Source organism: Phasianus colchicus, chromosome 4, assembly GCF_987193195.1.
Source record: "Phasianus colchicus chromosome 4, bPhaCol1.hap1.1, whole genome shotgun sequence".
NCBI lineage: Eukaryota > Metazoa > Chordata > Aves > Galliformes > Phasianidae > Phasianus > Phasianus colchicus.
Genome location: NC_143439.1, coordinates 63,041,088 through 63,113,176, shown reverse-complemented (window position 1 = coordinate 63,113,176; position 72,089 = coordinate 63,041,088). Strand labels below are relative to the sequence as shown.

General features: G+C 37.6%; 2 long non-coding RNA genes across 4 annotated transcripts in view; both read left to right on the top strand.

Annotated features, from left to right (window-relative positions):
* Positions 1-18,317, top strand: part of LOC149918295 (uncharacterized) — a 23,225-nt gene extending 4,908 nt beyond the window's left edge. The window contains exons 2-5 of one of the 3 annotated variants that reach the window (XR_016466525.1): positions 8,522-8,579; positions 12,935-13,051; positions 14,376-14,463; positions 18,184-18,317. This is a non-coding gene — a long non-coding RNA (uncharacterized LOC149918295). Of the gene's footprint in view, positions 1-8,521; positions 8,580-12,934; positions 13,052-14,375; positions 14,464-15,340; positions 15,722-18,183 lie in introns of those variants that run through there. The other 2 variants (XR_016466526.1, XR_016466527.1) reach the window with 2 other exon arrangements.
* Positions 18,318-63,417: 45,100 nt separating this feature from the next.
* Positions 63,418-71,851, top strand: LOC149918294 (uncharacterized). The gene is made up of 4 exons (XR_016466524.1): positions 63,418-63,473; positions 63,662-63,803; positions 69,497-69,543; positions 71,472-71,851. It is a non-coding gene; the product is annotated as an uncharacterized LOC149918294 (long non-coding RNA).
* Positions 71,852-72,089: the final 238 nt, after the last annotated feature.

The following is a 72,089-nucleotide window of genomic DNA, read 5'->3' as shown; positions in this document are numbered from 1 at the left end:
CCTCCAGAAAGTCATCTTATCTTGAACTGAAGGCAGAATACAAAGTTACTGCTACAAATGTTTGCCTGATATCTCATCTGCATTTGAGTCTGGTTCCAATTTAGCCATTGGTTCCTGTTTTCTCCTTCTAGATTAGATGTCCTGTAGTACTTGGGAAGGTTTCTTGGCTATAGGAACTATGAGTATCTGTAGGAAACTTTGCCAACTTCTCTTTCTTAAACAGTATTTCTTACTTCAAAGAATTTATTGGCTTTTAAATTATTTCTGTGGATTTTTCTATGATAATGAAGAAAAAAAGGTTATATGGAGGGATGTTTTCCCTTTTTTCATTTGTTCAGAATGGGAAGGTAAAGTCACTATAGTACAAGTCTTGAGGTACATTACACTGTTTCCATACATAAGAGCAGTTACTGACTATAAGACAAATGCAATAAGAAATGTTGTTGTGGAATTTGGGGCTGTTTCAGGTACTTTCAGAGGAGCTGTATTTAGACTCTTTTTCTGTAGCAGCTTATTCAGACCGCTTATTCAAGTAACCAGCTCACCACTCAAAACTCTGCTCAGTGTCGCTGTATTTCTCTTCTTTCATCAATGTGTCTTATGAAAGTGCAAGGACTGTCACTGCCAGTCCAGAGATGCACTGTGGGACAGCCATCATGCTGTTTCTATCTGTAAGATAGTTTGCAGTATAAAAGTTTGTGGCAAAAAATGAAGGTATACTGAGTGAGAAGGTTTGTGTCAAGGGTGATCCAAGTCTCTCTGAAGGTTTCCACGTCCTGGATTTTTGTCTGCCTGCTCTTGCAGCCTCAGAAACTTTGTAGTATAGAATATATTAATACTAGACCTAAATGTCTAATATATCTGGAGTTAATATATGTTTGTGTATTGCTGGAAGATTTAGCCACTTTAAAATATTTCACAAATCCAAGGATTTTCAATATTTTAAGCAAAATGGCTCCAGGGCTGGAGATCTCATTCTTTGAAGAAAACAAGAAGTTTTATAAAATGTTTGAGGATAATAACGTTTTCTTCAGCTTTACATTATGAAAAAATGTGAAGAGAAAATTATCTGTGATTTGCCTTTTAATTTTTTAAAATTTCTGACCAAACAAAAGTGCTTTGTTCATAGAATTTTCATTACTGCTTTCAATTCAGTGGAATTTAATACCATAGCACTATTTTTCCTCATCAGAACACAAAGACCCAACTGTGCTGGATTGCAGCCAACAGTGCCATGATTTTTTTTAACGTTATTTTATATTCCTCAGAATCAAATAATTCATTTTAACTGAATTGCAATTACCTAAATTAATTGGAACAACCAATAATAATAATAATAAAAATAATAGGAAAATGATAATCTTAACACAGAAAAAAACTGTTCTGAATACTGTGTTTACCATCTTCATTCTTTCTGTTCAGTGGAAGCTTAAATGACATCTAAGAAAGCTGTTGCATAGATTATGTCCCAGTTCTATCCTGCATGTTTGTTCTCTTCATAACAAGGATAGCTGGAAAAATAGCAATGGGATGCTTTGGAAGACTGCCCATCTGGTCATCTTCCTGGGCATGGGTTGATTCTAGCAGTATCTATTTCTTTTGCCAGGAAAGCTGAAGCTTTTCCACAGTGCACTCATATGCTTGCTGTGTACTTACAGCAATGAAACACTGTTATTGGCTTTGGGAAAAAAAAAAAAAAGACCAAATTAATATGTAATTATAATCACTTCTGTCTTGAGAGTTCATATTTACTTTCACACAGCTTTTCTTGCTGCATTAGGGGAAAAAGTATGCTTGAAACTCTCTTTTTCAAATATCTTCCAGCAACTAAAAAGGGCTGTGAGAATATTAGAGTACTAGCTGATTATTTTACATTCCTAATATTTTGCTATGCCTAAGATGTATCAGGTATTTTAAAGCAGATTAGTCCACAAGAACATCTGAAATTAAAAGCTGTAAATCTTTTCTTGCAACTACACACGTTTCAGAAATGTTGCGGGGTAAAATGGTGTCCTGGAGAGGTAATGATATCCAGAGATACTCCTGAGGTAATGCTGATATTTGCTGCCTAACTGAAGAAGTTAAAAGCTGTAACTACATCACTTAATGAGCAGTGCTGATGGAGCTCAGAAGGGAATCTGAATTCCAGCTGGATGTAATTATCATTATTATTATTAGTTTATGTTCATATGTCTTCTCCCAGAGGGACCTTGCTGTTTAAATTGAGTTCTTCATTCCCATCACAAAACAAATACAAAATCAATCATGATCTAATCTGGGGGAGGCTCATCAGCTGATATCTTTCTGCAGACTTTGCTTTTTCAGTATCCAAAATACTGAAAGCAAAAGTTCCCGCCTCCCAACAAAGTTGTAAGGTAGGGGACTCCATCCCATTGTGGCAGCAAACCAAAGCAAATTATAGCATCAGGCTCAGCTGCTGTGCCTGTAAAGTTATGCTGTTTAAATTCGCTCTCACCTTAAAATGCAGTGGTGTTCAAATAGAGCAAGCTGCCATGAGCCCAGGGGCACGTTAGCGGCTGCTATATCTCTGTCAATGCACATAAATGCCATTCTTTCTTTTGTAAATCCAAATTGCTTTCCTTGTTCCAGGCTCTTTGGTGTCCTGTACAGACTCATTTTCCGCATTGCAAGTGTAAAAAATCTCTAAGCTAGTAGCAGCCTGATTGCTTTGTTAATTACTTACAATCACTTTTGCTGTCAATTCTCCATAAAAATGTAGACCTCTTCTTGTTCTATAGTGGTATAATTTAAGGGCTGGCAAGTGCTTGGTGTATACAAAGTGTAGATATGTAGAACCATAGAATATTCTGAGTTGGAAGGGACCCATAATGATCATTGAATCAAACTCCTGGTTCCATGGGGGCCTCTCAAAAAGAAATCAGGTATACAAACCTATACATACTTGCTTATGTAAAACATGCACATATAAATAATTTCTCTTCATCTGGATCTACTGTGACAAAAACTGCAGCAAATAATCTCTGGAGAATTAAATTTTACGCAGTTTATTTTTGTACCATGGTATCTCAAATATCTCTGTCAATTTGTTTTTCCGTGTGCAGTCCTGGCAGGGACAGGAGGATAGGTATTGCCTAATGATGGTCAGTGCTCCTCGCTATGAGCATGGACTCATCTAGACAATCTGAATAACGAATACTACTTTGGCAATTGCCTTACAGTGACTTCCTTGGGAAATCCTGGAAGGAAAAGTTTTGCCTAACGTTTTCAAATGGAGAGTAATTAAAATGTGGCTCTGTCTGAAAGTGAAGGGCAGGTCTGAAGTCTCACTAGCCAATAATCCAAAGGAAAAACAAACTGTCAGCATACAACATAAGATTTAAATACTTCAGAATCTGAACTGTAATTAACTTTATTCCCCCACCTTCCCCTCCCACAGAGGGGGGAAAAAAAATAAGAAAAGAAAATGTTGCTTTGAAGAAGGGATTTGTGTTGAAAGATTGGATGTGTATTTCCAATATGTTAAAATTTATTGAATTCAAGGTTTTAGAACTGATAAACTGACAGGGGGAAGAGTTGTGGTGTTTTTTTTTCTTCTTTAAAATTCATATTTTTTAAAGACTTTCTGCAAAAAGATCTTAGTTAACAGGATCTGCTCTGGTCCCTGAATTCAGCACCAGTGTGCAACTGGGAATCCATCACCCCAAACTCTTGCTCCTGCATCTTCAGTGTGAGTGGCTTCATTTTGCTTTTTTCTCTCTCTCTCTCTCTCCTTTTATTAGCACACAGAGATGGAAGAAGTTGCGTTGGCAGTATCAACACCTGCAGCACATAAGGGACAAATGTGAATGGGGAAAGGAGCGAGACAGGAATGAGTGCTCTGTATGGTGCAGACAGAGCAGAAGCAAGGGTGAGGCTCACAGGAAGAAAGGACCTTGCTCTGTGCACGTCCTCATCTCAGGGGAAAGGAAAAAGAGATACTTTCTGTCTGAATTCTGCTTGTACTCAAGGCTCAAGTACATCCTTCCTTGAGTGTGCAATACTCATTGAAACAGCATGCTCCAGCCAGCACGCTTCTTCCCCATAAATACTTGCTTTTAAGGTCTTCTCTGCTAACTAGTAAATAACTATAACAATTTGTAATCTGTTTCTTTAGCATTTGAGCTGTGACTACTTATCTTCTCATACAACTACAGCATAACTCAGTGGCTATCCAGAAATGCCTTTGCATGGCTGCACAGTCCTTGTGGGTGTGACCCAGTTATCTCCATTTTATTCCTTGCATCTGAGAGCTGAATGAAGTGGATTCTTCTAATTCCCAGTGAGATGAATTTCCATCATGACACCCATCTCCTAATGTTACATTTCAGCCTTCAGCCAGCACTTAGCTGCACACCCTGGGGACGAGGAAAGGAGAGGTGTGGAAAGCAGCAGAAAGGATTTTAGATGCCACAATTGTGTTGTGGGGCTGTTTATCATGATTGCTGGCACCAGAGTCTTGTGTGTCAGCAATCCTGTTCCTCCTCCAGTCCTTAAGTAATTATATGAGCATGTGGGTGAAAGGAAGAGAATGTAATTTAGGATTTCACTTTTAATATCAGTTCTCCTTTGATAATATGTCAAGTGTGGACTCTAGGAAGAGATGGAGAGTTAAGGTTAAGTGCTGCATTTCTCATGAAAAAGATATAAGATGTCCGGGTGCTGAAAAACAGAAGCTGGAAAAGAGGCCTGGGAAGGAGGTAGTGCAGGCAGCAATGGGCTGTGTGAGTTTGAGAAGAATAACCCATTGGGTTATAAATAAAGCATTGGAGCTTTTCCTTTCTTTCTTGGAGTCTTCTCTTGTGTTCTGTGATTGTGATCAAGAACTATGGTTGAATATAGCTTGTCTGAATTTTAAAGTGGCCCAGAGTTTCACTCTGAAACTGGCATATCCAAAGCACATTATTTTCTGAAAAGTACAATTCCAAACAAACAACACAAACAGACTTCGGGGTCATTTAAAGTCCAGAGCAAGTTGAAAAGTCTGGGAAAAAAAATGCCCTTGCTGTATTGCAAAGCAGTGCGTGGGGGCCAGTATTGTAAGTTACTAAATGAACAGAAAGAATGTCAAGTAATTTTTACTTATTTTAGAAAGGATAGACAAAAGGGAATCAGCTTATGGCCTAGAGAATATACTGATAGGAGAAAAAAAAAGAAGTTTGACAACTGGAGAAAAAAATCTTCTAATGGTGCAGGAGCTTAGTTAGGATTTGGAAATATGTTACTTTGTACAAACGTTCATATATTGTCATAAAAAATGTGGTTCTCTCCTTTCTATGTCCATACATCTCTCTTATAGTTTTCAACTCACTCAAATATTTGGATGCGTCTCAGATGGTTTCTCAGTTAGAATTTATTTGCTTTCTGTGCCACTGCCTTTCCCTGGGTGGCTCCTTACTGAAGCTTTGGACCAAGCTCCATATGCAGTAAAAAGCCTGATTTCTCCATAACACCCACTCATTACTCATCTGAGGAGGTGTCAAATTTTTGAGATGACAAGTATATCTGACTATGACCAAATGGCCTATCTGTGCAGTCAGAAAGGTAATTTACCATGCCCTGAGAGATCTGATGACAGAGATGAAAGGGCAAGAGTACTTCAAACTTTATAGAAAATAGACCAAACTCTCCACACACCCCTGTATCCCTGACAAAGAAAACCCAAACAACAAAAGAAAATCACACACACACACACACACACACACACACACACACACACACACACACACAAAAAAAAACCCAAACAAACATAATCTCCTCCCCTAGCTCAGCTTTCCAGTAAGATGAGAACTGAGCAAGGAAGCATAAAACTGCCCCCTGCAAAAGAGGCATGCAAAATCAAGTTATCTTTATCTGGAGACTGCAGTGCTGGCTGCTGGCAGTATTTAAACAGGATTGTTTCACAGTTGGGTGCCAGACACTGGGAGGAGGATTGTTATTTTCTTTTCCTCTTTCCCATCCCCAGGTTTTCCTTCTGCTACCCCAGTAACTATTGTGTTCTTTCAGATTAGCTCATTTCTTTATCATGAACTTAAATGACATATCTAACAAAAGCGATCAAACTCTGCTGTTACTCCCACTTCCAAATGCCCCGTTTACTCTTTGGAGCTGATTTATATTATTTGACTGCCTTGCTGCCTGAGAGCCCCAAGCAATTTATTCCATAATGCCCTTATTTTAAAGAAATTATGCCTGAACTACTAGCAGGTTAGTTCTTCTATGGTGGCAGTCTGTGCTCTGCTACTTCTCAGTTATTCACCATCTCAAATAGCTTAAAGGCAAACTGTGATGCAGGTTTTTGATTATAGTGTCCACTTACTCATGCAGTTAAACTGGAGAGGGAAAAAAAGAAGACGACTGGAGGTCTCCTGGGCTATTAAATGAATTTCTGCTCTGTAATATTGGTGTGAAAACTACCTAAGTCCAAAGAGTTGCTTTTGGCAAACAGGATTGGGATTTAAATAGTGTGAAGAGCTGAACCTGAAGTACTGTCTCAAACTAGAAGGAAAGAGAGTTGAAATGTTGCAGTCCTTAAAGTGCCTTTGTAGATGTGTTACTTTGAGGAAACTAAATTAGTAATAATTTTCTATCACTTTGTTGATTCTAGTGTTTTTTTTTCTTAAAATGAAAGTTAGGATCCAGGACTGGATTTTATGTTTGCTATTTTACTGTTCGTTAGTTCTTTGCTAACTCTTGCCTTCTGATTGCCACTTCAGCATTTAGTAGGACTCAGACTTTTAAGAAACTGACTTCAGTGTAATTCCATAAGGCAAAATGAGTTTTACACCTTAAGTGCTTTGCATTACAGGTGCTAATTTCACCTTAATGTAAATGAGGATGTTGTTTTTCAAGACTTTTCCTTCTTCATATCTCAGCTATATACAATTTCCCTGAACAGTGAGGCAAAATACCTAGCTGACAACTTGGTGCAAAAGCTGGCAAACTACCCACATTGTGGACCATTTGTTATGGATCTGAGGAAAACAATAAAAATATCAATTCTCTTCTGCAACAAAATATGTAGAAGATGATACAGGCTGCCACTTTCATTCTTACCTGCGTGCCTTAGCCTGTATGACCCAACCAGAAATTAAAAATAAGAACTACAACTTGGTTCATTTAAGAAATGGTTATGCAAAGGAAAATACTTTAATGACATTGCTTTCAATTGCATCTTTAGCCATGAGTATCCCTGATGTGTGTAATTAGATTGTTTATGGCAGTAAAAATTGCATAAAAGATGGTTAGGATGTCTCTCTTATGAGAATTCAAAATTCAGAAATACTGCTCAAACAGTAAAGGATGAAAACATGACTACAGAAAATAAATTTTAAAAAATCAATATTTCTGCATAATTAATGCTGGCATTTACTCTTGTGTATATTGCTGCTTTTTAGATGCATAATTTTTTTTTCATCCCAGCAATATTCCTGTAACAATACTTTTACAATATTGTAAGGTTTGTTGCAACAACAGCTCTAAAGAAAAAGCAAAGCAGTGGGCAGGTCTGACAAATAGGACACAGAATGTGAAGTGACAAGGAACAGAGCACACAGTGCAAGTATTTAAGTGCAGTTTTTCTCTCTCCTGACCTGTGAATTTGTGCTGATAGCCTGAGAAGCAAGAAATCAAGGTCAGGAGTTGAAATCTGGTCTTCATCATGACAAATATTGGTGCCAGTCTCCATCCAAGCTCAGAAAAACTTTGTTCCAGCAAAACTCAAACTGGAATTATGAATTTCTTGCTTTGCAGTCCAGAGGCTTTGTTGGTGTTATGGTTATCACTATCTGCATGCACAGCCAGAGATGTGCTGCTGGTGCCAGTTCTGCAGGTGGACTTCCATGAGCAGATGATACAGGATGGTGGGGAACAGAGGTTTAGACCTGGGTCTGAGGTTCGTACTCCCACCATGAGTGGGCAGGGAGGGCTGATCAGGCTGACTATTCTCTCCTCCCCTGGACTTAACAGCTGTATTAGGTTTTGTTACAGCTGGAAGGAGCACAGATCACCTCCAGAACCACGTCAACCAACGCAGAGTGAATGGAGACAACTAGGAGGTATACTGCTTTCCTCTGCTCTGAATACAAACAGTAGTGTGAGTGCACACTAAATGATAGTCTACCTGGATAAAGCTGTGTACCTGCTTAAGTGTTTGCAGGACTTTTGAGAGCAGCCCCAGATATCGGTTTCTCAGCTGCAAATGCAGGATGTATTTAGCATTTAGAATCTTTTTTTTTTTTACTACTTGTTATTATGTACGTATTATTTTGTAGCTCTGTCTGCATTAAAAAAAAAAAATCAAAATACCAGCTTGCAGGATTTGTTAACTGTATGAATCATGGAAACGAATTAACTTGCTAACATCAGACTACTGCAAAAGTAAAAAATCACACACAAAAAAAGTGTGAAGAGGGAGCAGGAGGTTGGCAGTGCAGTGTGACAACATGGATGTCAGCTCAGAAATGGAGAGCCCAATGCAACTACCTCTTCTCTTCATTAACAGAGATCCCCTGGATTGTTGTAATGTGAGCTTCATTCCTCCAAGAGATCCAGATGGGCTGGTAAGCTAACATAACACACAAGGATTTTTCAGTAGATGAAAGCAGACAGAGGAACAGGTGCATTTATACAGTGTTTTTAAAACACCATTGCTTCTTTCTTTGAGAATTAGGTCTGTTCAGAGAAGACCCTCCACGGCCTTTTCTTTCATTGCTGTCATATTGGCTTAGAGCATTCATTTGGATGGATCTGTGAGCCTTTTGGAGATGGCTACTGGATCACTTACACTGCTGTGCCTTTTATAATTCCCTGGTACCTTTTAAAATTCCTTCTTTGCATCTTTGTTTTTCCATCATGTCTGGAAGATTTCAACTCACTTACTGTCCTCTCCATCAGACAGAAAAGAAAAATGCTAGTTCTCTAGGTGCCTGTCAAGCTCTTCAGCATGCTAATTACTGTTTGTCAAAGAACAGTTATTAACAGGTGCAGTCACTGCAGAAAAATAGCTGTAATGACCTAATATAAAATTGGTCCCTACTGCCCAAGGGTCAAATGGTTACTGCCCCACATGTTGGGTGCAGAGGATGGTGACTTACCTTCTTTAGTGCAAAGTTGGCTGCTCTTGATGGCTGAACAGGAGTGGCAGAGTGCTGTCCAATATCTCCAGTTCGGAGGTTGAGTACAATGGGCTATTCAACAATAAGCATTTTTCTGAACAAGACTTAGTATAAACAAGAATATTTGAGTCCATAAATAGCCAAAGCCCCCCAGTGCTGTCAGGAGATAGACCTTTGGTGTTAAGTATGAAACATGCTTTTTGAAAGTAGAAAATTCCTCCATCAAAATAACCTCAGGTCGAAGATATTCCTCATTTCTGTAAATATACTGTATGAAAATGTATCACAGTCCTAATCTCATGAACTTTTTATGGTTCCCTTGACAAAAGTGTTTGGTTTCACAGAAAAACGTGAGTTGAATTGTGTTTTCCCTCTAAATTCAGCCACTCTTGAAGTTCTCTCCCTACAACATCAGTTCTTTACTACTCTGACATCAGTGGCATTAAGTGTTGCATGTCAGTTTTGGCCCTCAGGATCATCTCAATTACTTTAGTGGTTTCATGTAGGTTTAGCAAACCTTTGTTTAAAAGGCAATTCTAATGAGGTATAAGAAGAACCCAAGGTATCTCCTCTTTGTAATCCATTTTCTCTCATTTCCAGAAAGATAAAAAGATGTGAGAAGATATATCTTTAGCTCATAACAGCCTCACAGACTGCCTGTGTCCAGGAGTGGGAGGGCTTTGAGAAACATTACACTAAATCTGACAGAGGTACAGTTGACCCTTAAGTACTTACATAGCTTCCAGGTCACAGAAAAACTGATGCTTTTATTTTTGTACAGATATGACAGAGTTAATAGGGCAAGGATTGTGCTGAAGGGCAAGTGGATTAATTTGAGCTTCTGAAAGCAAAATCTGTAGGAAGCCAATTTTTATCCATTTTGTCTCCTGCCATGATAGTCCTGAAAACCTTAACACAATGCTGTGCCTTCAAGTAACATCATCTTTACTTTGGATCTTCCTTCCTGTCATCACGAGCTTTCTCCCTATTCTTCCTTTCCCAAATACTCCAATCTGGAGTATTGTTGTGGGATTTGTTAGAGTAGGTACAGTTTTGTGGGTTTTTTTTTGCTGGACTTGGTAGATGTGAGATCAACCTATGTGAGGAAACTGCTTTATTGTTCATTAACACCCCCAGATATCCTGCTTAGAATTAGCTTCATATCTGTAGTGCAGAATATTGAAGATATCATACTAGCAATTGTGCCCTGAGGAATAAAGAGAGGGAAAAGCAGATGGTATAGGGAGAGGGAAGCAAATTGGTTTTGCAGCTATAGTGTAAACTTCAGAAATCTATAGTATTATGGAACCTGCTGCAATTTTAAGCACCTTTGACTAGATTTCTCAAGACTGGATAACAAAAGGATGAGAAGAAACAGGGAATCAATAAGGCTGTCAGAGTTCTTTCCTCCTACTACAGTGTTTCACATTTACTCTCCGTATCTCTCTACTTCGTCGTATTTCAATAGAGCAGAAAAATGGCCAGCCTCAAAGTTGAGCTACACAATTTACCGTTCATGCTTTACTAACTACTGCTTCGGAGATTTAATACATGTATAGACAGGGACCATTTTTAAATAAAAATCACACTACTGTATTAAAGAGAGTAATTACTGTGTATGCTAATGTTGATGAGAACTATTATCCTTCTTTCCTCATGGGTATCACGATACATTAGTGTATTTGGGCCATACTACTGCTCAGGTAGAGTCAGGATTTGAAAAAGTCCTCCTATGAAGACAGGCCCACAGAGTTGGGGGTTCTTCAATTTGGAGAAGAGATGGATCCAGGGAGATCTCATTGAGACCTTCCAGTACCTATAGAGGCCTACAAGAAAGATGGAGAGGGACTCTTTATCAGGGATTGTAGTGACAGAACAAGAGATAACTGAATCACTGAATTGTAGGGGTTGTCAGGGAACTCTGAAGATCATCTAGTCCAAACTCCCTACTAAATCAGGTTCCCTAGGTTCGTTGCAATGAGGGTGGTGAGGAACTGGTACAGATGGCTCAGAGAAGCTGTGGATGCCCCATCCCTGGAAATGTTCAAGGTCAGGTTGGATGGATGGAGTTTTGAGCAATCTGATCTTCTGGGTGGCGTCCCTGCCCGTGGCTAGGGATTGGAACTAGAAAGACTTTAAGGTTCTTTCCAACCCAAACCATTCTATGATTCTGTGATAATATGAATTTTAATGAAATGGGTGGCTCCTGTTATTCCTATTATGTTACTTGCACTGACAGTGAACTGTTATTTGAATTAGCAGTTCTGTACAGTGTAGTGCTCTCACAGGTAATAGATGAGTAGCTTTTCTCTTCAGTCAAAAATTATATTCCTTAGAGTTTAGATTTTCTAGCTTAAAACAAGCCACACAGTTGTTAGAGGAGTGTCAAGATCTGGAACTGGTGCTGCCTTAATAAGGGGAAACAAATGTTGCTGTAGGCTGAGGAAGGATGGCTAACACAAAGCAAATACTGCTGGCTTGTACAAGCTTGATTCACAGCATCATGTAAACCAGCAGTGCTACAATTTTTTTAACAGACAACATGGAAGAAAGTACTCTGCATTAGCTGTCTGTGGGCTAATTCAGTGACATTTTATGCTCATTTTCTATCACAATCCTAACTGGGGGGGAAAAAAAAGCAATAAAAATCCTACAGCAAAATGTATAACTGAAAGGGTTCAGTCCATAGCTTGAAAGCAGTCATATTGCCAGTATGTTTAGCTAAAAGGTAATAGCTATTGTTCCCTTTTCAGTTTCATCCTCATTAAATAAATGTTCATATTAGACATGGGCTGCTGGTTTTAATCAAAGACTGTGTAATTGCTAGAAGAACTTATTTTCTTTCACACCTTTCCTATGCAGAGACATCAGCTGTGCAGGGCTCTGTTTAGAGATGGCTCTGTAGGGGTAAAAGTGATGCAGGAGTTCATATATGTGTTATAGATGAAAATATTTGTTTTAGTCTTAAATGGCACATACAGGCTAAAACGGTATGCCTTTTTTTTTTTTTTTTTTTTTTTTTTAACAGGAGAGGATATGGGGGAATGCGGCAGCTTGGAAGAGGGGAAAGAGAAGTGCCAGAATTGTGCAGATAATGTTAGTTAAAATGCTGAGAGCAATAAGAAGGAAGATTGTTTGATTAAGAAGGAATATAGCACCAGAATTCTGAAAAACCTGTGATCTGTACAGTAAGACTTGCATTTGCAAGTAGAGATGACAACCCACAACTGATCTTTACCTACAAATCTATCGAAATAGGTCTAGGAAAGAGGTGCTCAGATATGGCACAAGTGAGTTAAGATGTTATTTAAAGTGACTTGTCCACAGGTGTATATAGCTAACCTATAAGCTTGTGCTACAGCCAAGCATTTTTGACCTAAGATTCTTTTTAAAAGCATAAAAATATGCCATAAAAGAATATTTTTAAATAACTTTGGTGTGTTAGTGGTTGAAAGCTTTTCTGGTACAAATGAGGATTTTAGTGAATTGTGAAGGTTTTCCTATTACAAGACTTCTGCAAGTGCTGAGATTCTGAATGGTCCAGCGTCCTCTGAATTTTTAATGGCATTTAATGGATTAAGTTAATGGATTTTAATGTGAATGTCTGCTCTGACTTGTGAAGACGAGAGCATTTCCAAAGTTGTGTATTCAGAACATGACAGTACCTGTCTTATGTGTTGCAATTATTATGCACTTCAGTGCAGAACACCAAAGAGCTGAATGTTATAGATTTTCTTTCCTTTTTATGACATGCTTCACAGTACTGAAACGCTGTTATCTAATTACCTTATTTTTCACAGTCTTGTTCACTTTGTTATGAGCCTGAAAGGAATGGTTGGCGAAGCAGTCTGAAGTCTACAGCATCTCCCAGGCTGATACTGGACTCATTACAGTTCATGAAATGCTCACAGATTATGGTATTCAATGTTACTGAAATATCTATAAGGAGAAAACAAAAAAAAAAACCCATGAAGTGTTTCTTAGTAAGGATTAGAAAAAATGACACTGCCCTGTGAACATCACTTTCCTAAGCATTAAAGCATACTGTATTAAATGAAGCAGATATCCAGAAGAGGGGGGGAATGGTATATCACTGTTTATAGAAAGAGTGTTTCATAAAATGAATGTACAGAGGGAATGGAGTTCAGGTAGCAGAATAAGTGATGTGCTGCTTAAAGTGAAAAAGCTCAGGGAAATAAAAGAAAAACTCCTTTACCTTCACAGGAATATTGCGACATACAGAACAATGTACCTGGAACTATAAGTAAGAGAGGAGGGTATTTTTCCAATCTCAATTAAAAACTTAGGTGGCAACATTTTTTGTTCAGTAATAGTAGTCGTCTTTGGTCTCTATATCAGCAGTGCCTCCGATGACTGAACCTATTGCTTCCTGCAGAAATTGCATTGATTCTTTCCCCTTCTCTTTAATCTCAGAATTTGTAATAGAGATGGCAGTATGGTGGCAGTGAATTTCCTACAAATATATCTACTTTTTTCTTTCAGTTCCCACAGAGATCAACAATTTTGACTTTGGTAGACTTACTTCAGGTTACCAGCTACAAAGAGGGAAATCAGATTCATTTCACTTGAAACCACTTTCATGTATAATCTCAAATATAAGAAGCCTCACACAACACTTCTGTATACTGATCTTTCCTGATATTCCTTTTTATTTATTATATCTCTGACATTACCTGCTCTGTCACTTATAAATCCTGATATTGTAGGAGAAAAGCTCAGAAGCATAGGAATGTAATTCTGAAGCTCATATAAAACATTTAGGCTAGGATGAAAGATCACAGATCTAGAAAAAGAATGATGAGAGAAACGAAAGCATCTACAGATGGAATTAAATTCTTTTGGCTAGTAAACACAACAGGTGGCCATGCAGGATAGCAAGAGGATGTAATCATGCTGAAAGACCTGTGACACATTTGCAGAGGAAGTTCAATGTTTATTTGTTTCAAATAATGAGAGAAAGGAGAAGGGGGAGAATCAACTAAACTACAGGAAAAAAATGGGCTGTAAATTTGCTATTATCACACAGAAAAAATATGTTGGCATTATTGTGGATAGTTCAAATAAATGTCAACTCAATGTTCAGCAGCAGTCAAAAAGGAGGACAGCGTATTAAACAATAGGAAAGCTATCATGAAAAAATCAGAAAAAATCAGTGTCTCTCTACAATCCACTGTGTATTCATGTTTTGAATATTGTATTTTCTGTCTTGCTCAAATACAGAATACAGAGACAGTTGTTGAAGATGATCAAAAGCACGGAACAGTTTCTAGATAAAGGGAGTGTGAAGAGAGAAACCACAGATATCACAGTGAGTAAGGAACAACTGTTTGTTATTTCTCATAGGATGAGACCTGTAGGGCAGCAACTGAAATGATCACATAGGGTTTTTAGAACTTAGAAGAAAGAAAGTTGTTGTCAGGCTGAAACACTGCCATTCTTGCATTGCTGCAGTATGATGTGGAAGATAAGAATACTCAAAGATGCATTCATGAAAAAAAAAAAAAAGAATCATTAAAAAATAAGAATACAAATAGTACCTGAACTGCATTTTCTCAGAAGGGAAGGTAAGAAAGAGAATGCTTTGGAGAAACCTCATAGTGCTATTCCCTGGTAATTTCTTGGTTTTTTTTTTTTTCGTGAATTCACTGATGGTTTCTGTAACTGAGCAAAAAATTAGCTTTGTTCATCTGGGAATTTGGCTAAAAGAAAACTGTGGGCCAATTCCAGTGAGCATTTTTGAGGGATTTGGCTTTCTATTCAACAAGAAACCTAATGAATGCCCTCACTGTTGGTTCCTCCATGCTCGGGGATGTGGAGGATGTCTTTCATAGAAGGGGACTTTGATTATTGGTGACTGGATCAATTGTTCATTTTGATTTCTGCTAAATGATCTCTCTTCTGAGTGAAGGTTGAGCAGCTTGGTAGTTTCAAGAAACAGAAAGAAGTGATTACTTATTTGAGTCCAGATGTTCCTTTCTTCAAATTCGAGCTTTCACATGCAAGCAAAAACCTGGAGTGGGGCTGGGGTGGGTGAACTGGGAGCTAGGTGGCTCAGAGATAAGAAATCAGCTTCAGGAAGGAACATTGGTCTGTGTATACTGCAGTTACTTATCATACTTTGCTTTTGAAAACATGAGATTGTAGATAGGAACTTTTTCAGCTGGCAGAATGCAATTTATTTACAGGTTGAGAGTAGAACAGAGAAGCTAATGGCAGAAGATCAGACCTGAGGGCAGTTTGGAAACAACAGTGCTCTTCCCAGAGAACTGGAAGTTTTGAGGCCAGTAAGAAAAAAAGAAATGTCAGGACAGGAAGGAGTTCAGAGAATTGCAATAATTTTGTGAAAGATTAATCCAGGGACATTTCAAATGTGGGGAATAACCATGAAATTCCTGAGAGTAGTAAAATGCTAACGTTCACAACAAACTTATGTTTAAAGAGTGTATAAGTGGCACCATAATTTCTGCACATGGAAAAATACTGATAAGCTATTTAAGGTACCTAAGATTTCAGAAATTATCACAAAGATAGGTAGCATGTAAGGACAATAAAATTCACTTATTTCTTTATGAAGTAAAACCCTGCTGCATTGAGCTGTGATGATAATCGGTACATTAATTTTATAGTCAATTTTATAATTAATAAAAATATTTTCATTTTTTAATTGAAGATTAGTTTGGCAGATCCAGTCTGATACACTTAGTGCTCATTTCATAAAAATAATAATAAAAAAATTGAAATAATTTCTTAAACATAAAGAGATTTTATTGTGCATATTTGTTTATGATGAAGTCTTGGAACAGCAGCACAGATGTTGGAACAAGCAGTTCCTGCTAGTTCCATCTCATCTCAGATTGAGTTTGAATTCATCACTGGATAGATTAGCTCAGCAGTTAAAGTTTGTTGAAAGAACTTCATAGTTCTTTGAACATTATGATTTCGTAATCCTCAGAGATCAGCATTAAATGCCCCACTGCTGTTATGTTAGCATTCCTCATCAAAGCAGAAATACTGTCTTCTAAAGGAGCCATAAAGAAAGAGTTGCGGATATGTTCCCAAGAAATAGTGGCACTTGCTCTGTTACTTTTGAAATGAACCAGTACTATTCAGCCATAAATTACCACTGTTTTTCAGTCCCCGCAAGTCACAACTCAATCTGAAACCAGCAAATGGTGACTCAATGAGATTTAATTGATAGTCCTGGATGTTACTCTGGAATGAAACACATGGTGGAAGCATATTTAATATTTTACAGTGATCAAGTTTTCATGAGCCCTGGGAAAATTGGAATCATGGTTTGTCATTCTATACTTCTCTAAATTTAGGTCATATAAGTGGTAAAAGCAATCTTTTTTTATTTTTTGCAAGCATGTTTCCTTTTTTTTTCCCTCCCTATAAAAGAGGGAGTAGGATTTCCAGCTGCAGAGTACTGTGTAGTTAGTAGCAATGCAGCCTCTGCTCTGCAGGCAGGCTTCACAGCATCCCTGATTTCTCAACACCAGTAATCTCCAAAGAGATTACACCTAGGAATCAACTTATTTATTCTTTCACTTCTTTGCTGATGCTACCAGAGGATATGAATGCATGTCCACTCAGAGTCACAGTGTCCCATTTTGACTAGGCCACTATGGTGTAAGCAAGCCTAAGCCTATACTTAGGCCTAGATATAAACATATCATGTTTTGTGAGCAGTGAGAGAGCTACAGGGTTAACAAATTGCACTTGAGTTAAGAGAAAGAAAAGAATAGGAGTTTCAGTAGGAACCATTTTCACAGAAGGAAAGTGACAGTGAAGATAAACTGATCTGATTTCTTGTCAGGAGAAGAAACCTGATTTTATTTCTATGGCCTTATTAAGATTTAGGCTTAAAGACAGGGAGGGAATTATCAGACATCACATCTGGAGTCAAATTAATTAAAAGCATGGTATCAGAAAAGATAATCATCACACAGTGATTTCTGTAAATTATCACCATTTAACTAATCAAAAAACATTTCTGATATCACAATGGACATCAGCTCCAAAAAAGTAGCCAATTTCTTTCTATAGATTTGAATAATGATCACTAAGAGCAAAGGAGAAGCTTTCCTAATCCAAAATAGTACAATCTTAAAGCAACGTAATTATATGGGGGTTCTTATGTATAGGAGTAAAGAGTGACTAAGAAAGGTGCTCTGTACAGAACAAAGGTAATTAAGAAAGCAAACTGGCACGAATGTACTGAGCTATTTTAAATGCAACTTTAGATGTGTTTTATCATTTGTCTGATTTGTGCTCCCTTTGGAGACCTGAGAGAATCCAATCATTTTCCTGTAACTGACAGGTTCATAATTCGTACTGGTAGGTGAAAGATACTACTAATTGTACTAAATTATTTCTAAGGAGTAATTGTCCAATATATGATTTCGTGTATCTGTAGTTTTGAAACTACTGGGAATTGTCACCCTATTCGTTATTTCTCTTCTGCAAGCAGCAAGGCAGTGGTACCATTTGGCTCCCACCATGCTGAAAGATTGCACAAGGATTGGGTTCTGTGCCAGGAGATTTTAGAAATGTGGTAGAAGTGTCACAAATAGAGGTTAAGGTCTGGAAGATAAATTCTGATATTTTACATTTCATATGAAAAATGCTCTTGTATTTCAATTTATTATTATTTTTATAATTATTATTTTTCACACCTAGATTGAACACATCTTTGAAGGGACTGAATTTGTATATAATTAATCAAAGCCAAAAGTATTTTATTATTCTTTTCATATTTAATTTTGGTCCTCATTATGTAAAAAAGTACTTTTACATGTCGAAATCATTTAGTTTTGCTCTCGTACAGAGTTAAAATAACTTTCTGGAGAAGTAAAAATTTCATGAAAAAATTTCATGTGATTCTGTATATCTGGTTTCATATGTTGATGTTTCACTGCATCTTACTTCAGTAATCACTTATTCAAGGTATATGCAGTGATTTTAATTGCTTGATACCACTTCCATGCTCTTTCACAGAGTTCCTCCAGCAACTTTTTTGTTTCAGGTAACGCAGTTCCTACAGCTCTGCTCTGTATTTTACCAGCTGTATTGCCAGCATCTAACTTCAGAACATTTAAGAAGTGTGTGAAACCTGAAATTGTATTTTTCTGCTGTCATCTCACACTCAATAAAGGCTCTTTAATCTGTGGGTGTGATGGTTCTCTCTCTGTTTTATCTTTTCTTTTGGTTATTCTCCCTCAATATGCATGACATACTAATCAATTTAATCTCATTTCATAATCTTGCATCTACATTTCTAAATTTAATACATCCTCCCAAATCATTAGCTTGTTCTTGTGGGTGTTTTCGGCATTGGCTTCTTCTCATGCATGATTTTCTTTCTTTTTGTGTATATTCACCTGATGGTAAGTTGATGAGATCCTAAAACATTCATGTTCTTGGCTGAAAGCATTTTGCAAATACTCTGACAGAACAGGTAAAAATGTTGTCACCTAGCAACTAATTGCAATTTATCTCCCTCTATATATACATATTTTAAATCTGGAAATACCTAGATGATTTTTACCCTTAATTTTAACTTTTTTTTTTTTTTTTTTTTTTTTTTGTGAGAAAATGAGAATGCATTCTTAAAAACTTTGAACTAAATGGAAAAATGATCTGACTGTTAAATTAGAAGTCTAAGAAATATGCAAGTTATTACAGTCTATAAACTAGTATCTGTATTCTCTCATTATCTTTAAAAGTGATGACTGCAAAAATCCTTAGTGAATTTACCTTATTGTGCAGTATGTAGGACTGCAGAGGAACTGAGCTGTTCTTTTGTACTGTGTAGGGCAATATTTTTCAGGGATATGGTGCTGTCCAGTGCAGGAACAGTATGTTTATTCCAGTTCTGGAAACAACCAACAATAAAAATCTAGTATGAAGGACCATGCCCAGGACCTTAATAGACTATATTCAGCACTAAGAAATGCAGTAGAATATTCACTAACTTTCTTCGTCACTAATGTCAGAGACTTTTATGTCACTTCCCAATTACACGGTTTAGGAAAATCAGCAAAAAGAGCAGACATCACTTCAGGGGAAACCTGTCACTCTGCTTTCCTATTCTGCAAGCTGACAGATCATTTAGAGGAAAGCACAAGAAAACCTGTCTGGACATTGTTTAATTAAAGGTTTTTTTCCAGTCCTAAATGTTAGTTACGTCTGAAGCTCTGGAACACTTTTTATCTAGAAGTAGTAGCCCAATACTTCTTTGCCCTATAAATTCAACTACTTAAAATATATATATATAGTAGTGAACTGCATGGGTTTAGTCTGATTTTGAAATAAATTTCTTTCAATTTTCCAGATGAACCACTTTTTCATTTACTTTTCAAAAAGCTGTTAGGAGACAAGTGTCCTTTGTAATAATTGGAACCATATGACACACCACTTTTATATTCACTGGTTTCCTCAGATGTTACTTTTTAATATCTTCTATAAAGGATCCTTCATATACTTTTCACCACTTCCACTAATTTATAATTCCAATGATGTATATAGTAAGAAGAGATTAGAACTGATTGCTTGATTATGAATAAAGCTATTCAGGATTAAAAGGATTAAATAATTGAAAGGATTAAATAATAGGTTAATATAGGAGTATGTTATCCATAGGTACACATATAGTTATACTATATAGTCTCTTTTAATTACCGCTGCTAGCTGAGAAGATATGGTGCATTGGCTCTTCTCAGTGCTGCTTTGGTCTTCTTGATATCATTTTAGTCCTCAATAATCCTTAGGTGTGAGGATTAAACGTCCTTTATCTCTTTTTGGATTGCTTTATATTTCCTGTGCATTCCATTTAGTCATTTGGGCTGCAGCAGGAGAACTTTTGCTCCCTCCTTCAGCTTCCACTGTGTCAAATATTTTTCATCACAGTATTCTGATTACTAAAAAACACATTCAGTACAATACCCCATTCCTGGCAGTGGTCAAGGCTGGGTCAGGTGGGGCCCTGGTCATCCTGATCTGGTGGGGAGCAACCAGCCCATGGCAAAGGGTTGGAACTGAATGGGATTTATGGTCCCTTCCAATTCAAGCCATTCTGTGATTATATGATTCTATGATTCCATGAGTCATTCATTTGCTGTTAATTTAACACCCTTACAATGCCACTGTCATTACCATTAGTGTTATACTAATGCACAGTGCTAAAGCCTTTGTCCCATGATGGGAATTTAAGTCAGATTTTTACTTGTTTTTATAGATTCCAACTGGTTTTTAATCTGCACTAATATGAAGTTTTGCTTTTTGATTTGCCTAGTAGAATTTTTTATACGGAGTACAACCTCAAACTTTGATTTTCTTTTCTAATCTTTGCTTCAAATAAATAAAAGCCTATGTAACCCATGCCTTGTTTAACTCTTCATGGCAAAACTCTTTTTCAAATGCACTCTGCTTGGCAGTCTCGGCCTCTTCTTCTGCTTTACTCTTTGTAATGTGAGTTGAAATGTGCTGCTAGTTTGTTGTGTGATTGTTTTTAGCCCCCTACTTGTGCTAGTGCAGACTGTAATGTACTTTCTTAAGATAGTTATATAAATCTGCAACTAGCACAACTTGTCTCTGTAGCTGAACAGATGTGTTTCAACAGGATGGCACTCCGCAGAACTGTCCTGAAATTTTGTGGAGCTCCTCTCACAGTTTTTCACTGTAACATCTGCACTGCTATCACGCAGAAGCAAAGTCAATGGGGCATTAAGGACTTGCTGATGCTATTGTTTCTTGTTGGAGCTGAAAAAGCTGTTTCTTTGCTCTGGATTTTGCTAGATTTGTCCCACTTAATCAAAGTGACAGTGCAGCTTTCTGGGACAGTTTATGAAGCCAGCGGATGCATGGGGGCTGTGAGTTTGGGCTGTGCTCCCACAAAAAGGATCCTGCTTGAGATTTTGGGTTTAAGATTTGAACCTCCTCTGTTCCTGCTCACAATACTTTCCCTCCTGCAGTGTGGAACAAGAAACTTTAAGTACATCCCTGCTGTGCATCTTTATGCTCTGTTGAGCAGGAATTTGCTTTCTTTTATAAAAAATTGATAGTATTTAATCAACTCCTCTTCTTCCTCCTAAAACACCAATCAACCAATAAACATCCAGCTACCTTCTACATTTCTTTTTGGAAAAGAAAAGACAAATACCATCTTTTGAGGCATTGCCATAATATTCGACCTCATGAGAGCAAGTTTATGCATTTGTGTGCTGGATGCTGTGCTTTTTGTACATTGTGACTGACTCTGCAGTCTTGAAGAACAGCACAGGTCTGTCATTCATGGACTGAAATGCTGCTGCCAAGCAATGGTGCCTCTTTTTTCACTGTCAGCTCCGTTTAAGTGAGCTAGAACAGCTTGCTGCTTTGAGCTGGTTATCTATGCACTGAAAGAAAACACACTGATAAGAAAAATATTCTGTCTGAGCCCCACTTCTTTCTCTGCCAGGTAGCTCAAGCCGAAAGTCTATGTTCTTCTTGGTCACTCATGCTGAGACCTTTCAGATCCTCCTTCCAAAGTAGAACCAAAAATGAACATTGAAATGATCATCAAATTGCTCAGTTGTATCAGATATTCCAGGCTACCAAGTGTTGTGGTTTAACCTGGCAAGTGACTGAGCAGCACACAGTTGTTTGTTCGCTCTTCCCTTCCAATTGGACCGGGGAGAGGATTGGGGAAAAAAAAGGTAGAACTCATGGGTTGAGATTAAACTATTTACTAAGATAGAGAAAAGGATAATAGTTATGGATATATACATATGAATATATATAATGAGTGATGCGCAAGAAATTGCTCACTACCCCCTGACCCATACTCAGTTAGGCACCCCAAGTGGCAGAAGAAAGCATTCCTAGCCCCTTCAAAATTCCTTCTTCATGGTGTCATACGGAATGGAACATCCCTTTGGCCAGCTTAAGTCAGCTGTCCTAATCCTGTTCCCCCCCATCCCAGCTCCTTGCGCCATTCTCTGTGAATGGCCTTGGCTCTGTACAACACTGCTTGGCAGCAACTGCAAACATTGGTGTTGGTTGAAGTTTTTCTCGTAGAACTGAAACATAGCATCATACCAACCAGGGGTTGTATGATAGAGATAAAGCCCTTAACATACTTAATTTATTCTTAACCCAGATCCAAAAGAAAATTGTTGATTTGCACAGTTTTTTGTTAAATTCATTTCACAGATGTTAGAAAACTGAACAGATGGAAGTGGCATTTTAGCTCATTTTTTGGGCAAATAATCAGTACAAATCACGGCAGATTTGTCCAGCACAGAACTACCTTTACCTGAAACAATCCTGTGAATCACATGGAAAGACAAACAAACCCTATTTGAATTGGCTGTGAATTATAACATCTCTTGTTGCCTTGTTTTGAAAAGATTCTGCTGCATTGAGCTGGAAGTGAATAGGAATGTGACCTGCTCATGGTATTATTAGATATCCTGACTTTTATTCATGTAATTTGGAATCCCAGGGATAGAAACTGAGAATACCTCCTTGTATATTTTCATTCTTGTGAAACTTCTGAAGAAATAAGTGAAAGTAAACACACATACATATTAAATTAAGATGCTTTTGTTGCTAAGGTAACAAATTTCAGATTTTCTCTGTTGGAGTGCACATGCAGCACTTAATTCACAAGTATTAAAGAAGCTGTTTTATGCAGCCATTTATTGACAGGAACAGCACATAGAGCTGAGTGAGTGCTGGAGCAGGAAATTCGTATTCAGCATGAAGACATTGATGGTTCTGTGACAGCTGGAATTTAGAGGGAATCATATTCATGAGTAGCACTCTCTCCTAAGGAGGCAGAATCATAGCTCAGAAGACATCCTTTATTTGCTCCTTTTTTGTGTCTCTCCACGTTCTCTCCACTTTAGCTACATCACTCAGCAATTGTCAGAGCTTTATTAGATGGATAAAAAAGTATTTAGTGCTGCTGAGTTTTAAGAAACAAACAGCATGTTTCATTAAATGTGGTGTCTTGGCCATGAGAATGGACTAGAGGATGATGTTTTGATATTCTCATAGCAACTGAAGTAGAAAAGTGGCTGACATTTCAAGGTGTTGTTTTTTTTTAAAGAATTCATATGTCACTCTTTGTATTTATATACTGTAATTGGACAGAATTTTACAAAGACTGAATTTCACGGCATTTGGGAAGAAGGAGGAGAAAGAGAATATACAGATGACTAAAATGAGCCTGATGGAGGCAGAAAGTGCTTGTGTGCCTCAGATCAGAGGATGGATTGGCTGGGCACTGTTAGTATGTTTTCTGGAAGAAGGCAAGTCTAATGCACCTTTGTCAGACATTTTTTACCTTTTCATTTTTATAGCTTGGATGCAGAGATTTAGTCTTTTGTCTCCAGATTCAGGAATAAAGTCTTTGTCAGACTGGGAAGGGGCTGGGCTGGAGGGAGGACACTCCATCATATCAGTTTTAGGACGTCTTCTCAAAACATCAGCTCCTGCTTCCTTTTCTACGAGAGTTTAAAGTCACCTTTGGGTTACATGTGATTCTTCAGTTCCCCTGGTAATGAAAACTTTCAGGAGAAGATTGCAGCAGCACAGTGAAATGTTTTGCTTTTATTCACAGATGGAGGATAAAATATCCTGAAAGCAGGACAGCAGGGCTGTCCCGTGATTGATCTCTGTGTTGCTGCAGCCCTAATGATGACTGTGGTAGAAATACCTTCTGTTTATTCATTGAACTTTAAATTAGTGATTATCTGAATCATTGTATTTTACCTGAGCCATTTCTACCACAAAATGATGGTGCATTTTCAAGCAATGTCATTATTTTCATTGTTGCTTTCATAGCTGAATGTTATTTTATTTCTATATCCTCTTAAGTTAATAAATGTGAGCATTACAAAACTTGAGAGGCAGAAAGAGGGATCATGGAGAGCAGCACTTTGGGAGGGGTCCATTTTAATGGTCTCATTTTTAGCAGGCTTGTACTGTTGTCTGTTAGTACTCAGCAGACATCACTGTAAGATAAATGCAATAACTCATCCTGACATGATTCTGAAGCTCAAGATTCTGTCTGTCTTGATTTATGAAGGTTTTGTCCTTGCCATTCTCATTTGCATAGTAGTTTTTGCTTCTTAACTTGAAACAAAAATCCTCTGGAACTTGCCTTGCCCAGAAACTTAGCTTTGGGATTCAGGAAAAAGGGCAGAACAAACTCTGCTTACTGCTTATTAACATAAAATACTGAAATGATTAGCATAGTAGAGGTAAAATAAAGCTTGGTTTAGACCTGTGGCAATGCTGGAGAATACATGATGTATGAATAGAGGATAGGGCCTGGTTTCGATCAACTTTGTAGTTCCATAAATGCAGAGTAGCTCTAGTCCATTGATTGGCAGAAGACTAAATATGCCCATCACTGCGTTCTTTAACATGGCACACCAACTGGGAAATTGGGTACTTTCTTGACAGTGGACTTTTTATTGGTTGGATTAGTGATCTTAGTGGTCTTTCCAACCCTAATGATTCTATGATTCTATGACTCAGTGACTCAGAAGAAGTGGTCAGAGTTGCTATTTGCCTAATAAGATGATTTTTCAAACTCTTTTCTGTGCTTGAAGAACATTTATGTGAACAACCATTTATCAAAATGAAGAATGTTGCAAATACAGCACTCGTAAAGAAGAGCACTGGCAAAGCACCTAAGGAGCATGACATTTTTTGATTATATAAGATGAATTAATCAACAAGAAGTATTTGGAAAAATTGGAAAAGGTGTCAGAATGCTAGACATTCTGCCTGCAGCAGTATCACTGAGGATAGGTGGAAAACTTCTGAAGAAAACAGCACTCTGGCTTTTCCTTAATGCATTACCAAGTTGCTTACATTGGAAATGTAAATTCTAAATAACCTTGAATTCTCAGAATGTACAATATTGTATCATGATATACTGTGATCTACTAAAGTCAAGTCCCTTTATATACCAGCACATAAAAGAGATGTCATTATCCATGGAGAGAGAAAGTTTTGAGGAAAACATGTCCAGTTTTTGTTCTTTTACAGATACATTTTAAATATTCATACCATCACAATTTCCTTTTTATATTAATTAATCAGGGATCTTCATCCTTAAATAAAGTCTCCTCATTGGGATTTCACTTCATATCAGAACAAAGGGTTCCAAGGACAATCCACTCCAATAAATCAGGCAGGAGTGCTGAGGTTATCAAAGCTTCTCAGGAATCACTCCATGGATGGGAAATATTAATGCAAATTCTCTACTTCTGTATCTGTGATTATATGACTGGCATTGTTCAGTAAGTGTATACTCTGTTCAGAAAACTAGAGAAAAAATATTAATTAGCAGAGATCTCTGTATTACTGGTATAAAGCCATTATGCTTCTTCATATTAAAATATGACTATCAAGCTTAATCCTTCTCAGAAGTTCAAGGATAAAATACTTCATTCATTTTAAAGGTGGTTTTGTTAGGGCTACTTAGGCAGGGGATTTCACTATAATCACCTGGGGAGTAGTTTGGACAAACAATGTGGTGAAGTTACCTTATTTGTTTACATCTTCTTACTCTAGGGCCAAGTGCAATGGCTGGCAAAGTGGGAAGAAAAAGTAGTGTCTTCAACAGTAAAAATTCAAAAAATTCCTGTGGAATCCCTTCATAAAGACTATGTTTGAGTCGCTTGAGAAATAATCAGCTGGGAGGACTCTGAGAAAACTTTCAGCTTATTAGCTGAACTGCCGAGGCAAGAAAATCCTTCAAACTTGATCTAAATTTTCAGATTTATGTTCTCTCAGTGCTGCATGCCTGTGTCTTTATAATTCCTTTTGTGTTATATTGTTTTGTTCTGATTTTGGAATTTTTCCATAACCTACCTTGAGTTGTGGAGTTGATTTATGACAAAACAGGCTTGGCATTTCCTCAAACCCTGAGACTGAAAAATACTGGCAAATGCTCAGAACCCCATATCAATGTAAATATCCATAGTATGTGACTCTGAGTAAGGGGAGCATCCTCTGAGAGTCCTCCAGTGATCACTATTAATTGGGACGCTCTTTGACAGACAGTAAAGCAAAGGGACCATGACAACTTTATGATGCTGGGACATTTTCCATGGTTTTCTTTGGTATCACTGCATTGAGGAAAAACTCACTGAAATAACTGCTGTTTCTTTTGTGTTCAGTTTCATCAACGGTAGCTCCTGTTCATCCTTGTCTTGAGCTGCCCTAGGCTGTAACTGGATATTGTCCTTTCCAGGTCATTCCTCCTCACAAGGAACTCCTCACAAACCAGAGCTGAACCCAGTCTGTTGGCCCTGACAAACCCATGTAGGTGGTACCACCATCGTTATCACAGACTGTGCATGCAAGTTTCCAAAGCTGAAACTCCTGTATATCACTGTTTTTGAGAAGAAGGGGTTTTCCATAAAAGGGAAGACTTGAGAAAATATCTTTATAGGTTTTATGCCAGTAGTATTATCATATGAATTTCTGCTGTTGTTTAACATGAAAAAGCAAATGGAGCAATGAAAAGATGTGAGAAAGGCAGTTTAAAAACAGCACCAGGGAAGAAAATGTTTCCCTTTCCGTCTGTAGCCTGTCTGTTCCACAAATCGCCCTCCCAAGCAACTTTACATAAAGTGAGTGGCATGTGTTACCAATGGCTGCAGCTGTTGGTATTTAGTATGCAGCTGCTTGATTTTATATTTTCCAGCAGCCTGATTTTTCAGAGAGGGTCTCTTACTGCAGAAAGAGATATGGAAAGCCATTTGCTGGATTTTATTCTTTAGAGTACAAAATAGGATGATGATTTGTCTGGGATTGTAATATTAGTGTATATACATGTCTCACATATATAGATTTTGTGTGCTTAATCTCTGGTTTAAAAAATATAAAGTGGAAAACAATTTTTTCAGGCTTATATTCTAAAGCCTGTGACTTCCTAGAAGAGAGAGTCAGCCATGAGCACCTGGAACTCTTTGATGCTTTGCTGATTGTGTTCTCATATCCCAAATGTACATACACTAAGGGCTCTCAAGTGTGGGGAGTGCCTTGCCTTTGTGGTGCCTACAGGCACATTTCATAGAATCATTTGAGTTGGAAAGGACCTTAAAAGGCCATCTAGTCCAACTGCCCTGTAATGAATAGGGACACATTCAGCTAGATCAGGCTTCTCAGAGCCCTATCCAACCTGGCCTTGAATGTCTTCCCACCTCTCTGGGCAACTGATTCCAGTGTTTTACCACCTTTATCATAAAAAGCTTTTATCTTATACCCACTCTAAATCTCCATTCTTTTACTTTCAAATCGTTTTGTCTTTTTTTTTTTCCTACCTTGTCTCTCCTGGAGTGCCCGTCCTCATCAGGTTTCCTTTAGCTGTAGGTCTTCTTTAAATTTCAGTAGTACTGAAGGATAAGGAATTTGGACAGCATGCTAACAGCTGCCGTTCCCTCTAAATCCCACTTATGATTTGAGTGCTTGTCTGACGTTGTAACCCTAGGCAATTCCAGAATTACAAAGTGAATGCCTAATCTAGGACTGTTTTACTAATGGTAGCATGATGCCAACCTGCCATTGTGGTACTGATGTGAATAAACATGCAGGTGGCCACCTGGCAGGCATCATAAACCTGGGCTTTCTGGATAGCGTGTTACTGGATTAACCTTTATACAGTCAATGTGCATTTTAACACAAGCAGTCAACTGGACAGTTGCCATACAGGGATTGGTGTGCCTTGGGGTGCGCTGGGTTTTGACAGAAACAGTTTCAAGTAGCATTTAAGTAACTTTGTGATTTCTGAACAAAAATCTCAGATTTATGTCGGTTTCAGGCACTGAGCTTCAGGGAGCTCATCTGGCTCAGAAAAAATTCTGCCATAATAATAGACTGAAGGTTGAGGAGCCCTAAAATTTTGTTGTCAAAAGCATTCTTCTTCTGGTTAGATGACTTCTCTCTCCTGAAGAGTCAGGTTTTTGAGAAATGAAAGGAGCAGGAACCATGGTGGCTGGCACCAAAGTGTGTGTCAGTAGTATTTACTACAGAATGGGTTGACAAAGTTTCAGTGTGATGCATTAGCCCACCTCTGAAGAGCAGTTACTTCTGGAGTAGAGAAGCCAGAGGTCCAAGAAGGTAATTAGCAATTAATGACAGGCATTAGTTCTTCTCAATAAGAGTGAAGACACACCAGAAGAGATTTTGAATCTCTTCATCCCATATTTCCTTGCAGAAATAACTGCATCTTAGTAAGAATGAGCAACAAAGGATGTCTTTTTTTTTTTTCCTAGAGAAAATGTTCAGTAAGTGACAAATACTGCCATAGAATATAGCTAATGACAATCATTTTTCAAAATCCCAGACCGTATTAATAATGTTGCAAAATGAATGGTTTTATAATGTAATTGTACCATGCACATTTTTCTATGAAGACTTTAAATTTCTGAAGTCTGACAGTGAATTTTACAGTGAATAACTAAGACTTAATTTTGGATGTTACTTGCCATTTCTTGATTGGTATTTTTCCTTGAAAACACAGGAATTGTAGCTAATCAGTGCCTATGTGGTTGAGAGTGATCAGGACAACGCTGTGAGATTCTCCTATGCTCATAATGGAGGAAAAACCTCCAAGCATTGCTATACTGGTGTAACAGAACTGTTATGTTATGGCCTGAACTGATGGTTGAGTACCTGGTGAAGAGGGTGGCTGGCCCAGGAATTGCAGGTGCAAGCAATTCACCTGTGATTCCACATAACTCCTGGCGTTCATTTAAAGGCTAGCCTCTGAAGGGAGAGTGTTTCCTGGGTGAAGGCTGCTGCCTGAGAAAGAGTGTTCTGTAGCTTGGGGCTCTGTCACCAGCTGGGTGAGTTTACTTTTTTCTCTATATGATTGTTGATCTTCCCAATGATGCTTTACCTGATATTGCAAAGAAGTTATCAGAAGCAATTTTACTGATTCTGAGGGCCAACAACTGGATAGTAAAATTATAAATTTGTGGATAATTGGGAAATCACTTGTGAAGGGATAGGTAAAAAAGACCGTAGTAAGAATTCCTGCTTATTTTTTTTAGACTTATTTCCCTGAGAAAAGATCTGTTGTGAATGTTTGATAGTACCAGTATGTTAAGTGTGACTCTCTACAGCTGAAGTAATAAAAGACTGGATCTGTACAAGTAGCTTGGAGCGTGGCAATAATTCTCTTTCCAGGTACCTTTGCATAATGGTGTATTGCAGGTGGTGAGTGAAATGAGATTCAAACAAAAGCTTTGGGAGGAAGTTATATAGCTTCATGTATTCAGCTGTCTATGGCTGTTCAGTAAGGAAATGCATGATAAGGCTTTATCATGTCCACTCCCGCTGTATCTAGGCCATGATAATCTAACGTTAATTAATTTTTGCCTCTTCTGTTAGAGAATTGAGTTAACCCCTGAAGCCCCTCTGTGTCCAAAATAAACAAATTATATAAGATATTTCCATAGTAGAAATAAGCAGCTCTTCTAACACAGTAAGGAAACGTCCTTTGATACAAACTTCATCGATGCCTTGAGAAGAATATCCACAAGAGGGAAGACCCGAAGTTAAACCTTTCTCCTTACAGTGTGAGCATCCTAATCCTGGATGCTGACCAGATTCATTCAGTTTCTCGAAGAGAAAGTTATTGTGTAGAAGAACTGATTTCTCAGTTTATCAGTTGTTTAATTCAACAGAAATTGTAAAGAGCTGTGGGGATAACTTTAGATGTCTGAAGATTTTTATCTACAGCTCTGTGTAAAGCTAAAGGTATTTTTTTTGTAGCTAAGTAATTGCAAAAAAAGAAAACAACAAATATTGTGTAGCCCTTGGATTCTCTAATACTTTGTTGAACGGAGTTAAGGAGTCAACAAATATGAATGTATTATGGTGAAAGAGAATGGTGATGGTCTGCTTTGAGTTTGCTTCAATTTACTGTCTCGTCTCTGTAGCATGGTACAGTGGTGTAGTGTTTTATGCATGACAAGTATTATAATTGTAAATTGTCAACACAGAAAAAGATGTGGGCAGAGAGCCAGTACTATGTCTCATAGTGTCTGCATAGTTCAAAGACTACAGTTAAAGTAATGGAGATATCATATAATCACACTGAATACTAATTCTCTCAAACTGTTATAATTAAGGTGCAACTGGTAAGAGCAGAAAAAGACTAGATAAATTGTGAAGTGGGCAATTCAACTTCATGGAAGACTCCTCCAGTGTTACAAACAGCCAACGTTAGCAGTGGAGAGAAGACAGCTAAACAAGATGAAGCCAATTAGATGAATGTGGAACATAGGATAGTACTGAAGTTATAAATTAATCATTGCCTTAGAGTTGAAAGAATAGCTGTTCACGAATGAGAAAGGGATCTAAAATCAATGATGCTAAAGGAACAAAATAAAACCCAAGTCATTCTGCTATCTTACACAATGATCTACAGGTGTACTACTGTATAATAAGGAAAGAGGTTTGATCTCCAACTGTGTGTGGGCCTTCTGAGAGACACATGCTCTGCATTGTTAGTGAACACTGAATAGGTGGTACCACTTCTCAGTTATAGCATGTCTGTAAGAAATGGAGGGATGTCTCGTTTGATCAAGGGAAATGTAGGGAAACTCAATTTTATATTCTGGCTATGCTCTCCTTTCTTCCTCTTTCTTGACTGCCTACTCACCTTGTCTTTCATCATCTCTGCTCATGGAACAGAAACTGTGTACTTCAACTGCACATGTCTCCTGAGAAAGAGACCCCTCTGTGTGTTGCTGTGGATGTTCCCCTATTAACTTCTAGAACTGAAGGTGAACGTGAGCTGAATATAATAAAAGGGTAAATGAAGAGTCTACAGATCTAGACTCCTATGTTCTTAATGAAATTTAGTAACTGGAGGGAGATCTTTCTGTCCTTCTAGTTGAGGAAAGTAAATATTCCTCCTTTTCAGAAAGGAGGCACAAAAAATGTCAAATTTTTTTCTTGAACAGGAGGAGAGTGCTAAGCAGTATAATGAAAACTTGGGAAATGGTTTTGTTTTCTTTTAAGAAACCAGCCATAATTCAGAAGGGACAGCAGGATTTCCCCAGAAAGCTGAGAAAAACAGTAGCATTGTATACAGGGCATACTGTGAGTTGTGAGGGCTTCTTAGAGTCAACTTTTTCACGAGCTGTCTGAAATAATGTCAGTACCCAGGCCTGACTGGATCACGCTGTGCAGACTGCATTTAAAGTGAATAAAAGCAAAGAAAGCGATTGAGGTGCTGAGAAAGCACTAAAGTAGTAGAACAGGAATCTCTAAGGATGAAAAAAAGCTGATCAGAGCACACTCAGAATTTGGTTAGTCTAGCCAGCCAGGTGCATGAGAGCAGAACTGGGAGAACTGCATTCTGTAAAAGCAAAACAGAAGGTGCTTTAACTCAGCCTCTGAGAAGAAACAGAGATGTTTAAGTGTAACAGGCTGACAGTTCGCAATGTCTCAATTCAATGTGTACTTGCCTAAAGAAATGTGGGATTGCACTGTGTGGAGCATGTAACTAGGCAGCACTGATGTACTGATAGTTGTCAACAAAGACACCAGGGAGTCGTTGGATTATGGTTCTGTGAATGGGATCTTAGAAGCTGTCACAAGAATGCATTGCCAACTAGCCAGTACTATTTAGGAGTATTAACACAAGGTTGTGATGTGTAGTTATGCACTGTTTCATGATATGGATTGATTTTTGGCTGTGTTGTGCTTACATTAAGGTGTTGGAAGAATCCAAAGCAGTGGGACAAATTTTCGGATTTATGTATTTTTTTTTTTCACTTGTGAAACATCTCTGTGGCTTCTGATGAATGCGAGAAAATGTGCCAGACTACACAGTGCTCCATTTACTTCTGCATGAGCATCAGAGCAAATGAGACTTAGCTAAGGCAAGAGGAGGACTGCAACTCATCGTGGCAACAATGGGGTAGACTTTCAGTTAGGGCTATCCATCAGTTGCTAAAAGGCAACAGGTCTCTTCCTCCCATCTTCTGATTGTCTCTGTCACAAACTCAATGATGCTGATCTTGTGACAAAGAAGAGCTAGACTACAGTCCTTTTCCATATACAGAATGGCAACCAGTGCTTTGCCTTTGGAGCAGCTGGCTCTAATCTAGTTGATGTGGTTGAATTTTCTGACAGCTGGCTCAGCATCTCTATCACAGCACTCACTACGTTTTGTTATCATCTCGGTTATAAGCACATACCTCATACATGACTACTTGTCACACCAGAAGAATTCACCTCTCCAAATTTGGCTCCACCATCATTCATAGGCTCTCCAAGGAGAGCCTGCTTTCCACCTAGACTGCCTCAAGCTGACAGGTGTTTCCTCAGTTGTCTCATCCTTTGGATAAATTTGGTAAATTAGATAACAGGCTTTGGGGTGGCGGATTTCTAAGGTCTGCAGGTGGAAATGGCTGAACAGGGAGAGAGCTGGTCAACAGCTGAATAGTGTATGCTGCAGCTTCAGGGCTTGACTTATCGGTATCTGCTTAAGAGTCACACCTCCTGGTGAGGGGGAGAAATCCTTTCTTCTTTCTCCTTAGGAGCTGACTTTACTATTCATCTTGTAAGAAACATCTCCAGTGATAACACAGGGGAGAAGTAACTTGTGGGATTTTGTTATATACTCACCCTTCTTTGTGCCCATGGATGAGTTGCATGGTTGTGCAAAGGTAAGCTGGGATGCATTCATCCAGCTAGTATTCCATTTTTTTTTTTTAATGACTTTATGTATGTGCATTAAAAGTAATACATTTAGGTTGCCAGAAAATGTATTAATTCAGTTAGAGAAAAAATGAAAATAAAAATCAAGAATTATAAAATGACCCAATAACTAGCTAAGCAAGCTACTATTTTTGAGGATAATTTTACAATTTTATTCCTATTCCTTTTGAAAGGTAGGATTAATGATATCTGTTTCACAGTCTTGCAAGGCAGTGTGCTCAGAGCCTATCTTTACTAACTTCCCAACTATCAGAAAACTATAAATTTGTGAATAATACAAATATATTATTCACAACTTTTCTGTAATGGACTTAGATGGCATTTTTGCTTGAACAGAGCTACGCTACCTCTGCCTCAACTTTCTCACATCTGAATAAACAAAATGCTATACATGTTTCTTCAAGGAACACTTTTCTTCACGTTTTTTGTTTCCTATTATTGTCCTCTGGATTCACTAGTTTTAGCCTGAGGAGTGTGGAAAGATTATAGTCTCTACCCTACAAATTACAATCCTACTTATACACTGCAGTACTTTGTCTGACTTTGTTGACTTGTATCCATCATGATTCTATTAACTTTTCTACATTCTTGATCTGCTCTGGTTTTAATTAACTATTGCAAAATGGCAGTCTATCAGAAAGTAAAGGGTTATCATCAAAACAGGAGCTTCATATAATAGATGCCAATTCCAAACAGGAGAACTTTCATGTATATGATAGATTGTTTGAGGGGAAGAAAGTCCAGCTAATGATCAGTTATTTAAGCGGGGATACATAGCAGAACACAGAAGGAATTGTCAGTACCTTTCTCCTGCAACATAAATGGGATAAGAAAAAGTTTTATTTTATTTCATAAGCTAGAGATAGGGGGGGGGAAAAGTACAGTGTAAAATCTCTGAAAAAGCTTGGATATATTTGCTATGCATTTTTTAATATCTCATCACTCTAGCATTACTGTATTGTAATTATAGGTCTTCTGAATGTACTTTTGAAGTGAAAGGGAAATGAGTATTTTTGTGCATATATAGAGTCCCTATATCAAGGTCCTAGTAGTGTAAAGGGATGCCTATGTGTTCAGACCTAGTTAAAGAATCAGATATTGTGTTCTAATGGCTGAGTAAATACACCCAGAGGTACTTCTGGATGTATACTGTCTCATTACTGCTCATGTAACTACTATAGCTTTCTGGAACAAAAACATAAATTGGTGTGACCTAATGTAAGAAAGTCTGGCACATACTTTGTGGAGCAGCACAAGATGGTTCACAGAGCCAGCTCCTGCCATGCTTTTCTTTCAAAGGGTATAAATCTGGATTAAATATCTACAGGTCAGAAAGGTAAGTGGGAATTTGGTGCATAGCTGCTCCAATAGCCATCGCTCAACATCAGGTCACAATGCAGACCTTTTCTGGGAGATGTGTTCAATGTGATGAATGAGCTTGTGTGTTCAACCCTATAGCTCAGTGTCAGTTATAACATTTTCTTCCCATTGTACCTTAATACCTCTGTACTCTTCTATTTCCTATTACTATTTATGTAAATGATCTTTTTAGGTATGAAAGTGATATTAAAGTAAGCATGGTAGGAACATGATTGACACAGGATACATAAAATGCCTAGGGAAAAAAGCTTCAGCAATGATGAAGGGCATAGAGCAGCATGAGCTCTCTTGGGAATTCAGCCCTTCTTTAGCATTTATTCTTTCCATCTCAGAAAAAGAAAGGGAAACAGGATTGGTATGCAGAGAAACACAGGCACTAGTTGAAGAAATTGTTAGAGTGATGGGCTGAGTTCATAATATTAACTCCCTGAATGCTGATATTTCACTACCTGATAACGTGTCTAGCTTTTAAGCCTCATAGATGAAAGATCATCTTTGAGCAAAGATCAGCTTTGTCTTTTGTGTAACCAATCCACATTATGAAGTCAGCATGTAGTAAATAGTAATAACTGAATTCATGCTTGCTTTTGCCTGTGACCTCCTAAAGTATATCACTATGTTATTAAAAGATCTGTAATGGTTCATATAGGGATGATACAGAATAGGATATTTTCAATTCTGACACAGAGGTTATATTGTTGGAAAGTTTCTAATATATATCAGTTGTCACAGCAGTGAGTTCCTTTTAACTGTGGAGATAATTTCCTACTGTGTTACTTCTATACAACTCAAAATGAAGATGAAGTTGCTTTTATAAGGAAAATGTAGGGAGCAGTTAATTATGCCGATTTAGCCACCCTGCAGATGTTTTTCATTGGTTTCCATACTCCAGCTAACATTTCAAAAGGTATTACATCTTCCTCTGATTTCTCTGGAAGCAAGTGTTTTCAAAGCTAACCCTTCAGGGCAGACAGCACAGAGGCTTTCATAGCATTTCAGTCCAATCTCACCTCTCTTTGTGTTTTTGTTTTTCCTGATGATTGCTCCAAATTGGCCCCAATCTCTGTGAATATGAATCATCTTCTGGTGCCATTCCTCTCCACCCCCCATCACCGAATTTCCTCGTTATGTCAAAGAATCATAGAACCATAGAATATCCTGAGTTGGAAGGGATCCATAAGGATCTCTGAGTCCAACTCCTGGGGCCAATCCAATTTATGTGTTAAAGGCTGCTTATACTCTACCTTAACCATCTTACTGAAAGGCGTCTGTCTATAATTCCTGATGTCATCTCCCTGCTCTTCTCTGTCCTCTGTGCACTGAATGCCCTTCTCACAGTCCTTTCTCTTCCACCGGAATCTGGATTTTGCCATCCTGTCAATAAAAGAAGTGGTTGATTTCAACTGTGTAAATCATTTTTCTATGTTAAGTTTCATTTTATAACAATGTCTGTTCTGGTTGCACATCATCAGATCCCATTGTATGATTACTGAAAATGTTTGGTTTAGTAAAAATATTTGAATTTTCCAATGCATATGTAAATATAACTTGTTGGATGTATATGAATTTCTGAAATTGTTTTGTTTTCCTTGTACCTATTTAAAATATAAGATTTTTATGATGAGATTTAGCAGCAATTTGAAGATTCAGTTTCACTATTATTCTACAGACAGGAGGTAAAAAGCTATCAGGTGACATCATTTGGATCAAATATTACAGCTAATATTAAAAACAAAACAACTTGGAGTTCTCTCTAGGAAACATAATGATGAGCATTTGACAGCTTTTGGCCAATGCATGTCTTAAAATGTTCATGGACTTAAATTCCTTTTTTTATTTTTGTAATTTTAGTCCTCATGTCCTCTTCCTCATGTCTCTCTGTGATATGTACGTAAAATTGTAACAACAGACAAATGTATGAATTTATGTATGTGATAAATCAAACTGACAATTCTGGAAAGCAAAGCTGGAAAATGGAATAGTTTGAATGCCTCTGTCCTCAACTATTTTTTCATGATAATGCAATTAAGAAAATCAGAGAGAGAATTCAATATTTTATAGGAGTGAGACTGAGAAGAGATACAGGCTTGCTCCTGCTTGATATCAATCCAGAAAGCACAGTAGGAATTTTTTCATAGTATCAAAAGATTGGTTACTGACTTCTCATCCCTGGGTTTATTGTTTCTAAATTAATAAAGTAATGACATCAGTAGCATCAAGTGAAGACTTCCAGATACTTCATAAATCTGAAATTAATGGAGCCACTATAAATCAGAAGGCTGTGACCTTATCACAATTTTTCCTCATCAACATTATTACAGCTATGGCAGTGTTATGATTTCTTAGCTGAAGTATTTAGTCTTTATCTAATAATTTCTAATAAATATCTAGAAGAGAAGGAATAGTACCCATTCCCACTTTTCACAGTGGTCAGGGCAAAAAGTAAGATGTTTAACTTTTCTTAGAAATTTCCTGGGAGTATTGATAGTGGACATTAAGAATATAATGATGATGCCTATGAAGGCAAGGAATAAATTGCGCTGGGAGGGAAAAAGTGGAATTCGGTAGAAGATAGAAAAACAGCTTTCAGTAATGACTTGAATCTACTTCATTCTTCCTTGCGTGCAACCATGATGCAATTAACAAGTAAATGACTTAAGATTTTTTTCCCAGCTCTGTTTCTTTGATTTCTATGAACAATGCACTGCTCCCTGCTTCAAATACTACAGATTTGCAGCTGCACCTGCATTATGGGACATAAGCTCTCTAACGTTTGTCCATGTAGAGCAGAACAATTTCAGACTGTTGTGACTAAATTATGAATAGATTATAAAAATCTGTCACTTAATGGATGATAATTAAACAATTCCCAACCATTCTCTTCAAAATGCAACTTCAAAGATAAATATGCTTGCATCACTAATCTGCTTTTTGACTCCCTGAAGAATTGTTTGCATGACTCATGGTTATCCTATAACAAAATGGTTGTCCAATACAAGTTCCAAAATAGAATACATTGTAAATTACTCATCCTCAGGCATGTATCATAGAAAGGAACCTTCCAGGAGCTTTTCATGCTGTAATATGGTTATGATGGATTCAGTTTTTATATCTTATTAGATACTATAGCAACCCAGATATCCTGTTTTTATGTGTTTACCATCCTATTCTAAAGTTTCCTTATTTAAGTTTTCCCTAAACTTAGGGAACATCAGCTCTTCAGTCTCATCACTACGTTTGTCCTGTGTATTACTTTCACTTTATACAGTGCCACAGGTAGACCAGAAAACTTTGCTGGAATATAGATTTCATCAGTTTGCACTCAGAATACTTGCAGTCTAAGGAGTCCTTTAGATCTCTGCCAATATAAAGAGAACTTCTATGTAGAGTAGAGCTACTTCTGTTTAGTACAATTTACAATGAGCAACAGATATTCTACAGCTGCACCATGTATGGCATAGCAGAGACAATAGAGATCTGTGTGCCCCAAAATCTAACTATCTTCACCTAAAGTTGTTCCTTTCCTAACACAGTGTTGCCACCACTGTGATTTGACTAGAGCAGGTGACCCTGAAAACCCCATGATATGTTGGTGCAAGTGTGGCAGCTCCTGTCTTGTCTGCATTTTTTGTGGGGCTACTAAAAACTGAGAAATATTGGTGGTAAATGGATGGTTGGGCTACATTATCATGGAGGTCTTTTCCTTGGTGATTCTAATAGATGTAACTTGTGAGCAAGCACAGCTGCAGTCCCTTGGGAAAGTTATGCTAATTCAGTGATGACAGTTAAAAAAAAAAAAAAAAAAAAAAATACAAAAAGAGAGAGTGGTGGCAAACAGGGAGAGAAAGAAAATTTGATAAAAGATTGTTGTCCAAATAACTACTTCCTTATCCTTTTGTATTTGATTTTTATGAATGGATTACATCCAGAAATTGCAATTGTGCTTTTATGATATTACGATTTAATATTAAAGAGAATGTTACTGTAATCCACTTATTTTTCTCCTCAATATACTGATTGTGCACAGTGCTTTTTCAGACCAGGTCTGTGTGTAAGACCAACTCCAGTAGTTTGGTCACAGATTTGCACAGATATGAGTCAAAAGTAATAGAGAGAAACTTTGAGATATAAAACTCAGTTTGAAGGTGATAATAGGATCCACAATTTCTGAACATGCTGATAATGTAGTACCAATGTTGAGTATACTTCTACCTTCATGACTCAGTAGCAAAGTTATCTGGAAAACCAGAAATAGATACTTATATATGAAAATACATTTATTTGTATGTAATTATGTAAATATGTAAATTCAGCTCATTTCAATGGTGTACTTGCATTTTCTTCCTACTAGCAAATGGAGTCTAAGAATCCTTTTTATGTACACCAAGGTCTTATTTTCATTATGCTTAAGGTTTATTACAACTCCCTGACTTTGATTGAAAAGCCATTTGATAAACAGTGTAATTATCTTGTCCACCTCTTTATGCCCCTTTTGCAACACTGCAGATTATTTGGCAGCGCTTCATTAACCAGACAGACATGTGTCTTAAGTGACCAAAAGAATAAATTTTAAAGTGTAAATATTGGAAGAATTTTATGTTCAAGTGACACAGTAGGCACGGGATATGAACATGACTTAGAATCTACCAAATGAACTTTGAAATGTCCCCTTGAAGTGGACATTTCTTACTGAGAGGTGGAATGAGACAGTATTTGCAGTAAATAATCTATATAGTATTGTAAGTGTAGTCTGTCTATGGGCCTGCAAAGTCATTTTAGGAATTGACCTTGAATAGAGGAAATTATTGAAAAGAATTCACTGTGAAGGCTATAGGAACAATTTTCAGTCTATGCAGTTTGCTGAAGCTGCTTGCTTGCAGTGCAGACTGTTTCTGCTCTATATGAATTCACTTCAATCCTATTCTATCACTTTACTACCAAATTTTGAGTGGAGAAAAAAAAAAAAGAAATATCAGTAGTAAGAAAACAAAAGAATTTATACAGTAATAAACAAACCTTTATCATGTGAATCTTCCTCTTCCTACTGTTAGACAGTAGTGGTTTTTCTATGGGGCATTGGGACGTTTATCAAGAGGACTTCAAGGAATCCAGAGGATGTTACTCTTACAGTGGAGTTGTTATACAAAAGTTTGTAAAGGGCCCAGGCATAACCTTGCACAGTTGTTACTTCCTTCTGCTCATTTTTGTAAAAGATAAGCAGCAGCAAAAGAAAATTCAAGTCAAAGCTAAAAGTCAGTGTTTGTTTTCAACAACTAGAATCCTGTTTTAGAGTTTCTGCAAAAAGATGATAGGAGAATTCTTATCACTTCTCTGATTGCAACAAATCTGAAGTGTTACACAAATGTGTTCAGTTCTAGAGAGGACAATTTTCTAGACCAAAGGGAGTCCTTTAGTTTGACCTAAATGTATGTTATATTTTACGGATTAATTGTTCCAAATTGTTTGCATTTTCTTGTACATCTCTCACTCTATCTCTTTGAATTATGTAATTGTTGGCTGAGCCAGATTTCTGGAAGTCTCTAGTTCAACAGCTTGCTCCACATAAGACTAGATGACATTAGATTAAGTGCAGTAAAGTTAACTGTAGATCCTCAGTACGGGAGAGACATAAGACATTTCTCCTATACTGAGGGCATTTGTCCTCAATACAGAAGAGATGCGGACCTGTTGGAGCACATCCAGAGGAGGGGCGCAAAAATGATCCAAGGGATGAAACGCCTCTTCTGCAAGGACAAGCTGAGAGAGCTGGGGCTGCTCAACCTGGAAAAGAGGAAGATCTGAGGTGACCTGATACTGGCTTTTCAATATCTAAAGGGGAGCTGCAAGAAAGAAGGGGACAGACTCTTTAGCAGGGTCTGTAGTGATAGATAGTGAAAACAGCTTCAAGCTTAAAGAAGGTAGATCTAGGTTGGATATAAAGAAAAAGTGAGGGTGGTGAGACGCTGGTACAGGTTGCTCAGAGAGCTGGTTGATGCCCTGCCCCTGGACACTTTCAAGGTGAAGCTGGCTCAGGCCCCGGGCAACTTCATATAGCTGTGGATGTCCCTGTTTATTGCAGGGGAATTGGACTAGATGATCTTCAAAGCTCCCTTCCAACTCTAAGAATTCTATGATCAAAAGCCCCATGGTTTTGTCTGGCTTAGACTAGACTCATGGCTGTAGGCACTATCATGTCTTTGAGTGCTTCACCACTCTCCAGGTGGGCCTTCTTCTTTTCTTGAACTTTGCTACTTATTGGAATTAGAGTAATTGATTCAACTTAGCAGAAATAGCAGTTTGTGGAGCAATTTCTTTCTTCCTGCCTTTTTTTTTGTTATATGGCTATTACCTTTCAAGGTTCCTTTCTGTAATGTTGTCACTGTGATGGACATCTTGATTATTTCTTTTGCAAGTAGTAGAAGTGTGTGCTTGATACCCAGACTTTTCTGGTTTGATAAAACTGAGAAAATTGTTACAAGAAGATTATGATTTCTAGTCTTTGCTGTCTGAAACTAGACTTCATCATTGTTAACAGACTGTCTGCATTGTGCTGAGGACCGATGAGCTCTTTGTAGTAGTGAATAAAGGTCATTTATCTCTAATGATAATTTTATCTTTTACACCTTTGATCAGCTTATCATGGAATAACTGAGTTGATCTTATTTCCTCTTGTACATTTACTCCTGGGAAATCACAGTAAGTTGTCATGGGCAATTGCTTCAGTTGTTCAGGGACTCTGAAATGCAGCCATTGTGTGTCCTTTCCTATTTTAAGTTGCTAGGCAGAGGAAGGTTAATAAAGGTGGGGATTTGCCTCAATACTCTTTTCACGTTGCTGAGCATTAGCCACTGCTTGAACAGATCAAAACTGAGTTTGAGGGAGTTTGAATTTAGGAGAGGGAAAAACAATAAATCTTTTTTTTTTTTAAATGTTTCAAGATGGACCAGGACCAAAACTCTTTAAGGCCTTAACACAACAGGTGTGAGTAATTTCCACTTCTAAATCTAACCACTTCTGTAACATCTGAATTTGGAAAGACACAGAAATTAGTCTTTGAAGAACTAAAAGATCTGGGGAACTGAGTTCTGGACAGAGATTTAAGCTGATGTTTATTCTATTCACCCCATAAATACCAGTGGGTGGCAGCTGACACTGAAACAATGAGATTAGTCACCAGCTTTTTTCCCTAACACCTCTGAGTTTTATATTTAGTGATCTCACTTATAAAACCTGCCGTTTCAAATAGTATCTATATGAAGTAAAATATATTTTCCTAACTTCAGTGAGAGTAATTTGAGTATTTTCTGTTCTTGCTTAAACAATGAGGAGTAAATTAACATGTTGCAAATTCAAGTTGTATTCAGAAATTATTGAATGTTTTGAAGGTGGGATTGAGTCCTGGATTTGCATGATTACATTTATCTATCTACATAAACTGGTTGTCCAAATATGATATAGTTAATAGTTGATTAAAATCTCATCAGTGCAATATCTGAAGAGCCATTCAGTTCACTCTAACACTGGCACTCCTGAGCTCTCTGTGCTCAGATTCTGATTAGATCCCCACAGAAGGAGGAGACAACTGTCATTTATCCTTGCATAGGGGTCTGTTGCTGTTTTAGATGTTCTAGGAGATCCTATCTCACAGCTCCATCAGCATCTGCAGCTGTTGGCAGGCCAGTATTCTCAGATGGACAGTGACTTTCTGAGCCCACATCAGCCCTGTCATCAGCAGCACAGGGCTGACGATGTGCAGGGTGGCGCTGGGATGGACAGGATAGTGCCCATACCTGGTGTAGGGAATCTGCTTTGGCAGGGGGTTGGACTCGATGATCTCTGGAGGTCCTTTCCAACCCCTACAACTCTGTGATTCTATCTCCTCCCCAGATGGTTTTCTTGGAAGACACAGATTTTTAGAGGTTTTAGTTGTACCTGCAGGTGTTACAAATAGACTTTGGTAGCTCACAGACAACCATGTCTCATTAAGCTTGATAAATCCTGTTCTTAGTAAAGGAAGAACACTATTTGCCTTTCAGATCACCTTTGAAAAGGTTCTACCTTGATTCTATGCATACTGTATGGAACATAGAAAGCTGAAAAAGATAAATCCCAAGCAACAATCAAGGCCATCTCTCTTAGAGGATTGCCTAGATCCCTTGAGAGCTTGACTGTCAATAACTTGGAGGTACATTAAGTGCATCAATTTTTTAATGTATACATGTAGAGGGTCTGACTACATAAAACTCACTTTCATCTATAGGTGACTGAATATTTTAACTTGGGATTAGTAGTCCAGAGGTTTGATTATCTACTCACAACACAGGATACCTGTGTTCTAGGCACCATTTATTGAAAAGAGACTTAATCAAATATGCTGAGAGAGGGCCAAATCTCAGGCTATCATGGATTATAAGAGCCTGACTCTGGGCTAGAATGGAGTAAATGGTTCAGGTGCTGATACTACTAGTTATCAGCGTATTAATGATGATATTACTAGCTACTTTATGCTTTTCTCTCATCACGTATCCAAAAACATTTCAATAATGTGTATATACCTAATGTTCTTAACTTACATTTACTGCTTCATATATTTCATGTCACTTGGTGGTACAATGTAAGTAACAGTGAGCAAATTATTCATCTTCACTGACATGAATTTTACTCCAAAAAAGATGCAGGTGTATTTGCCTACTTCTTGAAATGCAAAAAAAGAATTGATAAGCACTTGATGTGTTTTTGTGTTGGGTGTTCTGTCACGTCAGTGCAAAACCAAATCCCTCCCTTGCTGTTTCTTAAACTTAATCAGACAGAAGTGGATACGTACTATTTATTTTTGGTGGCTTCAAAAGAAACACATCACAATTGGTTGGAAAGAGTGTTTATTGGATATGATTGAAAAAGTCTTTAGACTTTTACGATGCACAGAATGAGAATAAATAGATCCCACAATACAGAATAAGTTCTGAATTTCAGAGGCTACATGCAGAAATATGTCTGTAGATGCCTAAATCTTGACAGCTGAATCTTTGAATGGATCTCACCCTCAGTCCATGTATGTGTGTTACCTCTGTCAGCTCCCTGGAGATATCTCAGTTTTTCAGCATTTCAAACAACAGCATGCATACAATTTTTTTTTAGTTTAATTTAGGAATAATGAATGACTCTGTCTGTGGAATGATCTTGTATACTTCTTCCAATGCCCTTTAAGAGTGTAAATCATACCTGAATTCTGTATGAGCTAGATTGTAAATAACAAGAAAACCTAGCTGCATATCAGGAAATATTTAAGTTATTTCCTTTCAGTAATTGTCTAAGTATGTAGATTTCTCCTGATTTGGCTTAGAAGATACTGGAGTCTCCTTCCAACCAGAATTGCTAGTGTGACAAGAGTTTCTTCAGATGATACAGAAATGACAGACGTTAGTAGATTCAAACACAGTATACAACCAAAAATGAATAACTTAAAAGGGAATTTAAACTATAGGTATTCTCTAGAGCATGACTTTTCTCTAGTCAGTTAGGCTTCTTATACAGAAAGTATCGTTTTGAGAACAGCAGAGTATAAATTTGACCATGGATATGTAGTCAGTATTGACTAAAATGGAGTCTCTGTCCCTTGCCAACTTCAAGGTAGCAATTGGCTGACAGCTTAGCATGCTTAGGCAATGGAAACTTGGCAGTTATATTGCTCATCAAGTTAATTGCAGTCTCAAAGAACTGTGTCCTTATTTCGTTGATCTGTGGGAATGAGACTTCCTAGGCATTCCTAATGATTAAGCCAAACTGAATGCTTTAAATCAGTTTTCATTTGAAATTGCCTTTGACAAGACCTTTTTTTTATTAATAAACCTCTCTATAGCACATTTAATTGTCTCAGCTCCTTTTATGTCTCTTGAAAATGGTTGTATGCAACTCTTCTGACATCTTCAAGACAACTCACAAAATTCAGTTGTAAACAAATATTTCAGGTGCACAGACATAATGTCAGTATCAGAAACTCTGAGTATTTCTTTCAGATCTTAATTTTAGTTGAAAATCTATTTATTTGTTGTCCTGTCTTTTCTCATTTGCAAATCATGACTAACTTGTCACCATAGTGAACCATAGCTTTGATATCTATTGTTCATTGTGAACTCCAATTTGAACAGTTGTATCCCCAAGAGCAAATGGCTCCTCTGTAGATCTTGTTGCTAATTAAAAGTTTAATCTGATAGTGCAATTTATTTGATCATATTTATATGTACAACATAAGCCTGACCTTAAATCTTGCTTCCCACACGACATACGTTGTACAACCTGAATCAGTGGAGGGCTAGAGAAGTAAGAATTTAGATAGAAACAAATCAAGAGAAACTAAAATGACTAAAAGGAAGCAGTCCAATCTAACCTATATACACAAAGAATTGTTTTTCCTTCTCTCATCCATTATTTCATCATCTACTTTATCTACTTACACGCTATCAATTGTCTCAATCTGTAATTTATTCCTTAACACATGTCCTGAATTAAAAATCCACTCTGAGCTATTGGTTGGCATTTGGGTACGTGAGCAACCCAGGTACAGAGCTACTCTATGCCTTGATGTAAATGCCTTCTTTCCTGGATTTTTACTTCAGGGCTTTACTTTTTTCTCCTTGTTATTTGGAAAAAATATATTTATACACATATATATACACACACACAAGACACTATGAAAAACTCCAGCCAAACAACAAACAAAACCCTGTGCTTTCAGGAGAAGCTAGAGAGAAGGACCGTTTTGGCAGAATTTCAACTGACTTGAAATGTCTTGAAGAACTAAACTAGGCACTCTAAATCCAACAAGACATTGGTCACTATTATTAAGAGGAAGTTTTTCACAAGAGGGTGGTTACACACTGGAACAGGTTGTTCAAAGAGGTTGTAGATGCCCCATCCCTGGAGGCATTGAAGTCTAGGCTGGATGTAGCTCTGGGTAGTTGGTGAATCTGATAGCTGGTGAACCTCCACATAGCAAGGGGGGGTTGAAACTGGATGATCATTGTGGTCCATTTCAACCCAGGCCATTCTATGATTCACTACAGTCTACTACAGGAGTGTAGCAATTGAAGGTGATCCTTAATTCCTGTAACTTAAAGATGACAGTGCATATAAGTTAGAGTTAGTCCTACTCTGTCAAAAAAGCTGAATAAGAAAATGATGGACCATAACTAACAATTTTCTGTTTTCTTGCAAAATCTTTTGAAGGCATGTGTGGGTGATTAGTGTCATCTGGTTAAGATTACGGTTTTTCAATGTCCGCATCAAAATGCTTCAATTTCCTGTGAGTTTACTTCCCCACTGCAGAAATCTGTTGTAAATAATAGCTGCTGTAAACAGAGCTTTGAAATGATCAAAATAAAGGTTCTGAAACTGTACAGAGTTATTTAGCTCTCTTCCTGCTTAGCAAACTCTTGTTCCTAATTTTTATGCTGAAAGTGTCAAAACAAGATATTTCAACATTGTCAGAGAGCTTTCTCCACTGTTTTCAAAACACATTTTGATTTAAATTGATATCCTGCTTTTTAAAATTTTGATGTAACTTTTGTGGTAAATTGCTTTGAGAAGATTTGATTAGCATATCATGGGAGTTTTGAGAAGACACTTAAACTGAACTACTATCAATAATTATAGTGCACTTGGTTATAGAGATTGACATTGTCCTGGATATGTGTAAAGAGGGTCAAGTGGTGTAATGAATTACACTTCTTAATCAAGAATATAGGATAATTTTAAAGGTGGTACAAGCTCTGGTTGAACAGCCTTTTTAAAATAGCATTTCAATGTGATTGTGAGTATTGACCTTACGTGGAGAAAGGATGTAAAATTTTACGCAGACCTTACTTTAGATGCTCATTACCAGCTCAGAATCTACTTCAACGGTTTTGATGTTGCAGAAACCTCTATTCTCTTGCACTGTTATGGTCTTTTGGAGAGCTGTCTTCTTTCTGAACAGAATGAATAATTTGATGGAACTCTTACTAGGCTACTGAACAAATATTTGCATATTTATTCTACAGTAAACTTTGTGCAGTCACAGGAACTTTTCTCTGAGCTACTGTAGGTGTTTCCTCTTAATAGACAAAAGCTGTAAGTGAGGGAAAGTAAAAAATAAATTAAAAATCCTGTGCTTTGAAATTAATATTCTTTATTTTTCTGCTTCAGTGTAATATAAATATCTTGTTATTTTTCAAGATTCTTCAGTGTTTTGCTGAGAAGATTTTGGACCAGTACATTAATCAGATACTTGAAAATATCAAATATTCAGAGTACTAAACTCTGGTTATTCACTGGGGCTGGAGAAGCCAATTTTGCTTGCCTGATTCATTTAGTGATTTGCATATTTGCAGCAGGGCCTAATATTTCAGCTCAGGTTTGCTTTATAAGGCTGCGTGAGAAATATTGCAAATTCAGTACATCATCTAAGCGCTCAGGCAGCAGAGGCGAGCTCTGTTCTGCCTAATTGAGATGTAAATTTAATTGCCAACAAGGCCTTACTCATAAAAACTGGAGAAAATGGCAATTTTCTGTCCTTCAAGTATCCTGGGTATGTCAGGGCTCTTGGATTTTTCCAGCCTTATGGTTGTAGGTATTCCTCTTTCATTAGGTCAGCTTTGACTATTGACAACTAGAAGCAAGTGCCTTCTCCTGATCTTCAACTGCCCATTTTCCCCTGCTTTTAGTATTTGCGGTGATGCTGCTTTCTTCCTTCCATTTGTTACAATCTTTCAGTGATATTTTTGCCTTTTTTTTCCAGCTGTTAAACCTTTTATTCCGCATTCTGCTTCCTATGGCAGTCAATTGGTAACTCGTGGCTAAAGTCAAGGCGTGCATTTTGGAGTGCTAGATTTTCTTCAGGAATTCCCTGCATGATTTTACTGTTCCTTATATTGACGTATCTTTCCAGGCACTGACCAGTGGCTCATCCTTTATTCTTATTCAAGTCAAATAACCTTTATAGAGGCTTGGAAGTACACCAGTGCCTTCATCCATGTTACAGAAAGGAAGCAACTGTCAGTCTCATGTCATATATTCTCGTAATAGGAATGCACTGCAGTTTCCTTCATTGTATCTAATTAAGGGAAAAGTTGTAAAATTAAAGGATTCATAGATCCTATACTCCTATGTTCTTTTTATCTCATAGTTTTTGAAGTTTCCCAATATGGGCTTACATGTTTCTGGTTTGTATGTGTCGTTGGTATGAATTTTATATCATATGGTGGGCAAACAAAAATAAAGATATTGTAAAATGAATATTGGTAGCAAAAACAAAAAGTCCTGTGGGAATAAATAGAGTATTAAGGGAAGCTATTTTTGATATCATGAAAATCAATTCTTCTTTACATCTGAAGTTATTATTTTGGATCAAAATCATATTAGTGAGTAACAAAGGAACAGAAAATGTTTGCTAACTAAACATTTTGAAACCTGGATTGTCTGCAGAGAGTGTAGTGGTAAATAAACATAGTTGAGAAATCTATTATCTTAGTCTTTATGAGCAAGGCACATTTACTGAGACTTCTCCCCTAACATGGTTTTCAGACCTGCATTTTACTCAACTGGTTTTACAAAATAGTCTCAAAATCTTTTGCCCAGCACGTATGTCAGATGCCCAAACTGAAGCATTAAGAACTTTGATTCCTCAAACCCCCCAGGAACTTTGTGTTCAAATTGCTTCCAGTAAGGACATACAGAGAGAGCATGTGCATGACAGATACAGTGATGGTAAATTTTTCACAGTGACTGAGAAGAATGATGATGATGTTTGCATAGTATGCATTCGCTCTACTTGAAGCCGTATCACTTTTTCTTTACAGGAACTCTAATTTCCCCGAAAGCCATGCTGGCTTCTGCAGCATTCTATGTGACTTTACTATCAATTGTTTTGGGCTGAATGCTGCTGTGTAGCAGGATGTAGCGACTGTGTTGTCTCTGCTCACAACTTAGAGGCTTAATGTCCTCTATGAAAGGTAGGAAAGGTATAGGACTAGATTTAATTTCTTTCTAATCACTTTTCTCTGAGTGGTATTTGGCTTTAAAAGCCTTTAACATGTTGTGCAGTTCAGTATGTGTCGGTGAACAAAGCACAGTCATCAGGAAAGATGGCTGATCCTCAGCCTTTGATTTTGCTTTGGGTTTCTGCAAGGTGAAAACACCAGCTGGTAAATGAACGTGAATCTTCCTGCTGCTGCTGTGTAAACAGTATTGCTGCTCGAATTATGGAGAAGCAAGAGGTAACTATAACCTTACTTAGTGAAAACGTGAATTATTGCACTAGTCTGCTGTGATGAGGAACCCTCATCTCTATGCCATGAAATCAGTGAATGGTATTCATAAAACTGTCTGGACAACAGGAGTTCTGCAATAAAACTCCTAAAACATTTATAACTTACCTCAGCGACTTTCATCTGATACAGACCATATGTATGTCTTTATTTTGCTATGCACTTCACCTGACTTCCCTTGGCTTCAGAAAGTGCTTAACCAGTCATGTTGAAAACACAACTGCCCTTCAAAAACAGATTCTCAGCAAGTTCTCTAACTAGGCAGATGCTTGTTGGTTTTCCAAGGACTGTTACTGTGTCTAAGCACACTGAAATACAGCAGTTTATCAAGGCACGACTGATTTTTTTCCAGTGTTGTAAAGGGAAGGACATATTTTACCTTACTCAACTTCCTGAGAACAGTTCCTTCTCTGCACTTGTAACATGACCAAATGCAAAGAAGCATCAACATGTCATTTTATAGGAATAGCCATCATGCCTTCTGTTTCACCTAGTGACATCCATTTGATGGCTCTGAGAGCACAAGTGTATTGGGGTTGACAGTTGCTGCTGACTAGGCAGCTTTGAGGTTTCTTATAGCACTTCTTATAGCACAATCAAAGATGACAGATTATTTAATAAACTGCCAAGCCAAATGTTCAAGCCAAGATTTTTTTTTTCCTGTCAATTGTATTTCATTCTCGTAACAGTGAAATGGCATGACACCCCTCCCTTTACAACTATCATCAGTTTTTAAGACTGAAGAACTGTTGGTTTTTTTTCCTGACCTACAGCTTGCTGCTGTTCTTCTGTTTGTTATTCCTGTTGGTAATGGTGGGTTTCTTCCTGTGCTTTATCTTGAAGGAAGCAAAATTTTCTTGTTATGCTTGGCTATTTGGCAAAGATCTAGTTTTCCTGTTCATTCTATACATAAAACATCTACACATGTCCATAAGTTAATATCCATTTTCAACAAAACCATCTAGGTATTTCCACATAACAATGCCACCTGTCTTTGCTTTGATGTTGTCCATTGTCCCTGAGTCTTTTTCATTAGCCATTTTCTTCATTTGAAATAGAAGAGCAACAGACTGGATTTTGGTTGCCTCTTAACATATGCAGTTTTGAATCATTCAATATTTAATCTTTTAATGGCTTTCACTCCCTTGACAACTGATTACTGATTTCACTGTTGATGCCTGACTCAACTTGCATAGGCAATGTAATTCTGACATCATGAACATACAATTGGTGTGTAATGATGCCTTTAACAAGACTCTTGATCTTGAACTGTGTCTGTACTTGTACTGTCTTGTGCTTATAAGCTTGCTTGCTAGCTTCTTTCTGCACAGTGTGAGAAACAAGATATCATTTAAGTTTCCTTGCCAAAATACGCAGACTCTAGGACAAGATTCTAAGAAGTTTTACCAGACAGCTTCACTATGCTGTAGATGAAAAAATCCTAACGAGATGAGTTTCTCATTTTGTGCAGTGAACTTGGTGGTACAATTGAAATCCAACTAAAAATATTTTTTGACCTCAGCATGCAATGTAACTAATGACTTGGCACTAGCAGTGATCATGCAAGGCCCTCAGTTAGTTGGAAGCAGTTTAGGGTCCCTGATTCCTGCAGTAAAATGCTGTTTTCTCTCTCCCAGTGTAAACATATTTTACTCATTTGAGAAATGGAAACCCCTGTTTTTAGAGGTTTTCATGCTGAAATTCTGTAGTTAGCTTTTGGACCTACATAAGCAGCGTATCAGATTAAGAGAAAAAGGATCACACATACAAAAAAAGAGAAGGCAGCATGGGAACTTCCCAGCAGGAAGATTTCATCAATAGGGCGATAATTAATTTTCTCTATATTCACTAAAGCTAGGACAAGAAATAAAGAATCTATCTAAATTAGATAATTTCCTAATTATCTTCTACAGTAATTTTTGGTACAATTGAGATATCTTTGATACTACCTGAGAGCAATAGGAATCTATACAAATAGCAATGAGAGAGTTCATCCGGATGATATCTTCCTTTAAGTTGCCTTATGCACTGATGTCACTATCAGTGGGATGGTACAAACGCCAAATGCAAGAAAACCATTCCAGTATCAACAAATGAAGAAACTGCTGCAGAGTAAGCAAGCAGAAGGCATCCTCAGGCACTGAGCCCAGCAGTAACTGAATAAAGATGTGATGGTACAACGGATTCAGTGAAATTTATTTTTCATGCTGAAATTGCATAGGATTTGAATGTCTCTAAGTCTGGAGCAATACTAAAGTGAAAATTATAGGTGGTTATATTTTGCTCATGTAGTAGGATGGATATTGTTTACCCCAGATGACCTGGGGCTTTTTCTGGAAAACCAAATTTATTCATCTTTTTTTTTTTTTTTTCCCCCCCCAAAGCATTGGCTCTATTCTCAGTACTGAACAGGCCTAAGATAAACTGAGGTTCCCTTTCAAAGAGCTTACAGGCTCAGAAAAGTCAAGACAAAGCTAGCAAGACAGATGAGAATGCTCAGTGAAGTTTCTTTGTAATTTTTTAATGGTTTATTCTTATCAAATTCAATTCTGCTATGTACTGTTGGAAACAAGAATTCACTCAATATATGTTGGCAGTGAATATTATTGAAGAGTCTCTGGTAGGTCAGTAGACCAGAAGGGCAATGCATCGTTTTATAGCGTAGTACTAAAAACGCAGTTTATGTAAAAATAAACATTCCTGAACATTTTTGCTTTTCTCATTGAGATATACTATTAACAACATTAATTTATGTATTTTCTTCTGGGAAATAAAACTGATCATGGACTCAAATTGGCACAAAATAGATGTGATAGGAAACACTGCTGATGCTTCTTATCTAACTCTGTGAGCACATTATCATTTTTTGATTTTACTCTTTACAAGTACACTTGCTGACTTATTCTGCTTGTAAACCATCACCTAAGTTAGTCAGTGCTTTCAAACCAAATTTTGTCCATTTAGTATGAGACTACTGATCTATTAACACTATAGCTTCTGTGCCCTCCTGCAGAAATGGCAATTAATAAATCAACTTCTATGTCATCTTAATTTTCAGTAAGTATAATAGTGTTATTGATTTCCAGTTTGTAAAAGTTCATGCTAACTGAAGAAAAGATGAAGCGTATTATAGCTATGAATTATATATTGAAAATGAAAATTAAGGTTCTTGTCCTAATTTGGAAGATAAGGGAATTAGATAACTTTTTATCTGGAACTCACTTATATAAGCATTGCCAATTTTCCCAGTACAATCTGAAAAAGACATGATTTCATCCATCCAAAAGGAGACAAGATTATCTTGTTTCAGAAGGAAAAATGCCAAGCAGCACAGTTCAAATGTAGAAATATTGTGAATATTTCTTTAATGCATTAAATATCTGAAGTACTTTTTAATCAGGTCAAGTTCCTTTTTGATGTGAAGTAAAAAATCTCACAGCCTTGGATTAATTTTCATTTTATTAGTCAATTGTTATATCCTTCATGGAGATTGTCAGATATGAGTTCTGTTTGTCCTTATTGTTATAACCATTACAATATTTCAAAGTGCTTTGTTTGGAGAATTGCAGATGAGAATCAAGAACTTACTCTTGTTTAGATGCAGTCGACTCAAGGACTTAGATTTATTCACATCTTTCCTTGTTGGCCATTTTCTGCGAATACTACATCTTTCAAAAGGAGTAAATCAAATGAAAATTCACTTGCTTAATTTCAGTCTAAAATAAGCATTCATCAATATAATTTGTTCAAAGTCCATGATCAGTGCATTACAATACATTGTACAACACTGCTTGTATTACATTAGGAAACAAATTAGCCAAGGAATATCAAAATTTGCTTGAGATTCATGCATATTCACAAGTGAATGTACGCATTATCATTAAATATACATTTGGGATATTCACTTGATTACTCATACAGCCAGACCTAAAGAAACTGCCCAGACATTTGACCACGGCAACATCATAAATGTTTAGGAGCCAGTTTCTAATTGCATACGCTATTTTTTTGCTATTACTTCCGTACTCTTACTTTTACCACGAGTCCTACTAAATATGTTGTAGCAAGGACAGGGAGATTCTTGGCTGAGGAAAGGCTTCAGAGACCTGTCCTTGTAGTTTTTCCCAGTTAATCTCATCTCCCTTGCAGCTGAAGTATTTTGTAACTGAAAATTCGCTCTATCAAATAGTGTTATTGTGCTCTTTATATCTGTTGTAGTTTCCATAGAAAGAAATAGGAGGCATTATCTTCAGAGTGACGTACTTGCAGTTGTTTCTTTCAGGTATAAGCTTGCCAATACTGGGGGCTTCTGATTCCAGATATTAGAATAGTAATCCCTAGTCCTGTTCCACAGAAATGTGAAAAGCTTATTTCTGCTGATGCCTGAATGCAGTCAGTCAGGACTTTTGTGGATCCAAGCAACCTCCATTCAAAACCTTCATTGCATGTTTGTAGGAAGGAAATGCAAATAAGCCTATAATTGCAATCTGTGGGGGTAATCAATAAGGCAGAAAACAGTTCTTCCAGACTGTTGAATTCTTGATTTTCCAAATATTCTTGCTGCTTCAATTAGTATACTTATAAACACTAGTACAGCTTATGTAGTGTAGATACTCACAATGCAAGAGATCATGGTGGTTTACTCTGCATATCTTATCTGAAGTTGAATATTGACATGAAAACCCCAGTTTCGTAGTTTTACTGGTAGAATTTAAGAAACAGTTATAATTTGGGGACTGCTAATGACCTACATTTTTCTGCTGATAGGTTGTCAAAATTAAAAATTAAAAGTTATTTAATACATGTTTGGTGCTTCCTGGCTCAATATTCCCTTTTGGAAACTCACGGCTAATTGGAAAGCACACCAAAAGGAAAAACTGTATTTGCTGCAAAGGCTGTGCTATCTAACACTGGTGTAACTTCTAGCCCTTCAAATAAAGACTTTTTCCCTTGTGTTTTCCAAAAATCTCCTAAGGAAAGTAAATCATTACAAGCTGGTAGTTGGTGTAATGAGATTTGGCAAATGTGTGTTTGAATGGAGAAGAAAAACTTTTCAGTTTTGCTCTTCAGTGTATTAGTGACAGAGATAGCTGTTAGACATATGGTTGACCAAAATGTAAAGAGATGTGTGGAAGGAAACATGGGACATTACAGATAATTCTGTAAACAATAAATAAAAAATAAATAAAAAAATAAGTTACACTAAACTGACAGAATCTGGTGCATTAACACTCATGTATGTCTTTTTAAAAATCAAGTTTTGTATATATTTGAGCAAGCTATCAGGGCCCAAAACCTTATATAGTAATGCAATGGAATTTTGGAACTGACGGGCAAGAGAATTTTTTGAGTTCTTTTTTTAAAAATTTTACCTCAAGTGCTCTGCTCCACTGTGTTAATATGTTGACACTGCTATGAATATTGCCTAGCCATGCTTCTCCAAGAACTCTGTACAAAACATTGAACACTTGATGAGTTGGTACCTCGGTGCCTCTCTGAAGTATCATTTCTATCAGACTTTACAGATGAGGAGACCAGGAGGTGAAAGAAGTTGCCCTGGCTTGTAAAAGATCGGGGATTTAGATCCCAGCTTTATTGTGTAATATTATGTACATGACAATCACGAGCCATTAAACATTAGACAAATGAGTTAATACTGATGTGTGAGTTAAAGACATGGAAATTTTACTATGGAGGCCTGTTATAGGAAATACAGAATGTAACTGTGCTGCACAAATTGCAAACAAAATAATTTCACTTCATTAAAATTTTGTGAGGGTTTTGTGCATGAAGTCTGTTTATATTCAAGTGGATTTCTCTCCTGCTACATCTTTGTTCTCAGCACAAAATTGCAAAGCAGATCTGTTGTGAAAATACTGTCAATACAATTGTCAGCTCCTAATTTATAACATATCAAACTCTTTTTATTGTTTTGAAAAGAAGTTGCTTAGAGTATGTTCCAAACTCTGAAACATTATGTAAGCCTATTAGTGCCTTGACTCTCATGTTGTCATCTCATATGTCTCATTTACAAAGGAGTGGTCTCAAGCCTCCATAATGTAGGTCAATCTTAACAGTGCCAAATTACTCAGGTGCTTCCATCTGGTCTCTCTGCTGCAAGTTTAACACATGCAAGCACTTCTTCAGCCTGGCTGTCTTTGCCTTTGGTTGGGAAAATCTGATAAAGCTGCCAAAGTTTGGTGGTAGAGGACACTATGATAATTGTCAATTTAACACATGGATATGAAATGGAAACATTTAACAGTATTTTTAGGTTACACATGAGCCAGAAGTCCACAGACAAACTTTTCATGACCTTAGTTAGAGGCTATTGTTCTGAGAAGATGGATCAACATCAAAAATAGATTTGAAGTTGGCTATAAATGGGTTTGAAATCATTGACTTTTTCAGTCATTCATTGAGGGAAATGCTATATATGATAGTTTTAGTTCTGCTCTCACTATATAGAAAAATAGCCCCAAATTTTAGAACTGCTTCTGATGACAATTTCACTATCAGGCATCTAGAATAATGCTAACTGTATGCGGTACTGTAGGGCAGTGAGATAAGGTCCATTTAGCCAAGGAATATATTTTGTTATATCATTTTTCCCCTAAAGTGAAAAAAAAGATGCAAGTCAGATGAGTGTTGACTTGGTTAAGCTCTTATCTCTGCACTGGCTGATGTCTGGCTCAATACAAATCAGAATAATTTGTGTGCCGTCAGAGTGCTTGCCTATCAGTGTTGTATTAGCATCAAAGAAAAATCTTCTGCCATGAAGCTTGCAGTAAGAAGCTACAAATAAAAGTGCTGAAATTCTTGCCCTACACTCAAAACAAGACAATTAGTTTTCCTAATCCTCTTTCTCTGTAATCTGGGACCAAGTGTGGTACTATTTTATCTCTAAATTAGGGAGGAAATACAGAAAACTCACACTTGTTCCTTCATGTCCTTGTTTCAAAAAATACTTTTTTTGATTAATTTTTTTATGAAGTAGTAGCCTTCCACTAAAATCAACTTTCCCTCACGGTAAGTCAGGAATCCAAGCCAACTATTCAGATTAAAAATAATGCAGTAACATCAAATGGAAGCTGGTAATTCACACTACTTTGGCAAATAAGATGAGTGTGATCTACCCAAATAAGAATATTGTACAAATTCTTATTTGTAAAAATATTTAAATGACAAATATCCACTCTTCTTTGAATGTTTTTTCTTGCAAACTTATCATTCTTGATACTCTCTCCCTTTCAGTCTACATCTTTGGATACATTGCTCAAAAATGGATGCATTAATCATCATTGCTGATTGCTCTTCCTGCGTTTATGTAGATATTTCTCAAAGACTGAGAAAATCTCATTAACTCGCATTCACTTTGTGACCCATTGTCACCTCCTTCAGTTCTCTCACTACTAGAATGCTGCCTAAGAAGTTTTTTCTCTATTTTGTATGTATCATTTGATTTTCTTGAATGAATGCATGTCACAATTGACTGTTGATTTCAGACAATTTCTTCAAAGTTATCAAGCTTATATTGAAATATAACCTATTTCAGCTTGGATATTATGAAAAATTTCTTCTCTGAAAGAGGGTTGAGGCATTGGAACAGGCTGCCAAGAGAGGTGGTGGAGACACCATCCCTGGAGGTGTTCAAGAAATGTGGAGATGTGGCACTGAGGGATGTGATTAATGGGCATGGTGGGAATGGGAATGGGTTGACACTTGGACTAGATGATGTTAGAGGTTTCTTCCAACCTTAATGAATCTGTGATTCTCCCAAATAATCACAGACCGCTCTTTTTGGTAAGATGTGCAAAGTGTAACAAACTGCATATTATCATCAGCATCCTTAACAGAAATATTGAACTGAACTGGATGCATGTGCCCACCAAATGTGGCAGAAGTGGCTTGTTTGTTTCTGCTTATATATTTACTTGTTTACTAAACAGTAACGAACCCTAAAACCTTGCTGGCCTTTCTGTTTTATCTTTGAGGACTTAACTTGTGTCAACAAATATTTGATTTTGAATTGAACTGCTGCTATCTACTGGACTTTGTTAGCTTTTATTTCTAATATAAAGCCAGCAGATTAGCTCATGCTTGCTGCATTTAACATTTTATTGAGAGTAGTCCTTGCAAATCTCTCCAGGACAATCATGGACTGAGTGAGACTCTGGGTTGGGCCAGAGGGCTGCTGAAACATTTGACTGAGCTGGGATGCATAACCGGTAGAAACAGAAAGGGTGACAGATGGCTATTGATTGCTCTCAGTCTCATCCCTCATTTTGGTCCACAAGGCCTACATTGCATCTCCATAAGCAAGATGGCAAAGTGATGCACACGTATCTACTGGAAAATAGAAGTCAGCAGAGACATCAGGTTTATGGCACATCCCTTTCCTTTCTCTTCCTCATCCTCTTCGAGTCTACACATGTGGGGTGCATAGGGGAAAAGCCACTAATCTACTCTGCACTTCCTAGGGGACAAAACTACAGTGGCCACTTCCCATTGTGGCTAATGTCTCACTCACATACCAGCTGCCTTTCTCTTAAATAGCCCAGCTTCAACTCAGAGAAATTGTCCACATATGCAATTATCTTTGGAGACAGATGCTTCCACCCTGCGGAAGGGTTTACAGCTCACCCAGTTTTGTGCCTAATTCAGCTTGCCTGTTGAAAGCTATGACATCTCTCCACAGACCTCCTCATTGTAATTCTTAGATCAGGCTGTCACCTACAATGTGCTCCTGGTGGATTGCTGACACCTTTAGTGTGATCCCCTAAAACAGGTTTGGTCAAACTGGATAGAAAATTTTTGCTGCCGGAAAACGTCTTTTAGCAAAAAATCAGAAAGGACTGTATCAGCAACAGAAAAGTTTCACAAGACAGTGTCCATTTTTATGAAACTTTGCCTAGCAGGAAGTGGAAATTATTCTTTATAGCTCATTTCATTCCATCAGCTTTGTTGTTTCACATTAAAATAATAACTGGGTTTGCTGGTTATGATTCACACTCTCTGTTTCAATTTTCATCTTTTTGAAAATAACTTTTTTTTTTTTTTCCCCTCAAGTTCAGACTGAAAACCATTTCAAATGTTAGAATTTCCCATGGGAGAAATTTCTCTTTCCAAACACTTTTACTGCGATCACTGATGAGTCCCATATCTTTCTTTTGTGCCCAGAGCACTTCTAGTATCATTATTTTCTCTCTGTAGATAAAACCTTACCAGTAAGAACATTTTAGATTCCCAGCAAAGCAGATACAATTCCAGTGACAAACAGCTATTCCTTGAGTGACACTCCTTTGACTGTAAATGGAGGAATAATATGATTTGCAGAAATATTATTGCTTTTTGTAGATGTTAGAATAATATAATCATTGATATTTTACTGGGCCATGCAATATGGTTCAAAGAAATTTTTAACACTGTGGACACCATAGGCACACTTGTGTTTTGGCTTGGTGATGAAGTGATGAATAGATATGATCTCTTAGAAGGAACTCTGCAGCATCATCACCATGTTGGGGTTACTTATGTTCTGGAACAGAAAGGCATTTTCCTTCATTCTTTGCTAACAATAATTCTTTGCTTAGCTAAATTATGAGTACTTAAAATGGAAAAAAAATAGTCAGTAAAGTAACAGTTTTAAAACACCTTTTTCTTTTTAATTCCTTGCTTTCCTTTTCCTTTTCCTTTTCCTTTTCCTTTTCCTTTTCCTTTTCCTTCTCCTTCTCCTTCTCCTTCTCCTTCTCCTTCTCCTTCTCCTTCTCCTTCTCCTTCTCCTTCTCCTTCTCCTTCTCCTTTTCCTTTTCCTTTTCCTTTTTCCTTTCCCTTTCTCTTCTCTTTTCCTTTTCCCTTTCCCTTCTCTTTTTTCTCCATAAAAGCAACGACATGGATTTATCTTCTCTTTCCCCCACAGCTGTATGTGTCTGCAGTGCAGATGTCTGAGTTAACTCTGCAAATTGCATTTATGAACCAGAGGGAAAAACTGTGGTGTTTTAGCCAATCTGCTGTGGGCACCATGGAAGTGCCCAACACTTCAAAGGCCATATAGAGAATTCTAGAACTGCAGTCCAGTTGTAAAAGCCTCACTTCGGAGAGATAAATCCTACCTGGAATCCCAGAAAGTAAAAATGAGCAGTAACTGATAAAAGCAGTGAGATGCAAAATCCTGCAATATTTCTCATCTTGCACAACATGAACGAGAACCTTATCCCATAACTCAGCACAACCCTTGAGCAAACTCTTTCCATTTCTCCATGAAGATGAGGTCAAGCAACAGATGCATGGCTGTCCCACTGCTGCATGGACGGACTGTGACCTCCTACTGAGTCTTGGGGGTGCATTTGGAAGTATAGAGCTGTGCCCCAGAGTTGGGGGTGTCCTTACCTTCTGTCTGGGCATGGAGAAGACTAGGATGCTGCAGAGAAAGAAAAAGGGAGTTCCCTCAGCCAGCTCAGGAAGGGATGGAGGTCGAAGTTGCAATTCTGGAATAAAAGGAAAGCTGTGCAACGGGAGTTGTGTTTTACTCATGATTACGCTGTCTGTGAAGAGTGGAGAATGTACTGAGAGTAAAAAAACTGTTTTGAAAACCTGATGCCAAGCACTTTTGATATCTGGAAGAGAAAAAAACAGATTAAAGCTGAAAAGTATCTAAAATTTATCTTAACTTGGGCTGTTTTTACTTTGAAATAAGAATTGTTATGAAGATTGCTATGAGTACTTGACTAAGCTAGTGCCTAGAGCCAGTGATTTCTGTCTCAGCCTCTGCTTTCCCTGAATTGATGCTAGCATTGCTATTTAGTCTGTCACCCTTCTACTGTGGGGAATAACAAAAACATCTATATTGTTTTAAAATTTCAGTTGTCTTTGCAATAGCTGGGGATTTTGTCATCCAAATGCAGGCTCTTCTCTTTCCCCAAGGTTTTTATGGGAACAGTAATCAGAGATAAAGCTATTAAACTGCCAGTCTGGGATCATTTTACGGCATATTTGTGAGCAAGTATGATTATGAATGCTGCAAATAAATCTTATGAATTATTTTTCAGGTTTTTTGTTCCTATGTAATATACAGAGGAAAGGTTAGTGCATGCAGCTGCTTGTTACTATAAATTAATTTAATGCTGCACTTAAAAAATCATTGACCTGACAATGTTGGAAACAGAAGCCTTAATTCATTACGTTTCTCTGCACAGTATCTCATGCTGCAGTTTCTATGGAAAGTGGCCTGCGATGATTGCTTCAAAGGTGAACACAGAGCAGTAAGTTGTGAATGCACAGGTGTTTGTGATTCCTTTGGCTTTGCAAACTGAAATGCAGTGGACCTGTGGGTAAAGACTGGCTTCTCTGGAAAGAGCCTGAAGGAGTGATGGGAGGATGCTGGGTTAAATCAGAGATTAATCCTAAACTTGGAAATCTTTTCTTGGTATATTAGGTCAGCTGAAAGTCTGGCACAATGGTTGTCAATGCACAAGGACAGAATCTCACAGACTGCCTCCAGTATGAAAAGTATGATTTTTACTGATTATGTGAACTATATGCTCAGGATGATTGTTCTTTTACACATATCATTTTATTGAAGTTTGAAGACAGAAACACAATTGTTTAATTTTGCTCTCATTTTCCCAAGCTAATTCCATCCTTCTCAGAGGCCTAACTCCTGTTTTTCCTGCCCTTCCTTTGTCTGGCTATAAATATTGCTGACATCCCCCTTTGAGAAGGATTTGGGGTTTTAGTACTTGGCTCAGGGCTTGGTCAGCTTCAGGGACCAGCTAGAAAACGTCAGTAGATACTAGAAACCAATGGAAGCTAAAGGAGGAGGGAAGTTGCTCCTGCAACAGCAGGAGCTGGACAAGTGAAGAGCAATGGCGCCAAGTGCACAGATGAGTCCCTGTCAGAGGTTCTCCTGGCCAGAAGAGGAGGTGGGACGAGATGATGTGCCAGTATCTTCCTTCTGGGCAGCCCATCTCCCGCTCCCGCACTCCCTGCTGTCTCCATCTGACTCCCCACAGCAGGGTTAGACATGTTTCTGCTTTGGGTATTCATAAGTAAAAATGGTGATGAGTTATCCTGTGGGGTTGCCTTTGATTTATCTGGTTCTGTTAATGCCATAGTTGTACCTGAATGTTTACGTAAACATACCATACTGTACCATATTTAGAGATATCATTTGGCCTAATTATCGGAAGAGATTGAATGAAAGTCTCCCAACTCCTTGAAAAAGTTATTTCCTAACTTGTTGAAAAGGGTCTTTGATGGTTTTCTTTCAAGTGGCTTTCTGGTGAAACAGCTCCATTTAAAAACAAAGCGAAACAAAAAATCATACAAAATCAATATAAAGAAAAATCAACACCAGTAGAAAACAAAGGACAACTTCTCTTGGGCAAGAGATATGGTTTTGGAATTTCTCTTATAGAGGAGGGAATCAAATCTAGACCACACATATCCTGAGAGCTACTGAAAATCATCTGGGCTGATGATAGTGATTCCTGCTTCAACAACTTTGTGATTTTTGACTGTTTTTATTTTAAAGTCTTGAAAAAGGAAAAGAGGAAGAAAAAGAGGAAGAAAAAGAAAAAGAGGAAAAGAAAAAGAGAAAGAGAAAAAGAAAAAAAGAAAAAGAAAAAAAGAAAAAGAAAAAGGGAAAAACAGAATGATATATTTGGGTTAATGGAACTTTTTAAATCATAAATAAAAAACAGAGTCTCAATTTTGGAAATTGAGGGATAAAAAATGAAGTTGACCCCTATTCAGAAATGATCAAGGTATGCCTCATAATTTTTCATTCTCTTTACTGGTGGTATTTCTGATTGTATTTCAGATGTATTTCAAATGTCTTTCATCTTTATACTTACAGATACAAAATTCTGCTTTCTCCTCTGCAGACATCTACTCCTACTCCTTGCCTAATCTTAAGTGCTACCCATATTTTTCTACCTACATCCACATCCAAGAATAATTTGCCTATTTGATAGTGATTTTTTTTTTTCCCACTCAGCTGAACGTAGAGAAACACAGCATAGCTTGAGCCTTTAGTTCTAAACAAATTTCATTGTCTAGAATGAATTCTTTGGTGAAAAATGTAATGAGAAAGATTTAATGCTTCCCTTTACACATTCTCAAAGTATTTTCACTGTTGATCATTCCATAAATGCTAAGTAACATATGTCCATCTTACCTGTTCCATATGCTAAGACTTCTGCCTCTGAAATGTGGCACAGAGTACAGTCAGCCTTCAATGTGCATCTGTGATCTTCCAAAGACTTATTTGTTCTTATTTTACTTCGTGCTTCTTCAGTGGTCCAATTAATACTGGTAAAGTCTTTGTGGGATTGGAATCCACGAAACTGATTTCCTGGAGTGCTATTTTGAGGGTGATCTTATGACATCCAGTGATAACTTTGCCACTAAGAACAGGACTTGAACCAGGTGCTGTACAAATTCAAGGTGACTCCTACGTGATTACCAGCTTTTACATACAATCAGAGATTAGATATAGCAAATATGGGAAATAGGAATGAGGAGGAGGGATGGAAGAGGTGAGTGTGAAAATGTTGCAGTGACCTAGTATTACGCAGCAGTATGAATCATCAAGATATTTCTTGAAGACAGATTTTTAAAGGACAGTTAATTTTGAACCCTGCTTATATTAAATCCCTTTTATTTTTTCATGTGCTTATTTCATTTCTCCTTCTAACTTCCATACCAGCAATCTGTAATTATTTGTCACTACAGTCTTCACAGAAAGGAGTGCATCCACACGAAATGCTTCACATACAGAAGACTTCATCTTAGGTACCAGCCTATAAATGACAAAGAATCTCACTGAAAATCTGTAGATAGCAAGAAAATATTTGCAATTCCAGATGAACGGAAAAACTGTCAGAAACCAGAAAAATACCATAGACCTTAAGCTCTTTTAATTCTTTCTATAAATTCTGACTGCTACCAAGAGGCAAGAGGAAAAATCATGTTAAAAAACAAGATGTAAATATTTAATAATGAACATATTGTGTGTGATGTACAACACACCTTTCTTCAAGGAAGAAATTAATGTTGTGTTTCTTAAAAAATGTCACTGATGCATATTCCCATGTTATGTATTCCTATTTAACTGCTTCCTAAAAAGGTTGCAAAATTTTCCAGAGCTCTGGAATATTATTTTTTTTTTTTTTTGGAGCCTGCAGTGCAGACTGTTTACTCTGACTTTTAAAAAGGGAAAGGAAGATCTATTACTAAAACAAATGGATGGAAAAAAATTATGCGTCTCCTGTTTTGAGTGTAAAACTGACTCATACAAAACTGATTTCTAAGTCTTCTAACCTGCAAGAACTTCCCTTTGATGAGTTTTGACTCAGTGTATTACACCTACTTTGCTAAACCTTTCCATTATTATTGCTCAAATGTGTTATTTATTTAATAGATAGAATCAAACAGAACTGTCTGTTAGAAATCTAGACAAGACAAAATGCAGTTGGTCACACATCATATTAATACATACTTATTATCTCAATAAATTGGTTCAGAAATTGGCTTTACCAATGTGTAGTAACAGCTGTTTTGTGATATACTAGTACAAGTTTAAAAATGTAAAAAAAAAATTGTGTAGGGAGATTTAACGGGTTATATTAAGCATCCTTATACAGAAAGAATTATTTTCAAGCACATGGTACTTTTGTGATATCTGATGAAGAAGTAACAAACTCAAAGCTAACAAAAAATTAGAAACAACTGTTCCTAATTTAATTTAATTATACCAATCAATTAGATGACAAGTGTAAAAAAGAGGTAATTAAGACTCTGGGAGTAAAGTTGAGATTTGGCAGGTGTGGGGGTGAGAGGCTGAGCCCTGGTGGAGCAGCCAAGAAGAGAAGTTATTCACAGCTAGGTGATCAAACAGGACAACTGGGAGCATATTATACTAGTTTATAAACCTGACATGTCTTCTGATTATTTTTTTTTTTTAAATGAATTTAGTTCTCAACTCTCAAAGAAGTTTTATGGATCTTTGAATAGCTCTGACCTAGGTTAGAGGCTGTTTCTTGTTAAGCATAATTGTTAATATTCTCTCCCAAGGAGTGTTGGTGCCACCCATATTGCTTCCCTGTATGCACTGGATGAACTATATCACATACTAGATGTTGATATGCTGTGCTCAGAGTTGCTGAATGCTTTCTTCTAGGAGTACAATCACTATGAAGATTTTAAGGGTGGAATGGTAAGCAATTGCAAGCTTGCTCTGGAGCAGTATGGTTGCAAATAACCTTTGTCAGGCTGCAGACAGGCTTTCACAATGACTTGAAGCAACACTGTAGACTCAGGTGAATGGTGGGAAGTGAGAAGTGGGAAAATGTATTTTGGAATACAGTCTTTCTCTAATCTAGGCTATGTTGGCCTGACCACGTATCATGAGATTTAATAAATTTTGTTGAAGTCGCACTAGGTTTTTCTATTTTATTATTATGGTAGCTTGTTAGCTGATTGCTTTACACTGATTCAGGAATTTGATAAATGGATTTTGACATAGAAGTACTGTGGAATGATGTTGCTATAGTTATTACATTTATGATAGAAATCAAAGCTTTCTATTCATTGGCTGAAGATATCATCTATTCTTATTTCCAGACTTACGGTGTGTTCAGTGCCTCTAACTTATGCCCTTGGTTTAACGAAAATATCTTCAGAGAAAAGTGAATTACTGTGAAGATGGGTTTGAAACATGATTTGGTGGGAAATATGAGTAGTTGTTCTGCTCTTTTGGCTTCTGAAGGAAAGGTGTCCTGTTGTGACTCTGTGGACAAAAAATGTGGTGGCAAAGATGTTATGAATTGGAGGTAGTCTGTACTGTTTTCAAAAACTCTTACTCTTTGAAAGATAGTTAGTAAGGGGCTTGATTTCTACAAATCCCTACTAGTAAACCTGGAGAGTTAGCTTAGCCTGGATAATGACAGATTTACTGATTTTATAGCAATTCTTTTATAGCAATATTTTAGGATTTGTACGTTCATGAAAAACTTGTGAAAAGCTCTGGAGTTTTTTAGTTAAATAGCTGTAAACCGTAAATTGTGCATTTGTTGATATTCAAACTTAAAGTTCTCTAGAGTTCAAGACAAATAGGTTATGTAGTTGGAGAAGCACTTCCTTCAACATTAATTTGATCACAAGTAAATCCTATTTCTTACAGCATGAAATAGTTACAGAAAAACTATCTAGTATGCAATAAGTATCTATCCTCATTCTTAGCTCCAGCTTTTGCCTGCAATATTATTTTTATTAAAAATGCTTCAACGCTGCCTTTCCTGCAGGCCCCTTTTAGGTTTTGGACAGTTACTATAAGGTCTATTTGGAGCATTCTCTTCTCCAGGCTGAACAACACCCACTCAGACTTTCTTCACAGGAAAAGTGTTCCAGCCCTCTAATCATCACTGAGGCCCTCCTATAATTCCATATCCTTCTTAAATGGGGGTCCCAGAGCTGAATGCAGTACTCCAGGTAGGGTTTCACAAGAGTGAAATAGAAGGGGAGAACCACTTCCCTTGTCCTGCTGGCCGCTCCTCTTTTGATGCAGCCCAGGATGCAGCTGGCTTTCTGGGTCGCATGCGCACATTACCAGCTCATGTCCACCAGTATCCCAAGTCCTTCTCCACATGGCTGCTCTCCATCCATTCATCTCTGTGTGTACTCATACAGAGGGGTCGATATGGGACCTTGCACTTGGCCTTCCTGAGGTTTGCATAGGCCCACCTCTGAAGCCTGTCAAGGCTTTTCTGGATGGCATCACAAAACGGTGTGAGAGTATGCTCAGTCTCACTGTCTGTGAGACAACAAAAATGTTAAATAGTGCTGGTCCCAAAAACACTTTTCTTTTATTCCTGTTGGTAGATAAAAGTCAAATAATAGAGCAATGTTCTCCGATCCTTATCACACATGTTGTGAAGTGAGTTGCAGTATAAAGATTATATGGACTCTCGGTCCATGTGACAAAATTGTTGTAAGCTGATTTTTTTAAGTTGCCATGAGTAGGTTGCAAGAGACCAGCCAGATACTCTGCTGTTGCCAAAGTGCAACATTTGCATTCTGAATATATCCTGGCTCATAGGCTGACTAAAGGAAGATTTTAGCCTTTGACTATTGCAATGGCAAATGTTCATGATGATATTTGCAAATGTTCATGATGATATTTGACCACTCTGACCCCAACATAATGATTTTTTTTTTTTCTAGTGTATATTTAAAATAAAGAAATAGACACATATTTTCCTTTTCAATCGATGAATCCAGTCACAGGTTGTTCATTGTAAGACTTTATTATCAGGTACTACTTAGTCCATTTGTTTTGGGTTTTATTGAAAGTAGATATAAACAGATAGAAAATAGCTAGTCCTTTGTAAATCCAGAGTAGCCATTAGCACATGGGATTGAATTCAGCCTGAAATAATATATATGTGAAAGAGTTAATGAAGACTTATTAAATCATTACAGGAAACTTTAAGATGACAGATCTATTTATCTTGCCTTTTCTAACTCACTTGACAGCAGTCAGGGTGATATTTTATTTAGTTGGAAAAAAGTAGGCTCAAGGTGTTGGGATGAATAAGATTTGCTGATGAATCTCTTTTGCCATTTAGGATCATATCACTAATGTTAATAATTAAGGACCAAGATATATTCCTAGCAAAGGCTTCAGATGTATGCAATGGCTCTGAAAATTGGACAGAAGTATAGTAAAGAAAGTATCAAACTATTGCCTAGCCATCCTATATTGTTATCTTTTCCTTATAGTAACCACTACTATGCCTCACAACACATGGAAAAACAAAAGTATTGAGTGCCAAAATCCTCTATATATCAGGAAATTTCTTTGCAGTTCTCACAGTTACAGATTCTTTTGTGCTTTGAAGCAGGAGCATTTTGAATAGCCCTTCTGAACCTAATGCAAGTATCTGTGGCAAAGTTTTCTCGCTCTCTGGACTGGACTTGGAAATGATTATAAGCTGCAGAATGAAGTTATACGTAAACTGTTCAGTTCATATATTTTCAAACCATTTCTTGATCAAACTATAATGGCAACTTTACTGCATGTGTGAGAAATTTGCATTGCAAATTTACATAGCTGTAAGGCTATGAGCCAGACCTCCTACCTTGCCCTATTCCTCCTCATCACACATTTGGCTTGCTCTTTAGATCTAATGAAATGTGCAAAATGAGCATGATGGTTTTGCCCTTTGTTGATCTCCACATTTTCATAAGCTTGTAAGGCCTCCAGGGCAGGGATGATTTTTATCCAGCCTCTAAGCCTTTTCTAAATATGTACAATTAGGTTTGTAAAATTGCTTCTGTTTTAAACTCGCATCAGAAATTGTGAGCTGATTTCCATTCAACTTTAACAAAATATTTCAGCTTTGGCATAGGGGAAAGCATGAAAGAGCATAAGATTAAAAGGAATTAAAGTATTATAAGCGACTAAAAATGGCCTAAAATGAAATTTTACCTCTTGCGAGACTGATAGTTACTGTCTTTAAATTGGTGAGTTGGCTCAGCACGTGCAGAGTTTGTGTATCCTTTTAAAGATGTTTCATGAAAGCTTTTGGAGGGCTTTAAGGAGTGATTTTTCCAGACAGCTTCTCATGTTCATCTTCTCTTATTTCCCAGTTAGCTCTCATACTTTGGAGCCTGGACACAACCTCCTCTTCCCTGTTGCTCTGATTGTTGTGACCGCTGCCTTGCTGCCAGCACATCAGTATTAGCAAAACTTGATAGAATGGGCTCTGTTTCATGTTGCTGCTTCTCCCAGGATACTGGTTTATCTGCATGGGTAGCTGAGGAGCTTCAGATCCTCCACTTGGTGTCTAACCTGAGTGGCTGTGTGGCAGCCCTGAGATGTGTTAGGGCTCACCTGAGTGCAGCAGCAAGGGAGAGGGACAGGAATTGTTTCTATTTGTGTGAGCGTGGCCACTTTTGGATCAGACTTTGTTCTTAGAATCATTAAGATTGTAAAAGACCTCTAACATCATCTAGTCCAACTGTCAACCCATCCTCACCATGCCCATTGATCATATTCCTCAGTGCTACATCTCCATGTTTCTCAAGCACCTCTAAAGATGGTGACTCCACCACTTCCCTGGGCAGCCTGTTCCAATGCATTACCACTCTTTTGGAGAAGAAATTTTTTCCAAATATCCAACCTGAACCTCCCCTGGTGCAACTTAAAGCCATTACCTCTGATCACTAGTTTCCTGGGACATCAGGCTGACACTCGCCTTGTTACATTCTCCCTTCAGAGCCATACAGCTTATAGTACAAAACAGAGGAGCTACAGGGTCTGTTTTCACCTGTGTATATAGCATATAGCAGCCAGTCTACAACCATTTCTTCTAATCCTAAGAGTTTCACTTTTTAGAGTTGGATCGGTTGTCTTCATGACTTAGGAAACAGAAACATATTGCTTTCTGATGAACTGGCAGGCGACTTCCCTGAAATCATAACTATGGCTTAATTGCTTTTGAAAAATGACACAATGCAGTGTTATATCTTGCAAGACATTAAATGATGTGGAAAATCCATTAGAGATCCCGCTGAGATGTAGATAACACCTGAGGACCAAACAGGCAGCCTGGTGTGTGTTCACTTCCAAACCTTAAGGCATGAGCTCTAAAACCATTTGCGTGTATGACATATCAGATAATATTATACTTTTATGATAAATAAGGCAAGCTGTTGGATAGAGAATAATTAAAAACAAAACAAAAATGCTTTGTTGTTTCTTGATCTGTTATTCGCACTAGGGTTGTTTAAAGTTGGAGGTAATGAGGTTCATGTCTGTGCTCAGGTAGTATAAAATGGGACCGCAGGCATGAAGAAGAGCTTCAATGTGTGAATTTCCACCTGGTCTTTTCCCCTGCTCCATGGTTTCTGGCAAGCGCTAAGCTCCAGATCTAAGGGAAATGTCAGCTGTTAAACTAGAAAGCTTTTGAATTGCAGAAAGGGATATGGATGAAACATTGGAAAGGACAGTAAAACATGATAAAATAACCTCTCAGCAATGTGCCAGTTTCCATCGCAGGGCTACCAAAGCACTGTGAGGCAAAAAGTACTACTTGGAACTCAGGCAAAATTGAGCACCACCTCATTAAGCTGCCGTGGCCATTTCTCTTTGGTCTGGATCCTGGATCTTGTGATCTCACAAACTGTGTGCAGCAGCAGCAGTCAGTATTGAATGTGTGCAAGCACACCTGTAAGTGCAGGCTGGGTGGGGACGCGAGTTGCTACTAACAGCAGCTAGGTTTTTTCTTTTATCCATGTTTATCTGGAGAGAAGATGAAAAAGTATCTGCCAGGATGAGGACTGGTTAGCCTAAACCTCCTCTAAGACATTCTTTACTTTGTTAGAAATTATGCTGTGGAGGAAAATTCTAGACTGTGATTAGTGGATTTTGATTTTGAAAAACAAATGAGAAGAATAGAATCGAATCAAGATGCTGAAGTGTCAAACTGAGGTTTTTTTTTAATTTTTTTTTTTTTTTTATCAGGACAGATACAAGAATGAGCCCAGCATTTGATGCAGAACAAACAAAATGTTTAATTTAGCAACAATTCTGCCCCGTCTACTTCATCAGCACTTGTTAATTGTATGCCTGATTTGGCAAATACAAACATGACATGAAGATGTTCAGAGAAAAACAGCTATTAAGATCTCAGCTTTCAGTTGGAGCTCTCTGGCTTTATTTTCTCACATCATTAAACCTCTCTCAATGAGGCTGAGCAAAGCCACTGCAGGTTAGAGACTTAAACAAGTGCATTAGCCTATCTGTTCTGAGGGTCACCCATAAAACAGTTTCTTTGCAGCTGGGAAACTCTGATAAATACTGTCACACTGCGTATTAACTTCACTGTTTTGTTTTCTTTCTTGCAGTAGCACAGAGCAAGAAGAAGCATCAAGCACACCCGGCACATATACAGGTATTTAAAACCTATGTATCAGCTATAATTATTAATGGTTCACACACTTGCAGGTTCCAGTTTAGCAAAGAAGTGCTGTTTTACTAACAGACCCCTGCCTCCCTATCCAATATGTTTCTTTCTCTGGATTTATTTTAACTCAAATTCCCAAATGAGAGTTGCCTTCAGACAGCAAAATGCTGCATGAAGATATAGGAAAGTTCATCTTATGCTAAAAATATTTAAAAGTGACATCTGTTTCACCACCTCAGATTTTGGGCAGGTTGTTTAGACATAATTTGTCTTGGTTCTGGCAGGATGACAAATCCAGGAAAATCAGTGGAAAATGCACTTTGGAAGATTCAGGATTTGCTTGATTCGGCCTCAGAGCTCCAAAACTGAATGTATTTCAGAGTGTTCACACATATAGCTTCTGAGCTGATTGGTGAGTTGGTGTGACAGATCAGGGTTGTGACATCTGTCCTGCAACTAAATCCAAAAGTGACTTAAAATGAACCAGTTATTTTTGTGTTGGTTTTCTGTTCCAATCTTATGAATTTTAGGTCATGTGCAGTCACTTAAAAAAAAAAAAAAAGGTTCAAAAATATGTACTATCTATAAAGTTCTACTCAGTGCTCATTCAAAAATAAAGGTTAAGAAGTATTAAAAATCAAAACAAACAAAAAAACTTGCAGATTCTGATAAGAAAGAAAGAGAAAGCAATGATGCAATGATAGCGTTTTCAGTTTGTAGTCATTCTCCGAGACACAATCTTGGTGCCTGGTCATGAATTTTGTGCATGACCTTCTTAACCCATTAAAATTTAATGAAAAACAGGATGCTCAGTCATTTCTAAAAAAAAATCCTCACTACCTTTTTTACTTCTGTGCACACTGTGAAGTCATTACCTCCCGGCAAGCTCACGCTCAGCTGCTGTGATCAGCACTGCAGTGCTGCAAGGTTACTGTAATCACAGCAGTGAGCTGAGTCCAAAGGAAGATGTGGGGCACAGGGACAAGGACCAGAACCAGAGCTTGAAACAGAGAAGACTAAAGCAGTTTTAAAGATCTTATTATCCTCAGTATCCTGAGGACAAAAATAAAGCCATCCTGCTTTGACAGGCTGACTGCTGGGGAGTCAGGAATCCAGCAAGGCAGATATGGAGGGAGACTACATAAATGCATCAGATACAAGCAGGAACATGCTGTGGAAAGTACTGATAGGTAACAGCATACCAGGCTGATATTTTTCTTTCCTCTAGTGAATTTGTAATGGGGATGCCTACTGGTGAATGGAGTTGCTAACTGGTTTCCTGAGGGCCTCCTTGGAAGCCATGTGATGTGCTTGGTCCTTCACATGGACCTCTCAGCAGAAGTCACGTGTGTAACTTGTCCCTCATTTATGCTGTGATGATGGCATAACCCAAGTTCTCCACTGAGTGGTTACTTCCTCTTCTCAAATTTATTAGGACAGTATGGCTTCTCTGCCCCTGGGTTCTGTGGTATAGGTTTTCTAGGTTTTCAGCCTGGTTCCACTTTAACTCCGTGAAAACAACCTCAAAGATGAGAACAACCAACTTTTAAAGAAGAGACATTTGCCTTTAATAAGGCAAAAGATCCCTCGGTGATATTTCCTTTTGGGAGACTTGTCACATAGATCACAATCAATTAGCCATGAAAAGAAACATTTCGAGCCCTTAAATAACAGCAGTGTGACTTGAAGAGCAGAAGAGATCAACACTGCTCTGTATTTACTGACAATGAATTTATAATTCAGTACTTTCTCTAGAGATCATAAAACAGATGTTTAGACACAAGTGTCAGACATAATTATTCTTTGAAGTTAACAAGTGCATATTTTGCAGGGATAGTTAAAAGCAATATGGATTTTTGTCCACTATGTATCTTATTTCTGCATGCATTTTATTTCTGGCATTTTAATTCTTTCAGTGAGTGGCAAGGAGGCTGGCAGAAGAGAGCAACTGAGTCTGGCTTTTGTCTTAGTGACATCATCATCGAATGGATTAGGTTGGAAGAGACTTCAAAGATATTCTAGCTTCAACCTGTCTCTGTGGGTTGGTTGTCCCAAACCAGATCAGGCTGCTCAGGACTCCACTCAGCATGGCCTTGATTGCCTTCAGTGATGGGGCATCAACTTTTTGGGGCAGCCTGTGCTTGTGCCTCACTGCCTTCTGAGTAAAGAATTTCCTTCTCGCATCTAACCTAACTCTTCCCTCTTCTAGTTTAAAGCCATTTTCCCTTGTTCTGTCACTATTTGCCATGTAAGAAGTTGGTCTCCTTCCTGTATGTAAACTTCCTTTAAATATGGGAAGGCCACAATGAGGTCTCCTTGGATCCTTCTCCAGTCTGAAAAACCCCAGCTCTTTCAGCCTTTTTCACTGGAGAGGTACTCTGATTCTCTTTGTGTCCTCTGGACCTACTCCAGTGGCTCTGGGAGATTCAGTAGGAATGAAAAAAATGATGGCTGTACCAGCCTGTCAGCCCTCTCTTGCTTATGTTTCAATTTCTGAAGATTTATGATATATCCCCAAAGTATTTACTCTTCGA